This window comes from Enhydra lutris, unplaced genomic scaffold (genome assembly GCF_002288905.1).
Source record: "Enhydra lutris kenyoni isolate GAN:26980312 unplaced genomic scaffold, ASM228890v2 scaffoldscaffold2, whole genome shotgun sequence".
Lineage (NCBI taxonomy): Eukaryota > Metazoa > Chordata > Mammalia > Carnivora > Mustelidae > Enhydra > Enhydra lutris.
This window is the reverse complement of record NW_019154086.1, coordinates 5,189,593-5,253,955: the sequence shown is the minus strand read 5'-3', so window position 1 is coordinate 5,253,955 and position 64,363 is coordinate 5,189,593. Positions and strand designations below refer to the sequence as shown.

General features: G+C 41.5%; 3 protein-coding genes across 13 annotated transcripts in view; 2 read left to right on the top strand and 1 right to left on the bottom strand.

The window, feature by feature from the left end:
• The first annotated feature begins 4,858 nt into the window (after positions 1–4,858).
• On the top strand, positions 4,859–16,879 carry LOC111152235 (eukaryotic translation initiation factor 4A2). 8 transcript variants are annotated; one of them, XR_002640915.1, is made up of 12 exons: positions 10,461–10,707; positions 11,537–11,582; positions 11,668–11,800; positions 12,081–12,220; positions 13,013–13,181; positions 13,288–13,397; positions 13,618–13,761; positions 14,069–14,206; positions 14,442–14,531; positions 14,752–14,831; positions 15,271–15,377; positions 16,085–16,879. XR_002640915.1 is itself a non-coding variant. In XM_022510695.1 (11 exons), the coding sequence occupies exons 1-11, from the start codon at positions 4,859–4,861 to the stop codon at positions 16,227–16,229; spliced, it is 1,224 nt and encodes a 407-aa protein (XP_022366403.1). In that variant the 3' UTR covers positions 16,230–16,879. The 8 variants fall into 8 exon arrangements, 6 of the variants coding, with proteins under 6 accessions (XP_022366403.1, XP_022366376.1, XP_022366419.1 ...); XR_002640914.1 differs by having other exon boundaries at positions 15,271–15,381; XM_022510695.1 differs by lacking the exons at positions 10,461–10,707; positions 15,271–15,377 and adding an exon at positions 4,859–4,887.
• Positions 16,724–32,450, bottom strand: LOC111152270 (replication factor C subunit 4). Of its 3 annotated transcripts, none has more exons than XM_022510731.1 (11): positions 32,412–32,450; positions 29,908–30,047; positions 28,284–28,362; positions 23,977–24,056; positions 21,890–22,009; positions 19,589–19,732; positions 19,266–19,386; positions 18,505–18,630; positions 17,320–17,400; positions 17,128–17,244; positions 16,724–17,041 (listed from the first exon to the last, which is right to left on the bottom strand). In XM_022510731.1, the coding sequence occupies exons 2-11, from the start codon at positions 30,033–30,035 to the stop codon at positions 16,946–16,948; spliced, it is 1,092 nt and encodes a 363-aa protein (XP_022366439.1). In that variant the 5' UTR covers positions 30,036–30,047; positions 32,412–32,450; the 3' UTR covers positions 16,724–16,945. The 3 variants fall into 3 exon arrangements, with proteins under 3 accessions (XP_022366439.1, XP_022366456.1, XP_022366448.1); XM_022510748.1 differs by lacking the exon at positions 32,412–32,450 and adding an exon at positions 32,210–32,386 and having other exon boundaries at positions 16,724–17,037; XM_022510740.1 differs by lacking the exon at positions 32,412–32,450 and adding an exon at positions 32,210–32,386 and having other exon boundaries at positions 16,874–17,041.
• A 23,354-nt stretch (positions 32,451–55,804) lies between these two features.
• Positions 55,805–64,363, top strand: part of LOC111148113 (adiponectin, C1Q and collagen domain containing) — a 10,267-nt gene continuing 1,708 nt past the window's right edge. Inside the window, exons 1-3 of one of the 2 annotated variants that reach the window (XM_022504533.1) lie at positions 55,805–55,951; positions 62,616–62,837; positions 63,755–64,363. The exon at positions 63,755–64,363 is cut by the window's right edge and continues 1,708 nt beyond it. In XM_022504533.1, the coding sequence (XP_022360241.1) occupies positions 62,624–62,837; positions 63,755–64,275 (735 nt within the window). In that variant the 5' untranslated portion in view covers positions 55,805–55,951; positions 62,616–62,623 and the 3' untranslated portion in view covers positions 64,276–64,363. Of the gene's footprint in view, positions 55,952–62,541; positions 62,838–63,754 lie in introns of both variants that reach the window. The other variant, XM_022504539.1, reaches the window with a different exon arrangement.

The window sequence follows — 64,363 nt, the reverse complement described above, 5'->3', positions numbered from 1 at the left end:
CCCTCCCCAGGCCCTGCTCCAGACCCAGCCTCCACTTGGGGCAGATTCCCCTTACAAATAATACTGGTAGAAGTGACCAGACCAGGGGCACCTGGGTGGCTCAGTGGGTTGAAGCCTCTGCCTTCGGCCCGGGTCGTGATCCCAGGGTCCTGGGATCGAGCCCCGTGTCGGGCTCTCTGCTCAGCAGGGAGCCTGCTTCCCTTCCTCTCTCTGCCTGCCTCTTTGTCTACTTGTGATCTCTGTCTGTCAAATAAATAAATAAAATCTTTAAAAAAAAAAAAAAAAAAGAAGTGACCAGACCAGGGCAGCTAACAGAACAGGAAGTACGAGGAAATGTTCAGCTGCAGTAAGCTTTGTTCTCTAATGTAGTAGGGTGAAGAGAAATTTTACTTTTTAAATGCTCTCCATGGTTTTTAAAGTGTTAGTTGTAGCATAAAAGAGTAAGATTACTAAATTGCAAGTAGAACTGCAATTTATTTTACAGTCTAGACAGTTTAAAACAGTTCTTTGTTGAAAACCTGTATGTAAATTTATTTAAATTTATTTACATAAATTTACTTGTATGTAAATCATCACCATTTCAACAAGTAAATGAAGGCCTAGGGGGTAAAAATTTGGTGTAGAAACTGGAAGGAACATCAGGACCTGTCCTTTTTGAATGTGGCTAGTACTACACATAAGAAGTAATTTACTCTGAAAGAAATCAGACACAGTTTCAACATTATAAATCGCTGCAGGAAATAGATAATAGTCCTCCGTCTTTGAGTTCTACTATTCATTCCTCTAGTTATTCACTCATTCATCAAAAAATTACTGAGTGCTTACTATATGTATAAGGAATTACTGCCAGCAATGAAAAATTCTTTTAGGGATGCCTGGGTGGCTCAGTGGGTTAAGCCTCTGCCTTTGGCTCAGGTCATAATCTCAAGGTCCTGGGATTAAGTCCCACATGGGGCTTTCTGCTCAGCAGGGAGCCTGCTTCCCTTCCTCTCTCTGCCTGCCTCTCTGCCTACTTGTGATCTCTGTCAAATAAATAAATAAAATCTTTTTAAAAAATTTCTTCTAATCACTTTGTTTGACCTATGAATCAAAGAAACAAAAAAAAATCATTTTGTCATTTTTGAATCAAAATTCACAACTTCTTAGAAGCTTTTATGGGTCATCTCTATTCCATTCTAATAATTTGTTTACTATCTCCCCTCAGTATTTATTTTATACATTATTCCACAAGTTGATTGGCTGTTGTAGCTGGCAAAATAATGCCCCCAGTCCCCCAGAGATGTCCATACCCTAATCCCCAAACCAGACTGATGTGGCCAGGAGCCAAGGAAGGTGGGAGCCTCTAGAGGCTGGAAAACACAAGGAACAGATTCTCCCCAGGGCCTATCTGAGGAGCACAGCTCTGCTGACCCCTTGAATTTAGCCTTGTAAGACCCATTTCAGTTTCCTGAGCTCTAGAAGTAAAAGAGAATATATTTTTGGTTGGTTTAAGCCATGAAGTTCGTTGTGTTGAGTTACAAGAGCAATAGAAACGAATGCAAACATAAAAGCATTGGGCTTCCTGTTGTGAGAGACGCAAAGATGAGGAAGACACATTCACTCTCTTAGGACGCTTACTGACTGGTCAGAGGAGAAGAGACACACACTAGTGTGTGTGGCATACTACAGGCTGGAATGGGATGATTGTCCTAAGGGAGGCACCACCCAATGGCTATGGAGTCCAAAGAAGGAAATCACTTCATTTTGAGGGCAATTAGGAAGAGAAGGCTTTTGAGCCGACCCTAAGAGGTTAAGTAAATTTTAAGAGATAAAATGAATGGAGAAAGTGGTGTTAAGTGTGCACATGGCCTTCCGTCTGTGCAAGCAAAGACAACAGTTCTTTCTGAAGAGAGCCCCCACCTTATGACCTCATTTAACCGTAATTACCTCTCTTTTTTTTTTTTTTGCATTTTTTTAAAAATTTCTTTTCAGTGTAACAGTATTCATTGTTTTTGCACCACACCCAGTGCTCCATGCAATACATGCCCTCCCTAATACCCACCACCCGTAATTACCTCTTTAAAGGCCCTAACTCCTAATCTAGTCACACTGGGGGTTAGAGCTTCAACATATGAACTTGGGGGAACCCAGGTCAGTCCATATCATATTGTAATTATGGTTTTAAAAATTATAGCTGTAATATATGCCAATGGCACAAAAAAATAAACTGAACAACTGCATGTCAAGTAAAAAATTAAAATTTTCTTCTCTCTCATTTATGCACTTCCTTTAGAGGGAATTGTTTTCCTTCTGGAAAAGTCTGATTGAAATAATTATAGTTAAGATGCCAGAGAGATTGCTTCCTCTCGCTTCCTCTGCCCAAATGTACCTAGGGAAGGTCATGTGAGGACCCAGTGAGAAGTCTGCCATCTGCCACCCAAGGAGAGAGCTCTCATTAGGCACAGACCCTGCCGGCACCTCAATCTTGGATTTCTAGTCTCCAGAACTGTAAGAAATAAATTTCTGTTGTCTAAGCCCCCCAGGCTATGGTACTTTGTTATGGCAGCCCAAACAGACTAAGATAGCATGGTTCTCTGCATAAAACTATGCATATATCTATCCATTTTTAACACAAATAGGATCTTGCTAAATATACTGTTCTTCAATGAGCCTTTTCCATTTACGGTAGATCTTGAACATCTTTCCAAACTGCTACACACAGATCTAGTGACCTCATTTTGTTCTTTTCCACTGTCATTGTATCCTATCAGTGTCCACCCCAGAATACCAGGATCCATTTGACAATTATTCTCTTTATTTTTTAATTAGACTTTCAATTTTATTTTGAGATCACTGTAGATTCACATGCAGTTGTAAGAAATAACACATGCACTCTTTCCCCAGTTTCTCCCCACGGTAAGGAACATCTCGGAAAACTACAGAACTGTATCACAACCAGGATGCTGACAGCAGTGCATTCAGGATATGAATACTTCCGTCACTACAAGGATCTCTTCTGTGGCCCTTTCATAGCCACACCCACTTCTCTCCCTCCTGCTCTTTACCACACCTCCCACAACTACTAACCTGTTTTCCATTTCTGTAATTTTCTCTGTTCAAGAATGTGATCTAAATAGAATCACACAGTAGGTAACCTTCTGACATTGGGTTTTTTCATTTAGTCCAATAGTCTAGAGATTCCTCCAGGTTGTGTGTGTATGGATGAGTAGATCCTTTCTACAGCTGAATAGTATTCCATGGCTAGATGTAGTGCAACTCGACTTGTTCCCCAATTGAAAGACATGTGAATTGTTTCCAGCTTTTTACTATTGTAAATAAAGCTGCTATGATCATTCACGCACAAGACTTTGTGTGAACGTTAGTCTTCATTTCTCTCTGGTACATGTCTAGGAGTAACAGTTGCTACATCATATGATAGTTGCACATTTAGTTTTGTAAGAAACTGCCAAACTCTTTTTCAGAGGAGATGTACCATTTTACATTCCCACCAGCAGTGTAGAAGAGGTACAGTTTCTCTGCATCCTTGCCAGAATTTGGTGTTGTCACTGTTCTTATTTTAGCCAGTTCTATTAGATGTGTGTGATAGCTCATGGTGTTTTTGCTTCTTCCTTTTTGGGGGGAGGTAGGGAAAAGGGCTCTACACCCAGCATGGAGCCCAACATGTGGTTCAATCTCGTGAACCCTGAGATCATGACCTGAGCTGAAACCAGCAGTTGGATGCTTACCGGACTGAGCCACCCAAGCTCCACTCATTGTGGTATCTATTCACATTTCTGAAATGGCTAATGATGTATATAACCTCTTTGCACTTGCTTATTTGCCCTCTATCCATCCTCTTCAGTGAAATGTCTATCAGTTCTCTCTCACGTTTTAGTAGGATTGTTTGGTTTTTTACTATTGAGTTTTTGAGTTTTAATATATCTAGATACTAGTACAGTTGACATTTGCACAATGAAGGAGTTGGGGCACTGATCCCCCATGCAGTCAAAAATTCCTACATAACTTTTGACTCCCCCCAAACCTTAACTACTAATACCTCTGTGGACCAGAAGCTTTACCGATAACATAAATAGTCCATTAACAGGGTGTCTAGCTGGCTCAGTGGGAAGAGCATGTGATTCTTGATCTCAGGGTCATGAGTGTGAGGCCCACACTGGGTGTAGAGATTACTAAAAAATAAATAATAATAAACTCTAAGAAATAGTCAACTTTAAAAACTATAAAAAATAATAACTTTAAAAAATAGTCAAAATTTAAAAAATTGTCAAAATAGTCAATTTTGTATGTTATATGTATTATATATTGTTTTCTTATAAAGTAAGCCAGAGGAAAAAATGTTATTAAGGAAGTCATAAGGAGGGGCGCCTGGGTGGCTCCCTCCATTAAGCATCTGACTTCGCCTCAGTTCAAGATCTTAAGGTCCTTGGATCAAGCCCCATGGTAGGCTCTGCTCTCAGCAGGGAGTCTGCCCCCCCTCTTCTTCTCCCTCTGTTCCTCCCCCTACTCATGCTCTCTCCCCCCCATCAACAAATAAATTCTTCAAAAAAAGAAAGTCCTAGGGAAGTGAAAATACATTTTACAGTACTGCACCGTATTTATTGAAAAAAAATCTGCAAGTGGACCCATACAATTCAAACCCATGTTGTTCAAAGGATAACTGTACTTTATCAGATAGATGGTTTGCAAATATTTCCGCCCACTCTGTAGCTTTTCATCCCTTTAACAGAGTATTTCAGAGAGCAAAGATTTTTCTTTGCATGAGGTTGATCTGTGGCTGCTTGAGGGCTGTCCATAGTGCCCTGGGGGTCCGCAGTCCAGAGGCTAGGCTTCCACCCGGGCCAGGGACCATCTTCCTTGAATGGCTGCCTCGCTGCAGCCCCATCCCAAGTCTGGCATCTAGCACCATGGCCACATCCCGAAGTGCCCCCAAGCTCTCCACCACCACGGTCAAAGGGCTGCCTTACCCTGTAGTCGGGGGGGAGGATGTGGCACGAGGTGGAAGAGGTAGACAGGATGATAGGGCAGAAGATGAGGGAAGGGCAGGAGGAAAGGAAGGAAAAGGAGCTGGAGGAGAGAATGTCACCAGAGGAAACCAAGGAGCAGATTCAACAGTTGCCAGAGAAGCGTTTGGGCTAATGGGAAGAGAAGCACCAGCTATTTTTTTTTTTTTTGCAGCTCGAGGAAAAGGAATTTTTCCATGAGGAAGAAAAACAGAGACCAGAGGAGCAGAGTGCCCTGACCCCTGTGATGTCAACTTTATACCTGCAGAGCTTGACTGGTGCATCAAAACTCATCTCCTTGGCCTGGGAAGATGTAGTGACCCCAGCACCCTCGAGGACCCCAGTGGGCCTGGCCTGGTGGCTGCTTTTGTAGAGGGACCCCAGAGCATGGGCAATTCCAGGGTCCAGGCAGTGCCAAGGGGACTGCTCAGTGCCCACCTGACTCAGGGCCCACGCAGCCTACCTCAGTCCTGTGAGCAGCTCAGAGCACAGGCGCGCTTCCTGCAGCGTGGTCCTGGTCTCAGCCACAGCCACTGCCTGACGCCACGCATGGCCACGTTCAGATGACCCAGTCAAGGCTGTCAGAGCTTTTTGTGGCCTGTGTCTATTAGCTTTCCTGGGTTGCTGACTTCTTCAGTTCCATTCTGGGACCAATGAGGCAAGAGCAAAACCCAAGGAACTCACGTGTCCGTCTCAAGGTTTCTAGCCAGCCTGCCTTCCCTTCTCCATTTCTGTCTTCTTCTGTCTGCTTTACACATAATATCCAGGGGTTTTAGTTGTACTTTGCAGGAGAAATCAGGCAAAGTGTGTCTATGCCATCTTCCTAGAAGTGAAAGTCATTGTTTTTGATGGCTAAATATGCATGGCATATAGTTCATTAACCGGTCTCTCTTTGATAGCATTGAGGTTGTTTCAAGGGTGTTTTTGTTGTTGTTGTTGTTGTTTTTTTGGGAGGGGCTATTAAAATAATGACAAAAGGAAGAGATGATTTTTTTTTAAGAGTTTATTTATCTGAGATAGTGAGCCAGAGATCACAAGCAGAGGGAGCTGCAGAGGCAGAGGGAGAAGTAGGCTCCCCATTAAGCAGGGAGTGGACATGTGGGGCTCGATCCCAGGACCCTGGAATCATGACCTGAGCGGAAGGCAGATGCTTAACTGACTGAGCCACCCAGGTGCCAAGGAATAGATGTTCTTGTTCTTTGAGGGTGTAGGGATGGAAAATGGGAAGAGAGGCAGAAGACAGTGTAGGAGAGAGTTCTGGGTTCTCGTGCTAATATATGCATAGGATAAAATTCCTGACTGGAATTGCTGGGTCAAAGAACATGTGCATTTTAATTCATCATATTGTCAAAATATATTCAAAAAGGTTATACTAATTTAAACTCCCACCAGCAAAAGAATATGTTTTTTTCCTGAGTATTGTCAAGTTTTCTGATATTTGATCACCTGATTGAGAAGTCTTCTCTTTTTTATGTGCTTCCTTTCCTTTCTCTATCAGATCCAAAGTGGGACTTGTGCCTTTTTTATTTTCTTGATGTCTTCAAGGACCCAGCACCATGCTACATACCATAATAGTTATCTGTTTATTGTTGATAGTTTTAGCACTTCCAATAAAGGATTAGAGCTGGTCATAGAGAATTCTGGCAAAGTTTCATGACTTCAAATAAAATACACAACTTCACAAGATTTTACAAGTAAGTGTTCTTCAGAATGTTGTCTGTAGATTAACCTGAATCAGAATCACACAGAATGGAAAGTCTAACACCATGTGCCGCCTGATATGATGGCTTGAAGAGGATCCTTCACACCCTAAATGTAATATTCTTGCCAAAAATGTTGACATTGAACCTAATAATGAGGGAACAATCAGACAAATTAAAAGTGTGGGATGTACTAAAACAAAGAAATGAAACCAAACTGCTCTGGAATCTTCACAAATGTGAATGTCCTAGAAGACGGAAAAAAACAAGCAAACCAGATTAACGAGATCGTAGGAAATGCAAGCACATAGCACATACACATATACACATTATACATATACCTGTAATAGTCTTTCTAATGAGAAAATTCCTTCTCCAAGGGGGTGTACTGTTCTAGATTAAAAGAGGCTACAGAGACAGACTCACTAAATATTATGCGTAACCCTTGCTTGGGGCCTACATTTTATTTATTTTATTTAAGGCTATAAAGTACATTATTGGGACACTTGAGAAGTGTTGACTATGGATAGTTTTGAAGATATTATTTTAATAGTAAACTTGGGGGGATATAATGATATTCTTGTGATTCCCTGGAAGGAGAATGGCTTTATTTTTGGATGTAGTGTCAAGTAGTAGGAGTCAAGTATCACTACTATGTCAGTGATTTGCAGAAAGCTCAAAAAAAAAAAAAAAAGTCATAAAACTGAGAGAGAGCAAATGTAGTAAAAGGTTAACAATTGATAAGTATGACAAAGATTTGGTGTTCATTTCTTTATTCTTGCAACTCTTCCTTAGGTTTTTGAGTTTTTCAAAACAAAAAGTGGGCTCCGCTTCAGATCCAATCCCCTGAATCTGGGTTGGAGGGCAGAGCTCACTTCTACAGGCATTCCAAGTAGAACTTCCCATTGATATTTATTCATGCTACAGTTTTGGATGCACCGATTTGAAGTATAATACTGTATTTTTATTTTAGTCTTTATGAAGGTAGAGCTAAAAAACAAAAAACAAAAAACAACAACCCTCCATATCTTGGCTACACAATAGAATTTAAGAACATTGGGTTAACAGATTTAAATCCAGTCCTTATATACAGCTTCTACAGTCCTTTCTGTGGTCCTCCTCAATTTTCACTATTTCCTTCAACTCTCTGAATCTTTACTTATCTCTATGCAAATGGTTTTCAGAGTTATTGTGAAGGATGTGTCCGTGAGTGCCGCCCTTCACACTGCATCAGAGGAACCACCTACATTCCTGCAGAAGCTAGCCTCTTGTTTCCTCCAGCACCGAAATAATAGAGGTGAGTAGCTATCCAGCTATCTTATTCTATCCAGCTCAAGGCAATTCTTAAACACTTGAATGACAGATGTAGGGACAAGCATGTATTATATTGTGTTTACTAAACAATAAATGACACTAATAAATAATAAATGAGTTAAAGATCCAAACACATACCTTAACGAATGTTTGCATCTCTATAGCTTATCAAGACGCTGCTTTAAATGCCTGTAACTTAAGATCAACTGATGGACTTGAAATAATGTAAGAACCTTGAAGGAATACATGGTACTTTGCAGAAGAAGCCATCACTATCAGCATAAAGCCTACTGTTTCTAAAATTTTTTGAACTGACAAATTCATAGTAATTCCATCATTAGTGAACGATGGCTTACGATTGGTAGCTGGGTTTAGAGTTGTCAGTTGTGGCTATTGAAGAGTAGAAATGGCCTCACATGATCCAGGTTAGCTAAGAAGTAGTTGCAGTGGACTTTGAGAAGGCTCTAATTTTAAATCTAAGGAAAGTAGAAAGTTTATCTTAGCCACAAAAAAATATGCTCTCTGTTGATGGCAAACTTTGTTAATATGTGCATTTTGGATCTTTAACTCATCTATTACCTAATGGTGTTTCGTAAGCTGATACAGATGTGGTAAACAAAGCATTCGTTGGAAATACATTGTAGGGTTGCAGGTGCAGTGGGTTTGGATTTTGACTAGATTTTTGATTAGGAAGCTTTTTTTTTTAAGATTTTATTTATTTATTTGAAAGAGAGAGTGAGAGACAGCGTGACAGAGCATGAGAGGGGAGGTCAGAGAGAGAAGCAGACTCCCTATGGAGCTGGGAGCCTGATGAGGGACTTGATCCCAAGACTCTGGGATCACCACCTGAGCCGAAGGCAGTCTAACCAACTTAGCCACCCAGGCGCCCCAGGAAGATTTTTTAAAACCTTGAAACCCCTTCAGCAACTGTGACCTAAACAAGAATTTAGCCCTTGTTTATTTCCTTTTAAGAGAGTCTGGAAATCCTCCACAGCCTGTAACAGTAGTACTAAAGCTAAAGAAAACAGTCAACAATAGGTGTTAATTGTTGATTGATTTCACCCTGTGATTGATTGGTTTCACCCTAAAGACTCCAGTGAGACTAAATGGTTGGTCATTTTTCTGATTTAGTATTTCGTTTGGTTTCTCAGACCCCAGAAGGGTTTTAGTAGGTTTTAGATGAGACAATAAAGATCTTTGACCTCCATTCTCAGAAAATATCTGGTGTTATATCTGAATTTGAACATTATTATAGGGAGATGGATAAGGAGCAGTATCCCTAAACTGAGACCCATGTCTACTTTGTCATCTTGGTGTCACTTTATGTCAGAGTTCCTGGCACAATAATAATTTTTTGAAAAACATGTATTTAGAGTCAACTATCATACACAGATACAGAAAATTATATCAACTTTTCCAGTTAGCAGCCCTTAGGTGGCCGTCTGAATTAATGAGAAAATGCTTCCCTGGTAATATCTTGCAGTGTGGGTAGTGTTTTCAAGTTAAGTGACTAAATGCATTGGGCCTAACCCAGGCCTGGGTCAGGGCTACAGTTGAAAACCTCTGGGTCTTAAAGAATCGTTTAATTTTATTTAAGCGGCAAGGGTTGTATTGCTCTCAATTTCCATTAAACCAACATGCATTAGGTATTAAGCAATTAAAGTTCAAAGCCTTTTGGAAAATAATGAGCAGTATAGATCAGAATCACAATCTATCTAGTCCCAAAGGGGCATGGAGCTATCTGCCGGAAGCGTCCATTTAAATTCCTGCGTTACAAGAAAAATCACTCCTTAGCTGTTAACCCTTTGCAAAAGTTCACAATGATTTTATCGGGCATTCCCCACACGCAAAAATTATTAGTTTTATTTTAAAAAGAGAACGAGGGAAGACCAGAGGCAGCATAGGGAGAACAGAGATGGTTACTCCAGAGACAATTTGCAAAGGACACTGCACGGTTTTTCCTCGCTGGGCACAATGTACTACGGTACGCCGGATTTTCTGGGACGTGCTGGGTGGCCGACATTTTCCCTAGCAGGGAGTTTCACACTTTTAAGATGTGAAGAGATGTTAAACGCTCAGCTAAAGGGCAGGCAGCCCTTTACCGTCCAATTAAACAGCGGTGGGAGCCGGAGGAACAACCCCATTTCTTCTCCCCAGTGCAGAGCGCGGCCGGGTCTCCGCCGCGGCCCCGAGCGCCGGAGGCGGACGGCAAGCTCGGCCCCACGGACTCGCGGGGAAACGCCGGCCGCCCAACACGCAGCCGCCCCAGGCTTCCGCCTCCCGGTCCCGCTCGGTTCGCCAGCCCGGCCGCCTCTGCTTCAGGGACGTGGAAACCCCGTAGGAGCGGGGCGGGCGGGGAGCGCGGTTTGGCCACCACTTGCTGCAATATTCTTCCGCCGCAAGGCAAAGAGTCCCAACCTTCCCCCAAGACCCTGGGATTTCCAGCGGCCCTGTAAGATCGAGAAATCACCAAATTTGGATTTTCCCACCCACCCGTTTAGGATATTTTCTGAGGTAAGGACCCCAGGATCACAATTTGGTGGATGGCCGAAGAGCGACGAGAAAATTCCTCCGCAGAAAACGGGTTCCGGCCGCGAGCCTATAAAAAACGGGTGGCGCGGTACCGCTGTCTTTCCAGTCGGGCGCTGAGTGGTTCTTCGGATCATGTCTGGTGGCTCCGCGGATTATAACAGGTATGGCGCCTTCTCGGCGGTGCTAATTTGTGGTGAAGGTCATTTGACAGCAGCGGAGATGGTAGTGGACGGCGTGGAGGCAGTGAGCGCTGGGTTCATAGGCGTTTAGCGCCCCTCTGCCCTTCGAGAAGCTTCCATGATGGGTAGGGTCTGGATTGCGGGGAGACTAGGGTAGAAAAACGGGGTGGTTGGAGGGTGTCTTTTTTTTCTCCCGAAGACGCTTTGAAATCCTGGCCCTTTCCCATGCCCGTACGGAGCACGTTTAGTTAAAGCGGTGGCGCAGTCCGCAGTCGACAGTGTAACGGGGCCCGAAGCTTTATTGGCGGCGGAAGGCGCGAGTTTCAGTGCTCGACTTTAGGTGGGGCAAGGGGGGAGGGTGACAGCGACGCTCGCTCGCCCAGTCCCCAAGGCGGAAGGGACCGCGCCGGCAACGGGATCCCTGCGAACCGTTGGCATAGCTCTCGCCAGGCCTCGGCCCGCGTCAATCACCCCGGCTTGCGCAGTGTAAGGGGCGGAGCTCAGCGCGTGGAGCTCTCGCGAGAAGGTCTGCCGCCGAGACGGGAGCGCCTGGCGCTCGGGCCTGGGGTGGGGGAGGGCCGGCGTCCGTGGGGCCTTTCCTGGGCGTCCCCCGTTGCCGGCCTTCCGGGCGGGCGTGCAGGGAACATTATGTTCCCTGCGCCGCCAGCTTCCTTTACTGCCTTGGGGTGTGCACGTGCAGGGGAGGGTGGCCGGATGAGACCGGCTTATAATAGGGCTCTCCCCTCCTGTGTAGTTAATTAAGATGGCTGGGGAAAGGGATGTTCTCTAACTGCAGTATTCTTGTCTTCAGAGAACATGGAGGCCCAGAGGGAATGGACCCCGATGGTGTCATCGAGGTAAGAGTGTGTGTTGATTTTGAAACGTTGGAAAGGTGAGCTCGTTCATCCCATTTATTCAGTCTTTTTTATATGTAATTTGCAGAGCAACTGGAATGAGATTGTTGATAACTTTGACGATATGAATTTAAAGGAGTCTCTTCTTCGGGGCATCTATGCTTATGGTTTTGAGAAGCCTTCAGCTATTCAACAGAGAGCTATTATTCCTTGTATTAAAGGTAAAAGAACTAGTCAGTACTTTTTAAAAATGAATTAACTGTTCTACATAGACCTGGACCATAAAAGGGAAAATAACTTCTGGGGGACTAGCACCTGTTTGTATTCCTTAAAGTGAAATGATGGCAATCATCTTTCGGGACTGACCTGAAATGAAGAGAATACTCATTGCTGATCACTTGATTATTTGGGCATAATTAATGTTCCAAACGGAATACATGGTGTGAACTAGAAGTGGCGGTTTGATGTGGGATCGGTAAATATGTATCCTACTTTTTTTAGGGTATGATGTGATTGCTCAAGCTCAGTCAGGTACTGGCAAGACAGCCACATTTGCTATTTCCATCCTGCAACAGTTGGAGATTGAGTTCAAGGAGACCCAAGCACTAGTATTGGCCCCCACCAGAGAACTGGCTCAACAGGTATTGATAGTGTAGTTCAAAAAAACTGCTTGCGTGTTGCATAGGTTTCAGGTTTCACAACTGTGAAGAATTTAAAACTTAGTATAAATTGGTCCTGTCAGTAGGAGCCCTCCTTTTAAATGTCCATGCATGCAGGGAGTTTTTGTCGAAAGTTAAAAATAGGAACTGGGTGTGCAGGTATGGTTTGCAGGGTTGTGTGACAGATTTGAGAAACCAAAGCTTTTCAGGGTGGACTAGATCTGTTCCCATTTTTAAGTTTGAATGCAGTTGTGCAACATGAAAACTGCAGTGACATGTTATCATTTGACTGTCTCAGTAGTTTGTGATGCATCTGTTGCATGCTATGTTTTCAAAGCTCACTGCTATATTGGCTTTGAAGTAAAACCTTGCTAATAAAACTAGGTTTTAAGGTCAAGAGGACATCAGGTCCAGTACTTCGGGAAAAACTAAAGTATCAACAAGTTGTCTTAGATGTAATTGCAGAGTTCCACTACCTACATCTACCTTCCTACACAATGAAAAGCAGTGTAGGAAATAATTTAACTAAAATCAATTAACCTAGCTGGTATCTGGGGCAACAGGATCTCAAGTTTGACAAGGCACAAGGAAGAGACACGATAAGGGAATTTTATTATGAAGCAGTTAGATCAGTCTGTATTTTAAGCTTGGAAGCAGTTAAATATCGTGCATGCATAGAAGCTATTTGCAGACCAGATATTTGCCATTATGCTTTGGAAGTTTAATCACAGCCTCTAATTCTCCTGGATAATAATTAAGGGTTTTGGCTTTTAGATCCAAAAGGTAATTTTGGCCCTTGGCGACTATATGGGAGCAACTTGTCATGCCTGCATTGGTGGAACCAATGTTCGGAATGAAATGCAAAAACTGCAGGCTGAAGCACCACACATTGTTGTTGGTACACCAGGGAGAGTATTTGATATGTTAAACAGAAGATACCTTTGTAAGTATTGTTCATTGAGAGTATAATTTGTTTGTATTACTAGAAATTGAAAACTTAGTGTCCCTGCGCATCTAGAGCTGATAGTATGTATGGCTTTCTTTGTCAGCTCCAAAATGGATCAAAATGTTTGTTTTGGATGAAGCAGATGAAATGTTGAGCCGAGGGTTTAAGGATCAAATCTATGAGATTTTCCAAAAATTAAATACAAGTATTCAGGTGAGCTTTAATTTTACTCTGTCCTATAGTAGGTTGGGGCTTAGGTTTAATGCAGGTTACATACAGTACACCTGATGTATTTTTCCTCCCCCTGCTTAAAGCAGTTGGTGCATAATAACTACATGATTTCATAGCAAGGCAAAAACACTGGGTCTCAAACAGTGTGAGTATTTTAAAGTTGTGCTCTCTGTGTGACAATATAATCATTGTTTTTTTTAAGGTTGTGTTGCTTTCTGCCACAATGCCAACTGATGTATTGGAAGTGACCAAAAAATTTATGAGAGATCCAATTCGAATTCTGGTGAAAAAGGAAGAATTGACCCTTGAAGGAATCAAACAGTTTTACATTAATGTTGAAAGAGAGGTAATTTATCTAATTACTAAACATTAACATGTAGTTTATTCTTTAACCTTCTTGTATAAGCACTGTGCTAAAATTGCAGAAACTAGGATTGTCTTAGTTTTTGTAATAATGCTAGCAGAGTACACACAAGAAGAAAAGTAACTGCACTAGATTGTAAAGACTGGGGTGGACCTCTTTCTTAATGTCCAGTGTCCTTAGTCTTAAGATTTGGTGCAATATGTCTTGGGATAGGCCTAACAGAATGAATTTCTAATTTACATGGGTTGGAAGCTAGATTTTAATAACTGTTAACTTTGAAAAATTATAGGAATGGAAGTTGGATACTCTTTGTGACTTGTACGAGACACTGACGATTACTCAGGCTGTTATTTTTCTCAATACAAGGCGCAAGGTGGACTGGCTCACTGAGAAAATGCATGCCAGGGACTTCACAGTTTCTGCTCTGGTAAGAGGTGTTCTGGTAGTGATAATTGTATTTTCATTAAAGCAGGATATAGACTACAATATAGCTGTTAAGTGCTGTGTTGTCGTTCCCCCTGCTCAAAATAAAGTTGTTTCTTAACTATACCTGTCTGCTATACCTCTGTAGCAGCCAGGGACGCTTGGTCTCATACATGTCAGTAAAAATCAAATAGTTGATTTGGCTGGTGATTCTTGATTTAAGGTTTGTTCATTTGCAGCATGGTGACATGGACCAGAAGGAAAGAGATGTTATCATGAGGGAATTCAGATCAGGGTCAAGCCGTGTTTTGATCACTACTGATTTGTTGGTAAGTCTCTTAACTATTCTTTTCAGCCTACCAAAAGTTTGTTTTGGGGGGAAGGTTTTTTGATAACCTTTACCAGCTTGGGCTCTTTGGGAGAGAAAAGAAAAGACCACACTCCACAGTGGGCTATACCACTAAATATAGTTCACTACTATTTTGTGGCCTACATTACATAGCTATCTAGTTTAAATTAGAATTTGAACACCATACCATTGTGTTTCAGGCTCGTGGGATTGATGTGCAACAAGTGTCATTGGTTATAAACTATGATCTACCTACCAATCGTGAAAACTATATTCACAGGTGAGTAGGTGGCATTTTGGTTGTTACTATATTGGTAAAATGAATTCATGTGTGGTTTTTCTATGGACTGATTTGTTTGAAAGGTAACTTCGTATCAGGGAAGCAAAAAGATTTAACTAGGTAAGGTAGAACTAAAATGGTATTTGGGAAGATTGGTCATCTGCAGTGGGAAAACACTTGTAAATGTTACCCAAATTGTGGACTTAACTACATACAGATCAGGTTGTTTAGATCTGTTGGTCTTAGCTTACTTTTGAGTTTTTAGTGAAGTTCTTGTGTCCATGTGCTTTCTTGGTGATTCCTCTGTAGTTGGGATTTTCTTGGTGTTGTCTGGTAGCAATTTGAGCAGTCCCTGGTTTAGTTATAGTGGCTTTATCCCTAAGTAAATTGAACTGTACTTTGTTATATGATGTAAAAAAAGACTTTTTAAAAAATACAGGAGTCGATAGCAGCAGTTGATGACGAGATGGCGCTCAGAAACGGCGTTGACGTAATTTAGGACGTGGAATCATAAGCGAAACAGCACACTGTTTGAATAAAGAGCGAGTCGGTATTTATATTTGTTTTTCTTTTGTCATGATTATTTGATATTTTTAAGTTGCTCCAGCCAAGGCATTTTTGTATGTATGTTAGGTGGTTTGTGTTGTCTGGTTTCTATCAGGAAGGTAGAAAGCTGTTTGGAGGTAAACACGTTTTGAGTAATTTTGAGTTACAACGTGTGAAACTGAGCAAAAAAGCAGTGATAAGTTTGGGTTACCATACCAAATACTTGTTGTCCCACTGGAAAAAGTAAGTTTTAGACAATAGTTAACCTTGCAGCATTTGTATTTACAGTTTACAGTTCCAGAGGTGCGTCGAAATGGATTACATAACTGTTCTTTTTGTTTTATCCCTGGTGTTTACATCTGTCCCAGGCTGACATCTGCTCTTGGCTGGCCCACTTTGGTATGGGCTTTAATTTCACGACCCCAAACACAATACTGTCATCTGCTTTAAAAGTAATGCTCAAGACACCTGATAAAATCTCATTTTGCAGCCAGACAAGCCTTGAATCCTTTTGGCACTAACTGCAAAGGAAGATTTTTTTCTCTAGATATTGATTAGCAGCTAGTGCGCTCCAATTAGAAGCACGAACTATAACCCTTACTAAGTAAACCGCAGCTGATGGTTAACAAGTGGATCATCATGTTCAATAGTTCATCCATATGTGAGGAGTAACATTCTAACTGCTCTGATTTCTTTTTCTTACACAGAATTGGCAGAGGGGGTCGATTTGGGAGGAAAGGTGTGGCTATAAACTTTGTTACTGAAGAAGACAAGAGGATTCTTCGTGACATTGAGACTTTCTACAATACTACAGTGGAGGAAATGCCCATGAATGTGGCTGACCTTATTTAATTCCTGGGATGAGATAGTTTTGAATGCAGTGCTCGCTGTTGCTGAATAGGCGATCACAACGTGCATTGTGCTTCTTTCTTTGGGAATATTTGAATCTTGTCTCAATGCTCATAACGGATCAGAAATACAGATTTTGATAGCAAAGCGACGTTAGTCGTGAGCTCTTGTGAGGAGAGGCATTGGCTTTATCCTCTTTAGAGTTAGACTGTTGGGGTTGGGTATAAAAGATGGGGTCTGTAAAATCTTTCTTTCTTAGAAATTTATTTCCTAGTTCTGTAGAAATGGTTGTATTAGATGTTCTCTATCATTTAATAATATACTTGTGGACTAAAAGATATAAGTGCTGTATAAAATCAGCCAATTATGTTAAACTAGCATATCTGCCTTTATTGTGTTTGTCATTAGCCTGAAGAGAAAGGCCTTTAAAATTGATTTTTTTTTTTTTTTTTAGAAAGCATTTGAATGCATTTTGTTTGGTATTGTATTTATTCAATAAAGTATTTAATTAGTGCTAAGTGTGAACTGGACCCTGTTGCTAAGCCCCAGCAAGCAATCATATCCTAGGTAGGGTTAAACCCCCAGTAAAATTGCCATATTGCACATGTCTTAATGAAGTTTGAATGTTAAATAAATTGTATATTCACTTTAAAGGTGCTTTGGTCATTTTTATTTTTATCAGATCATACTTTAAAAACTGAAATCTTAGAAAAATCACTTCAGCAATTCTGAGTTAACTGCTGCATCACTGTCGCACAGAGGCTGATCAATTGTAGATGTTCATCAGCACCATCTGCTAAGCATTTGTCTACTTCCTGTAAGAAAATTAAAAAGTTAGGAAAATCTCCCTTTGGGTTGTGTTTAACACATTTTGCTGAAATGTGCAGAAGTGTCTACTTACGGCAAGTTTTTCTGTGATAATGGATTTCTGTTTATCAGAAAGGTTATCATTTTCTACCACCACATCGTGAAATTGATTTACAAGCTGAGTTGCTGCATGACCCTCATCAATTAAGTCCTGCAAGAGAGTTGAATTTGGTATGCTCATTTACTTTTTTTCCCTTCCCCAAAGTTAACCAGTAAAGTGACTGACTTTTACCACAGCTTCTAGTTTGTCAAATGAGCCACTCTGACACGCAGCAAATATTCCATCAATTGTCTCCGCTGGTATTACCTAAAGTTTGGGAAGGCAAAGGATGAGAACTTTGGAAGAGCCTCATGCTCCTGTCATGAGCTCCAGGAAGCTATTGAAATAAGCTCTCCAGGTAGCTGTAACCTTTTAATCCTGATTCAGACCATCTTTAGTCACTACCATGTAATAGTGATGCATTTTGATTTTAAGAAATTAATGTCTCTGTGATATATACAGAATTTTCTTTGCTTCTGATGAGTTTCAAGTTTGGGACCATGATGGAACAAGAATAGCTAATCTGGTCAGTGGGTGAGCAGCTAAAAACTGTGGCCGATGGTTCGCACCCAAGTGGTTCTAACTTCCTTAGCAGTGGCTAACATCTGTTTACTAGCTTAAAAAGGGAATTAAGGGAAGTGCCCCCTTTCCTAGTAAAGATGCCACTAACAAGATTGCTTTTAGAAAGTCCATAATACCCAGAAGGTAAAGGGGACTAATGCTATCAATTTCATGATGGTATGAAAAATACCTAAGGAACTAAGTCTTGAAAAAGTAGTAGGGATCCTACTAGTAGTAGAGCTGAACCCTGACATAAGCGATTTCTCTAAATGGGATACTGCCCCTTTATATATGACCCTTGGTCAGATTTCGAAGAACAGGAATATCCATTAAATCTCAACTGCCATGTTCCTGAAGTGTTGCATTGCTTCCAGGTTATTTCCTTATTACACTGTTTCTAGCATAGTACTTGGCACATGCTATAAACTAAATGCCCTCAAGATTCATGTTAAAAATCCCTACTGAGAACTTTGGGAAGTTGGTTGGGTTGGGAGAACAGAACCCCCATGAAGGGGATTAGTGCCCTTTAAAGGTTTTCTGCCAGAAAGAATGCAGTTGAGTCTGAACTAGGAGTCTATGTACTAAGAAGTTATTCCTCACCAGATACTCAATACAGGTATCTTGATCTTGGACTGCCCAGCCTCCAGAACTGGGATATTTGTTTATAAGCCACTCAGCCTATGGTATTTTGTTAAAGCTGCCTGAATTGATTAAACCAGCACATCAGCATTCTGAATACATTCTGTTAGTTGAAAATTTTCTAAAAGTCCCAAGCCCAACCAAAAATTTTAGAGTATCTAGTGTTCTTACCCCAGCAATGTCTGTAATCACCTTCTCTGTGATCTCCTTTCCACCTGTTAATCGGGTAGCGCTTTGAAGAAATGTAATGGCTTTTCTTAAATCTCCTTCTGACACTTTAACAAGATAAGCTATTCCCTGAAAAGAAAAAAAAAAATTTTTTTAACCTGCAATGGATGGTCAAGTTAGACTTTTTGACTTTAATAAAAGTGGAAAAACACAGTTTTAGCCTAGAGCTAGTGGGATAATTATTTTCAGTTTTAAGGGAATGTTAATCAGTCCTATGATGGCAGAATTCATGGAGACCGCATCAGTCCAGTGGAAGGCTAGAGATCTCTTGCCTTCAAAAGAAATTTGCAAAGACAAATGTTCCATATTTCTAATCCTATTTTCTGGAATACAAAAAGCAAAGACAATTCAAATTGCAGTAAAATTCTGTTAAAATGAATAAGGCCTACATATCCTCTTTCTGTACCAAAATTTCATCAGCAAATTCACTCCTTAAGGAAACAGTAGCTAGGACACTAAAATCTCACCATTGTGCAGATTTGTTATTGGAGAATTTGCATTATGTGTATGAAGTATGCCCTAGTTCTGGCTCTCTGAAATACTGATAATAAAGTTCAACCTATAATTCCTAGACATTCCAAATGTTGCCCTTTTAGCTTAACTTTGCCTGAAGTCATCAGAAATTAAAGTACCACATGTGATACTTTCAGGACCTATTATGAATTCATCAAAGGAATCATAATTATAATATTTGTAGTAATTACCTCATTGCTAATTTTGACATGTTCTTTATCAGCAATGTCTAGTAATCGCTGCTGCTGAATTTTATCTGACAGTGGTTTGAATCGGAATTTAGAACATCTAGACGTCAGAGGTTCAATTATTCTGTAAGATATTAAGGAAAAAAAAGTCAGTGTCTAAAGATTTTCCCCATTTTTATCAATGAACTCATATTTTTCAACAAATCAAGATTCGATGGAGGAGAAATTACTATAGTCTTAAAACATTATTTCCATTTCTTCCTCTCCCTAATTAAGGTTATCAAAACAAGGCTGCCTAGCATCTATCTTTAAGGCAATATACATACCGACTGACATAGTTACAGATGAGACAGAATCTCGTGGTTTTAGACTCCTTCTCCATGGTACGTCGTAAAGCTGCCTGAGCAGCTGAGGTCATAGAATCTGCCTCATCCAGAATCACAATCTTAAAAGGAGGACATGGCTTCCCACTGATTCAGAGAAACAAGAGTTATAATTCATATATCATCACCAAAATCTAATTTTAGAACACTCTCATTGTCCCAAAAAGAAACCCCATGCCCATCACGCCTTCCAATTCTCCCAGCTGTAGGCAATCATGGATCTCTACATTATGTTTCCACAGATCTGCCTGTTCTGCACACTGCATATAAATGGATTAATAAGTTGTATTTTGTGATTGGCTTCTTTCACTTAGCATGCTTTCAAGGTTCATCTATGTGGTAGTATATCATTACTTCATTCCTTTTCATTGCTAAATAATATGGCAAAACGATATACCACATTTCATTCATTCATTCATAGGTTGATGGATAGTTGGGTGGTTTACATGTTTTGACTACTATGACTAACACTGCAATGAACATTTTTTAACATGTTTTGAGTAGACCTATGGTTTCATTTCTTGTGGGTATACACCTAGGCTATGTTTAACTTTTAGAGGACCTGCCAAACTATTTTCAAAATGTCTGTACCATTTTACATTCCAACCAGCGAAGTATAAGGGTTCCAATTTCTCTACATTCTTGCCAGGATGTTGTCTTTTTGCTAAGAGCCATCCTAGTATGCATAAAGTCGTATCTCATCATGGTTTTGATTTGCATTACTCCATGGCTAATGGAGCTTTATGAGCCTTTTGTATAGAACACATTCCACAGGAAATGTGTTCCAAGACCCCAGCAGATGCCTGAAGCCCTGGATGGTATCGAACAGTATATAAATATATAGGCCATGTTTTTCCTCTACACACATACCTATGAAAAAGTTCAGTTTATAAATCAGGCACAGTAAGAGATTAACAACAATAATAATGAAACAGAACAATTTTAACAATATAGTATAATAAAAGTTATGCAACTGCAGTCTCTCAGAATATCTTATTGGACTATACTCCCCCCTTCTTGTGATGTGAGATGGTAAAATGCCTATGTGATGAGACAAAGTGATATATGACACAGGCACTGTGATGTTAGTCTACTATTAATGACCTGATGATTATGTCAGAAGGTGAATCATTTGCTCTGGCCTTCAGCTGAGTGTAGGCAACTGAACCCATGGAAACTGACTAAAATCATAGCTAAAGGGGGACCACTATATCTTCTTTGGTATAATGTCTACTCAATTCCTTTGCCTTTTAAATTGGATTTTTCTCTTGATTATTAAAATGGATGAGTTCTTTATATACTCTCGATGGAAGTCCCTTATCAAATATAGGATATATATGCATTGTCAATCCAAGGTAGATAATCAAAAATCAGTCATTCACCTTCTACAAATTCTAAAGTGTGCTCCAATAAGAATTTAAATATATGCCAGGTTCCAAAAAATTAATCTTAGAACTTTGCCACATAAGGATTATAAGTAGCTGACTGAACATCCCTGTTTAACTCAGGGAAGTCCTATTTAAATTATTAGTAATACTTCCTCTTTTAATCTAAAAGTGTCCCAGTTAGTACAATAACTTACATGGTCACCCTAATTAGGAAGTATATACTGAAGCTTAAGATATCTAACAGAACTTTTTTTTATAACACAATAACAAAAATCAGGATTTTTTTACTAGCAGCGTACCACCAAACTACCAAATCTGATTAATAAATACTCCTTAGACAAAAACGTAAGTTCAAAACACTTGATACCTAAACAATTTAAAACTAGGTATTATAATGGAAAGGTCATTTCTGAGTTTTAATAATTTAGATAAAGGGGTGCCTGGCTGGCTCAGTAGAGCATGAAATTCTTAATCTTGGGGTTGTAAGTTTGAGTCCCATGTTGCTTGTAGAGATTACTAAAAAAATAGAATAAAAAAACCCATATGCTCTAAAATAAAAAAGGAGTTGGACAGGGGTGCCTGGGTGGCTCAGTGGGTTAAGGCCTCTGCCTTTGGCTCAGGTCGTGATCCCAGGGTCCTGGGATTGAGCCCCACATCGGGCTCTCTGCTCTGTGGAGAGCCTGCTTCCCCCCTCTCTCTGTCTGCTTCTCTACCTACTTGTGATCTCTGTCTGTCAAATAAATAAATAAAATCTTAAAAAAAAAAAAAAAAAAAAGAGTTGGACATTTGGCAGAAGCATGTATTTTAAACAAATGCAATGACATGGTATGAAGAAGGAAAAGTGAGCTTTACTTACTCTGAACGACTTCCTGACACAGTTAATTGAGCAAAATTCTTCACTTTTTCTCTAACTACTTGTATTCCACGTTCATCGGATGCATTTAACTCAAGAACTCTTAATCGAAAAAGTTCAGGCCTATGTCAATGAAACGAATACGAAAAATAATAGAGCATATGAATAACTGAGATTTGAACCACATTTTAACAACTGCATTCTGTAGTAATTTAAAACTACCTAGTAAACACTAGACAGAAGGCATGCAATCACTTTTGTGTTTTTTATTTTGTACAGACATGCAGGGTTTTTTTCCATAAAGTTTAAAAAACAGGTAGATGGTATCATGAATTCATAAAACTTTAAATCAATTTTCCACTTAAGATTATATCATGAACATCTTGCCACATTATCAGAACCACTGTAGTTACCATTTTAGTAACAATATTACATTCTATCCTATGACTGTACCATCATTTACTTAATTTAACACTCTATTGTTAGATATTTTAAATAGTTTTAAATATGGTACAATTCTAAATAATGCTGTAATAGAGTCTATTTTCAATTGTTTCCATTAGGTAGCTTGCTATAAGGACTATTACTGGATTAAAACATAAACAGGTTTTTTTTTTAAGTGAGTTTTTAAAAAACAATTATTAAAAGTAGCTCACCATTAGGCTGAGAAATCAAAATTAAAATAACTGGCACACCCTGTCAAGTCTTCGTTTTTAAAACTTCCCTCTACTTTACTATACACAGATATATTTTTTAGTTAAAAAAACAAGAGTTGGGACTTAGTTTTGTCTTTAGTTTTCCTAAACACCATGCTATCCTCCTAAGCATTTTTTTATGGGCACAATCATAAAGCTCTGTGCATATATTCTCCATTTTAAAAACCACATATACTATGAAATGTGGAATTCATAATTAAATTTAGTTCTATAAGGACAAACATTATTTTTAACAGGGTATTTTAATAATTATCTAATTTGGACGGACCTTCTCTCAAAGAACTATTAACAAACTACTTGGGTTTCATTATGACTACATTACTAAAACGGATTCAGGTTGTTTCTGAGCTGTGGAATAATCAAAAAAGCTCTTTTATAATTTCCTTGAGAAATAAAAATTGCTGTCAAAATAATAAAGTATTAGGTTCACAGCATTTTCCCCTTTTTTTCTTCCTTTACATTTCAATAGAACTAATTATCTGCAAATATTTGGTGGTTTCAGAGGCATCTGATTATTTTCACATGTAAGATTTCAGATGTATCCTTTGACCATATGCCTGATACCAAAGTTCTGGATAAATTCAAGATAGTCTTTGGTACACTTGATCTTAGTCAAAAGGCCAAGAAGAGATCAAGACAGACTTTGCTATTGGTGCATGTTTTAGAGATGTAATACCTGGGCCGATATATATCATATAAATACACACACACACACACACACACACATACATACATACATACATACATACATATATATGAAAGTCTCCTCTACATTGGTAAGGCAAGACAGTCAATCCTGGAAGAAGAATCTAAGAAAATGGCTCACAGAGTACCTGGAATTCTGCATCAACCACTACATACTCTGCTAACACTCAAGATACTTGAGGGCAAGGAGCTGGCCTAGCCACTTGAGGCAGAGCTTGGAGAGGCCAGAGCAAGAAAGAACTCTAGAAGGAGTGGTGTGGGGTCATTAGCATGAGACACAGCAGAACCTATCACACAAAGATACAAATGTGAACATAGCTATTCAGGGAGTGATGAAAGTATTGGCATGACTAAAGACAGAGTCTTTGGGTTCCGAAATCAAACTGAAAAAGTTAAAGTGATGAAAAAAATCATGAGGCTTCCTATGTTGTAGTACATTCAAACGTTTGAATAAGGTCTAGAATGAAGTTTACAAAAGATGTAAGCAAGCTTATGTACTGGATGGGAGGAACTGGAAATGGTCCCACTGAATTAATAAAAAATACAGAAATAATCACCTTACAGAGAAACCAAATACAAACTTTTAGTTAAAGAAGTTTAGTTAAAGAAGTTAAAGAAGCAGAGATTTTTGGTGTCGAGTCTTTTAAAAAAAGAGAGATTTCAACTTACCCAAAAAGCTCTCTAGCTGCTGCCAAAATAGTGGATGTTTTTCCAGTTCCAGGTGGCCCATAAAACAAGAGATTAGGGAGCTGTAGAAGTTAAGTTTTATTTTTTAAAAATTGTATTCTGGTACAAACAGATCAAAGTGATGACTGAAAATCTTTATGGAACAGTGCAACAACTCCTCTAATAGGGCACATATCTGATTACAAATATTTCTTAATATAACCCGTAGCACACTATTAGCAGTTGTGAATCCTGCTTTTTCACATAATACTATACTTTCCCCCCAAAAATGTCTGTCTAACATCTTAAGCTGAAGCAATATTTATGACTGTCCTATACCCAATATACCTAGGTGAAGTTTTCAGTACAAATTAGAAACCTGTCTTTCTTCTTTTAAAAGGTTTCATTTTTAAGTAATCTCTACACCCATCGTGGGCTTGAACTCACAACCCTGAGATCATGAGTGCAAAGCTCCACCGACTAAGCGAGCCAGGGCACCTCGAAACCCCTTTTTTTCTGAAGGGAATCTCACGCTTCTATCTGTTCCCTATCCCACCCATCTGCTCAGGATTGGGCAAGATTTTCTATTCTATAAAGATGTCCATTGCTTCAAGGGGGAAACAGACCAAAGGAGAACTTCAGCTTGGCTAATACAGAGGGAAAAGGAATGAAACAGACTTCTCAGGGCTCTGGATGAGCTGATGTTCCAAGAGTAGGGGGAAAAAAAAAGAGTTTACTTAGTGCCTGGCAGGACTCTATTCCATGATTATATACCCTGTAGGGAAGCCCACATCTATCAGGGAGAATTAATTACAGGAAGAAAGGGTAAGAGTAAATCACTAATTACCTTCTTTTCTACCTCAAATCTCACTAGCTTGGCTCCTATCAAGCAGGCAACTAATCTGTGGTACAGACTGATGAATGTACCAAATTCTACTGAGCTGTCATAAAACCGTACTCCTCAGTATGTCCTCTCACATAAAGCAACACTGCGCGTGGGACGCTAGGCGGCAGTTTACTTGCTTCCATTCTCGCCTCACCCCCGAGCTTCCCATCCACTCCTCACCCAAATTAGATGCCACCCTGCTTGCTACTTAAGACTATTCACTGCTTTCACACTCCACCCAGAAAAACCAAACCAGACAAACAAAAACCAACCTGTCCTTATGGACATCCATGATCTGCTCACCTTTCCAGGCTCCGATGTACAATGAACTCCAGCTAAGCACTTTGCGGCCTATACTGTCCCCCAGGAGCTAGGGTCTGACTGCTTTTTTTCTGCTTCCCCAGCTTCTACTGCATTACAAGTCAGAAGCCTTCCCTGACCCCCCAGTCTAACGTGGAACTCCTCTGTTACTCTCTTGTCAGTCTTTGTTGCACTTAATTCAACTTGCAATTATTTATTTATATACATTAATTTGCAATTATTGTTCTTTAGTGTTTTGGTTTAATTATAAAATACCTGTCTACCTCGCTAGATGGTAAGCTTACGGTCAAGAACCTTATTTGTTCTATTTGCAATTGTATTCTCAGCATCTTGTGTAGTACCCAACATGTGCCCAATAAATAAACCAATATACAGATAAATATATTAATTGAAGACTATTACATTATGCTGTTACATAGCATACAGCTTAAGATACAGGCTAGGAGTTTCACTACTTAAAAACAAACACCAAAGAACCTCCTAAGCTTTTTGACTGGTTTTGGTATCGGGGTAACGTTGGCCTTATGGAACAAATTTGGAAGTTTTCCTTCCTCTTCTATTTTTTGGAATAGCTTGAGAAGAATAGGTATTAACTCTTCTTTAAATATTTAGTTGAGTTCACCTGTGAAGCCGCCTGGTCCTTGGCTTTTGGCTGCTGGGAGTTTTTGATTATCGATTCAATTTTATTACTAATAATCAGTCTATTCAAATTTTCTATTTCTTCCTGATTCAGTTTTGGAAGATTGTATGTTTCTAGAAATTTATCCATTTCTTCTAGGTTGTCCAGCTTGTTGGTATATACTTTTCCATAATATTCTCTTATAATTCTTTGTATTTCTGTGGTGTCATTTGCTATTTCTCTTCCTTCATTTCTGATTTTGAGTCCTCTCTTTTTCTTGATGAATCTGGTTTTAAAGATCTATCAATTTTGTTTATCTTTTCAAAGAACCATCTAGGTTTTGTTTTAAGATTTTATTTATTTGAGAGAGAGAGAAAGAGAGCAAGAGAGAGGATGAGCAGGGAGGTGGGGAGAAGGAGAAGCAGGCTCCCTGCTGAGCCAGAAGTCTGATGTGGGGCTTGATCCTAGGGTCATGATCTGAACTGAAGGCAGACGCTTAATAGACTGAGCCACCCAGAAGCCCCTCAAAGAAGCAGCTCTTGGTTTCACTGATCTTTTCTATTGTTTCTTCTTCTCTATTTCACTTATTTCCATTCTAATCTTTATTATTTCTTCCTTTTGGTAGCTTTGGGCTAGTCAGTTTGGGTATGCCAATTATATTAAAAAAAATTCCTAGGCTTCCTCATCTTTAACTATTATTTTGATTCATGCATACCTCAATATTTGTAATAATTCATCCATATAACTATCACATATGGTAACTTAAATTCTTTAAAACATGGTAAAATTATTAAAGCTCACATTATATAACAGTGATATATATGGTACACTCAAGAACTGTATGTGGAATACTAGTTCTTAAAATTGATTTCTGAAAATTATCTATTGTAATTCTACCTTAAAATCTTTTAATGTAAATGAAAGAGTGCTCACTTCAGCAGCACATACACTAAAGGAAATGAAAGAATAAATTATTTTTCTGTACTCTGTAGAGTTTAAAAAATTAGTTCATCTTTAAGTTTTACAAAACTAGGTCTGAAAAGAAACATATTAAGAAAGTGTTTTAAAAGAGAAAGTTCTTAATTCAGCCTTGTAAGATAGATGGTATAGTCAAGAACAGGATCATAATCCCACTACATTTGCCTCAAGGGTTCAGAATACTACCAATTAAAATACATCTTGTCCTGTAATCTGTGTAATTATTACTATACAATTAAATTGTATATTATAAAATCAAAATGTAAAGATATTTGGATCAAATCAAAACAAAAATTGGCAAAGAAAAAGATTTTATTATTTTTTTTTAAAGATTTATTTATTTATTTGACAGAGAGAGAGATCACAAGTAGGCAGAGGCAGGCAGAAGGAGAGGGAGAAGCAGGCTCTCTGCTGAGCAGGGAGTCCGATTCAGGGCTCGATCCCAGGACCCTTGGATCATGACCTGAGTTGAAGGCAGCTGCCTAACTGACCGAGCCACCCAGGCGCCCCCCAAAAAAGATTTTATTTTTTTATAAGATTTTTATTTATTTGACAGAGAGAGAGAGAGAGAGAGAGCATGCACAAGTAGGAAGAGTGGCAGGAAGAGAGAGAGGGAGAAGCAGGCTCTCCACTGAGCAGGGAGCCCGAAGCAGGGCTCAATCCCAGGGATCATGACCCAAGCTGAAGGCAGCCATTTAACGGACTGAGCTGCCCAGGCACCCCAAAAAAGGATTTTAAATAGTTTAATAAATATAACTTCTTTCAAAATATGTACTATTATAGTGTAATTCCAGGAAGTGAATAATGGCAGCAAAAGCCCAAAGAACCTCTAATTCAAAGTAGCCAGGTTGAAAGGAAGGAAGCAAATCTTCCTTGGGAATAAAGCAAAAACCACACCTTACTTTTATCTCAACTTTTCCCCTTCTTTCATTGAGCTCTTAAAGCAATTCATCATATATAATTTTAAGCTGCTAATTCTTCTGAAAGGGTTATCTTGTCTCTAACTCTTCTACAATGCAAGTCATTCAAGAGTTTTTTTTATGCCACATTTGGACAGCAGGAGACACAATGCTATAACCAGAATTAAATACTCATTTTTTTGTATTGTAGTTCAAACCAAATCCCAACATTAGGTGAGCAATTATACTTTCAAAGAATCTGACTCTTCTTTATAGCACATATTATTATCTATTATTTTCTTATTTATTGGGCTTCCACATGTATTCTGCTTCTCCCCACCAAAAATCAAAGTTCACGAGAAAAGAAACCCTGTATGTCTTATTCAATGGTCTCTACTTAAGTACTACATAACAATGCCCTAAGTAAATAATTCTTCAGTAAATAATTGTTGAACTCATTATCATTGTACAAATAGTTATCAAAGGCCTACTGTATATACAGCTAGTATTTAAGGGGGGGCAGGCATTTGATTATCAAAGGAAGGAAAAGAATGAGTAAATTAAAACTTAAATCTCCCAATGACATGAAACATCATCTGCCACTCACATCAGCTCCTTCTAAAGACTTTTTTAGCACTGCAACCACTTCTTCCTGGAAAGCAACTTCATCCACACATTTTGGGCGACTGGAAAAAAGCCCAGAGATTATTTAGCATATTATAGTAGCCACAGAAATGTCTTAAGTGTTCTTTTAACTAAAACATCAAGATAATTCTCATATATTGGTAATAAAATGAGAAACTTTCATAACTGGAAGCAGGTGGAAACACCATTTATATTTACCTTAAGGTAATACATACTGAAGTAGTGAAGTCATTTTTCTCTTTATAAATGCAATTTGCATCTATAATACTTACAAAAATTAAGCAAAAAGATTTTATTGCACCACAGATGTCAACTGGTGAAAAATTTAAAGTGAACACTTGCCTAGAAAGTACTGTATTTTGACAAGATCATGCATTTAAGCTGAAAAGGAAGAACCATTTAATAACCTCAGGATAGGCAACTATTTTGGTTAATACAGTTAATTGATTAATACCAATTTCATCCATCACCTAACTGCACAAAAAATGCCTATCTAGTGACTTGATTGAGGGCTAACTAAGTAACAAGTTTAACCAAGATGAAGAATAATAACATACATTTTTCATCTTACAACATTAAACTGGTGATTTTAAGAGAAGCTGGAACAAATTTCCACTCCTAATCCCAAGATAGGTATTGTGCTTACTTAGCTAGCCAGAAGCTCTTCTTTGATTTATACATTTCTAATCAATCAAGTCAATGCCAGGTAGGAATTTTAGGTCAGATAATGTTTTCTAAGGAAACCAGTGTAAGTTATAAACTAGGGTTTCAGATTCAAATACCTGCAGGGGCCAGGGAGAAAACAAGAGTAAAAGAAGGCAGAGTATAAGGCAAGAGAAAACAGAAGGAACTATGGTAAACTGAGGAACATATGACCTTTCCAGAATGAGAAGCAGTACTCAGATCCATCTAACTGTTGTCAAGTGAGAACCTGCATCTAGTTCTGCCTAATCTCTTGAGAAGCTGAAAAATCTACTTTTTTTCCCTTTGTATAATTTATTTTTTTAATTAAAAATCTAGATTTTTATGTGAAATTTCGTATTTTAAAAATCATTTTTGGTGCCAAACAAAACACATGAGGGTCTTATTTGACCTGTACATAAGCCACAAACTTCTGATAATAATTGAGGCAACACCAGGGGTTACAACTACTTGTCATATTATCACTTAGCTGACTGAAATTTAATTAGCCACTTCAAGTGTTTTTGCCAGAAATGTATAAGCAAAACTCAACAATTTCCACTCGTCTGTAATGAAAGAGGTAACAGATTATTTGGACTTACGTTGAACTCCTGACCAAGAGCTTATGGCCACATTCTAAATTCTGTTTTCTCTTGCTATATCTTAATCCGTAAAGCCTGAGTTATAGGAAAGACCTTTGTTCATCTTTAAAATAATTAAGCTAGATCATTTGATGGTACTTTTAGTTACAAGGTTTTAGGACTTAACATTTTGGGGTGATTTCCAAGGACATCTAAACAAAGTAAATCATCCTCCTCTTAAGTAACAGCAACAAAAAAAGTGACTAAAAACTGGTTAGAGAAATAATTTATTAACTATGTCAAGAAAAATACAAGCATTCTTACTATTTTTCCACCCATGGGACAGGTTTGGTTTTCTTGTTCTCTCCACTGCTTCCAACTGTGGCAGCTACTCCTCGATCCTTCAGCGGTGGTTTAGTACTAACAGATGTGCCTTTTAGAAAAGCCTGCATGGTTACTTCACCCTGACCAGAATTAAGACAGAAAAGGAAAAGTTCTTTTGAAATCATTCAAGAAAGCACATCTAGCACACTTAACCTTGTGCAAAATATTCCAACAATTACTTACCAAATAAAGGTCATCACCTCATGACCTAGCATCCTCTAAATGTTTTGTACTGAGAGCTACAGGGACAATTAAAGAGGCCAAAGTGCTTAAGGAACTTAGAATCTATTTATTGTGAGAGTTACAGATCAAAGATAAATCTTACGACTGAAAATTTTTTAAGAGTTCCACACTTTTTGACAAATATGTCATTAGTGACCAAACTGTCCGTGGGCTTCTACAGTCTCTTCCATTCCAGTCATGGACCTAGCTCTAGCTCAGACCCTGGAATGGACTAAGCAATGAGGAGTGCTGGGACCACAAATAAGAACTTCCATTTCTTTTTCTGGACCAAGAGCTCCACTCAAGGGCCTGTTTTACTGATAGAGCCAATACTGCCTTCAGAACATGTTCTGGGGGGAGGGTTGGGCTGGGGATTGTTCTGTTAAAATGAAAACAGCTCTTTTGTTAGTAACATGCTCATTGGAAGAATTCAAAACAAAGAGAACAAGTATGAGTTGTTTTAAAAAGGCATACAAAATCTCACCCAAAAGATAACTACTATTAACACTCATGCAGGGGCGTCTGGGTGGCTCAGTCCTTAAGCGTCTGCCTTCAGCTCAGGACATGATCTCAGGGTTCCAGGATCTAAGCCCTGCATCTGGCTCCTTGCTCTGAGTAGCCTGCTTCTGCCTGTCCCACTCCCCCTGCTTGTGTTCCCTCTCTAGCTGTCTCCCTCTCTGCCAAATAAATTAAAAAACAAACAAACAAACAAAAAAAAAAAACTAAACAAAACAAAACAACAAAAAACACTCATGTAAACTTTCTTCCAGGCAGCAGAAGGCTGTTTTAGGGACAGAAAAGTATCATGAGCTTGCCTGAAAATCCCTGGCATCTGTGGCAATTCTACTTTTTTCACTGCCTTTCCCCAGTGGCACGAGCAGTAACTAGTACACAACAGATGTTCCATATCATCTGGTGACTGAATTACCATTTATAAGACTCAGCTTCCCGCGCTGTAAAAGGAGGTAGGGCCCATTCAGTAAGACATCTAATAAAAGATTAAATCAATAAAAGTTAAATAAAAGAATTGTGAAAGCCCTCATGCACTGTTGGTGGGGATGTAAATTGGTGCAGACACTATGAGAAACAATTTCCTCAATATGGAGTTTCCTCAAAATACTAAAAAGAGTTACCATATGATCCAGCAGTTCCACTACTGGGTATCTATCCAGAAAAAAGAATAAAACCAAACCTAAAATCATTAATTCAAAAAGACATATGCACCCCTATGTTCAATGCAACACTACAAAAGGCAAGTTATGGAGACAATCGAAGTGTTCATCAATGGATGAATGGATAACGATGTGATACACACATGTTAAGCCATAAAAAAAATGAAATCTTGCCATTTGTGGCAACATGGATGGACCTTGCAGGTATTATACTAATGAAATAGACAAGTCAGAAGGACAAACACTGCATGGTTTCACTTACACGTGTAATCTAAAAAACAAAGCGGACAAAAACCCAGACTCATAGATACATAGAACAAACTGGTGCTTGTCAGAAGCGACGGGGCAAAAAGGAGGAAAGGAGTGAAGAAGTACAAACTTTCAGTTATAAAATAAGTAAGTCACAGAATATAATGTACAGCATAGGGTATATACTAAATAATTTCACAAACGTCTAATAACTGTTGTACACCTGAAACTTATTTGTATGTCAATTAGACTCCACTTTATTTAAAACACACACACACACACACACACACACACACACACACACACACACACACGAAGCACACCCCTGGGCACACACACTTTCGTGCTTGGATTTGGATACTCAATAAATGAATGGCTAACAGCTGTAAACAGCCAAGCTTTTTAACGTAGTTGGATCACCCATCCCTGCCACAGGATGCAGTAATTACTTAAGAGGACTACCGCCCAAAACAGGGCTCTGAAAGATGCTGCACAGAGCTACCATTTTCGCGAACGAGTGGGGAGACACCGCAGGGGCATCGAGGGCGCAGGAGCTGAGGAGAGCGAAGGCTACCCTCACAATTCCTCCGGCTGATCACCTGTTATCCCCAGCTCCCCGTACTCCCGGGCACTGCCTGGGCCTTTCAGCCTCTTGTCTCCCGAGATTGGACGCTGCCGGCTCGTCCCCAGAGCTTCAGGGACAGAGAAAAGGTGGGGTGGTCGCCAAGTCTTAGCTCCGTTCCCAAGTGTGAGACTCTCGGGCCTAGGAAGCCCCGAGCCGCCACACCGGGCGACACTTACATTAGCCGCCACGAGCACGGTCGCCCCGGTTCCCGCCACCGAGAAGCGGGCGAAAAGCAGGGCGGGAATACGCGGGCATGGAGCGCGTCACTTCCGGCCCGTCGGGCGCGCTTCCGGGGCGCGGAGACGCTGGCTCGAGCTCCGTGTTCTGTGCACAGGTGAGACGGGCTTTAGGGACACCTAGACTGGAGCGAGAATGACTTAGGAGGGGTAAATAAAGTTGCAGCTGGTCTCGTGCATCCCTCCGACTGGAGGCCGCGGGACAAGGGAGCTCTGAACTTGACCGACGCGGAGGAGCCGCCGGGACTACGGACCCGGCGTGCTCAGCGAACGTGGGCGTGGAAGGGCCTGCGGCTGTCTCCCTACGTGGGGGGCGGGAGAGGCGTGCTCCTCTTGCGGTCCCGCTGTCTTCGGAGGGCGAACTTCATTGGTAGCCCTGGGGCGTCTTCCAGATTTTCTTCGGCGACACAGTTCGGCTAACAACCTCCTTCACCCCCAAAGAAAGACTGGGAATGGGGAAGGTGGAGTGGGTCCCTCGCCAGGAGAGGGCAACCCTGATGATAATCCTGTCCTCTGCCTCCGGGGTCGTCGTTGCGTGGCAAACTGTGCTTTAAAGGGAGAGACGTCTGACGGCGCCGTCTTTGCCGTCTTTGCCCTTTTGAACGCATTTGGCTTATACCTGTATTACTGATGGGCCATTGGTGAGAGGGAGCACCCGGGCATACGCTACTGGTCTTTTTCTAATCCCAGAACTCTGCCCAGAAATCTGGTGGTGCAGACGCTCAATAAAAATGAAAAGATTGATAATAATGTTTAACATCACATGCCCTGTGGCCTCCAGGCAAATTTGAAGACTCCCTTTTTATCTTTACCTATGTCTTACATCAGTTCTGAATTTTTCTTAAATCTTACTGAAATCTGACCTTTTTAAAATGTTATCTCTGCTGCAGACCTTTTCCCTAGCCCATAAGGGTGATCTGGGTCTTCTCCAAATGAGTGACTATAAATTTTGTTTGGTATAAGCTCAACATGATATTGTTAATTTTACATGTTTATTCATTTCTCTTTTAACAAAGCTTGTGACACCAAGGTCAAAGTCCTCATTGGAAAAAGCTGAGACTTGAAATAGGGTCATCTGGGTTAATGCATTTGAAAATCTTAAGTTTCCGGGACACCTGGGTGGCTCAGTGGGTTAAGCCTCTGCCTTCTGCTCAGATCATGATCCCAGGGTCCTGGGATGGAGCCCCACATCGGGCTTCCTGCTCAGCGGGAAGCCTGCTTCTCCCTCTGCCTGCTGCTCTCCCTGCCTGTGCTTGCACTCTCTCTCTCTCTGACAAATAAAATTTAAAAAGAACAACGAAAATCTTAAGTTTCCATATTTAAGTAGCCCATTCTTCCCTGTTAAAGGCTGATGCTTTTCTCTTGTGGATGTATGTATAAGTTTGATGATGCAGAAGTTTCTGCCTTGTAACACAACACGTATCTCCCCTTACCGCTCAACAGTCTACCCTACTCTTCACTCCCCACTACCAGAGCTATATTGAGGTCAAAGAAACGCAGGGCCCGCTAGTGGTAGGAAAGGTCTATATGCTAAAGGAGCTGCGGAACTGGGTAACACAAACTGATTGACCAAGCGGAAGAGCATATATGGTACTGCACTGGATGGAAAAGAGAGAAAAACCTGTGATGTGGGGTTTAATATCCTGCCAAAGAGTTCAGGTGATAGTAGTTGGTTGTCCCTTGGAAACTTGGAGAAAGCAGGGACCCATTCTAAGTAGAAATGCCGTGCAGTGTTAAGCACTGTGGGAAGAAATCAGACACTTGACTGGGATATACTACATAAGGTCAAAAAGCTGCTAGCCTCCTCTGTTCTTAGGATACAGTGTTCTTGTCCAAAGTGACAAGGGATGTGCTGATGAGTGGAGCTCCAGTATTAAGAATCTAAATGATAGGGGCGCCTGGATGGCTCAGTGGGTTACAGCCTCTGCCTTTGGCTCAGGTCATGATCCCAGGGTCCTGGGATAGAGCTCCACAGTGGGCTTCCTGCTCAGCAGGAAGTCTGCTTCTCCCTCTCCCACTCCCCCTGCCTGTGTTTTCTCTCTCACTGTGTCTCTGTCTGTCAAATAAATAAATAAAATCTTAAAAAAGAATAAGAAACTCAATGGTGGGCTGTCCTCCATAGGCCAAGGCCACTGGTAGGAGATGTTAGGACAAAGTAGGGTCTTTTTGATAGCATTGGGGACAATAGACTCCCCAAACAGAGGCCAGATGACAATACTTAACCTTCAAAAGTAAGCCAGGTATAACTGTTATCATGAGTGGCAATGTCAGGGGCAGTCAGAGAGGTCTGACTCATCGAGAGCTAGGGAAGGGGTTAATACAGCATAGCATCCCGAGAGACATGATAGACGAACAGCAAATGAGAGTATTGCTGAGTCTACAGAATCAAAATAAATCTAATATGGATGATCAGGAGGCTGACCACAGCCACAACAATAAAAGTCTTGAATCACTTTCCCAGTTCCCAGACCTGAGCTGTCAGTTTTCTACTGACAGAGTATGTCATGAAAAAACCCTGGAAACACCATGGCAAAAGAAAAAAAAAATTGAGGTAATGATTTCCTTAGTCCTTTTCCAAAGACTTTTACTCATATAACTATACACTGAAGGAAAGAGGAATACAAAACCTTTCAAGGAGTGTTGGATACATGGATATCTGAGTTGAGATATCAAGGGACCCAAAGCATCTTCATAACTCCCCTCTTGGGAGTGGGGTGGGTAAAGCATAGGGTAATAAATGGAGTTCTTTCTCAGGTCTGACTCATGGTAGGTTCACCCTGCTCCACACAGTCATCTGCTGGTAATTTCCCTGGTTCCCAAAGGAATAACGGAATGGCCACGCTCAGGTATTGGCAGAACACACATTGGTTTCTTGGCCTGTGGGGTGAGGGCTATCCAGTGGAGAATGTCAAGTAGAGTCCTGTGAAACCATTCTACCCCTCCCAGCCAAGAGAGTAAATAAAAAACACCACCATAAGAAGGCATATGGCAGATTTTAGCGCTACCCTGAAATACCTGAAGTAGGCAGGAATGGTGGTCCTCATCACAGGCCACTTCCATTAACACAGTATGTCTTCTACAAACACTAAGTGTATCCTGGGGGTAACAGTGGATCACCGTAAAGTCAACCAAATAGTAGCCGCCTAACTGCAGCTATGAGCCAGATATGGTATCTTTGCTAGACCGCATTAAAAATGGCCTTGGATACAAAGTTATATGGCCATCCAGCTCATAGATGTATTCTTTTCAATCCTCGATGATCAGAGTAGTTCACATTCACATAGGACAGGACAAGTATACATTCACAGTGTTGCCTTTGAGCCATGTTATATCTGCCCTTTCCTAGAACATAGGCTTAAGGACCTGGACCATCTGGACATTTTGCAAAAAAGCACATTCGTGTATTATATTAATGATCAGGTGAACAAGAAATGGCAGATATAGTGGAGGATTGGGTAAGATATGCAAGCCAGAGGACAGAAAAAAAGCTAAATGATTCAGGGGATCACCACATCAGGGACATTCTTAGGGATCCAGTGGTTTGGTGCAAGCTGGGACATACTCTCCCATTCCCAGCAAATTAGGGCAAATTATTATCTCCCACGGCTAAGAAAAAAGCACAATGCCTGGCAGTCCTCTTGGTTTCTGGGGGCAGCATATTTCATATTTAGAAGTACTGCTCTCCCTTATTGACTTAGTAACAAGGAAAATTGCCAGCAGATCCGGGCTAACGTGCAAGCATCACAGAGACGTGGGCAGTATGATCAGTGGGCTGTACGACCAGGTAGACTCTCTGATATCAGTGAGAAAAGATGTCATGTGGAGAAGAGTAGAAGCATGACATAAAGCCCCGGGGTCTTGATATAGATCTGGGCCATCTGCGGCAGACAATCATTTGGAGAAGAGATCCCCATGTGCTACTGAGCCCTGGTATAGATTAAGTAGCTAACTAGGGGGACATTAAGTGACCAAATGTCCAGGAGCTGGGGTCTGTCAAATTCACCAAGGTTGGGAGGAACTACCAGCATTCCATCACAAAATGGAAGTGGGAAGCCTGGGAACAGCAATGCACAGGGACCTGCATGAGCAAGTGGCCCAGGCTCCCATGTCACCTACCATGCTATACCAGTGCCTCTCTTTCAGCTCACATTTCTGGCTGAATAACAGTGTTCCTACAAATTTAGCAACTTCAGACAACACATACTATTTCACAGTTTTTGTGGGTCAGCACCTGGGGCATAACTGGGTCCTTCCTTCTCTTTGGGTTTTCACAAAGCTGTAATCAAGGCATTGATTTTATCTGAGCATTGTAATCAAGACTGTGACATCGTCTGAGCACCAGCTGGGGACAGATTCACTTCCAGCCCCATGTAGTTATTATTAGAATCCACTTCCCTGCAGACTGCCACACTGAGGGGTTTATCTTCTTGTTGGCTCTTAGCCAGAGGCCCCCTTCAGCTCCTTGTCACACATCCCTTTCCATGTAGTAGCTCATAACATGGCCACTTGCTTCTTCACAGCAAACAGGCACGTGGAGTGTCCTTGCAAGGTTGGTGTTACAATCTTATATAGTGTATCAAGTACACATACACATGTGCACCCCATCATCTTTGCCATAGTCCACTGATAGAAGCAAGTCATTGGACTTGCCTACACTGAAGGGAAGGGGATTACCCAAGACAGTGAACACCCGGAGGTGGGGATCATGGGGCCATCCTGGAGTCAGCCCTCCACAGATGACATGGAGGGCTCCTATGACTAGTTGACAGGAGGAAAAATGCTGTTTTGTTCATGGACAGGTCAATTAGTATGTAGGTGTGAGACAAAAATGAACAACTACTGTAGTGCATGCTCACTTAGGGGGCCCTCAGGGATTGCAGTGAAGAGTATCCTCCTAAGAATGGAGTCAGGCAGTACATCAAGTCATCTACTTTGTGAAGAAAGAGAAATGGCCCAAGGCAAGCATGCACAGAGGCTTCTGGGCAATCATGAGTAGCTTGGCCAATTGGTCAGGGACTTGAAAACATTGGGAGATTGGGGATGAAGGTATGTTCGAAAGAGGCATGTGACTAGTGGACCAAGATAGTGGGTATGGAGTGTGAACATCTTTGTAACCTATGTTATGCCCCGCAGAAAGCATCTCCCATAGGACAGGCATTCATCAACCAAACAGAATGACTCTTCTAGTTATCCTCAGCCAGGCTCTGGCCTTGGCTACCCTCGTGTTGGCACAATAAGGTCATGAACGGAGTAGTCATGGAGGTTACGTGTGAGTCCAAGAGCACGGGCTGTTCTAGCTCCTGTGCTGTGGAAGTTTCAACCTGCCACAGAAGAAACCAGTGGTGGGTACTCTCCTGTCTTCTAGGCTCCATCTCTCAAGGAGACCACCCAACCTCTCTCCACAAAGAAAGAAAACATCACATGCTGCTACCAGATCTTTACTCTCTGCATTGTCCTATAAATCCTTACTTCTTGGAGTAATGTTTCTCAAAGGGTAGCTCAGGGCTATAGCTTCAGAATCACTTGAGGGGCTTGTCACAAGCACAGATTTCCACCCAACCTACTGAGTCAGAATCTCTAGGTTTGGTGCCTGGGAATCTGCATTTGTAGAATATAGAGGTTTCGGTCACTGGCTTTTGGCTATGCTTTAATATTCTAACTAAATGTTTTCCAGGAAACAATACAGTTGTTATGAGATGGGGAAAGAAAGCATAAACTTAGAGGAGTGTCCAAAGTGAAATATATAAGAACTGATAAAACTCAACACCCTCAAAACAAAAAAGTGGGCAAAAGACATGAACAGTCATTTCTCCAAAGACATACAGATGGTCAATAGATGCATGAAAAGTTGCTCAGCATCACCCATCAGCAGGGAAATGCAAATTAAAACCACAATGAGATATCACCTCACATCTGTCAGAATGGATAAAATAAAAAACACAAGAAACAACAACTGTTGTCAAGAATGTGGAGAGAAAGGAACCCTCGTGCATTGTTGGTGGGAATGTAAACTGGAAAACGGGATGGAGGTTCCTCAAAAAATTAAAAATGGAACTACCCTACAATCCAGTAATCATACTACTGGGTATTTATTAAAAAAATGCAAAAACACTAATTCAAAGGGTACATGCATCCCTATGTTTACTGCAACATTATTTACAATAGCCAAACTTGGAAGCAGCCCAAGTATCCATCGATAGGTGAATGGATAAAGAAGATGTGGTGTATGTATAAAATGGAATATTATTCAGCTGTAAAAAAAATGAAATCTTACCATTTGCAACATCATGGATAGATCCAGAGAGTATAATGCTAGGCAAAATAAGTCAGAAGAAGATAAATACCGTATGATTTCACTCATATGTGGAATTTAAGAAACAAAACAGAAAAAGACAAACCAAGAAATGGACTCTTAACTATAGACTGCAAATCTATGGTTACCAGAGGGGAGGTGGGTGGGGGGTGAAATAGATGATGGGATTAAAGACTCCACTTATGATGAAAACAATAATATAATGAAAAAATAAACTTTTAAAGAAAGTGAAAAAAATCACTTTACCTTATCAGTAGAACAAACCTGTTACTCAGTTACCAATCCAGAAATACATTTATAGGGCCTCTGTGATCCTGGTAGTATGCTCTAAGTTGTGATGGAAATTAAAAGCATAAAGTTTAGGGATGCCCCGGTCAGTCAGTTAAGCATTGGACTCTTGATTTTGGCTCAGGTAATGATCTCAGGGTTGTGAGATGGAGCCTTGTACTGGGCATGGAGCCTTGCACTGGGCATGGAGCCTACTTAAGATTCTCTCTTTCCCTCTCCCTCTACTTCTCCCTCTCTTTCTCTCTTTCCCTCCGTCTCTTAAAAAAAAAAAAGCAAAACAAAGTTTAGATAAGAAGGAAAAAAGTCCACACACGTAAAACCTCAGAACAGAAAGACAGGCCCAGAGGTATTGTTTAGCCCCTTCCTTTTACAGACTAGCAAACAGAGGGTCACGTTTATACAACTTTTTGGCAACAGAATCAGGTCTCCTAAGTCTGGCTCACCAAGGCGGGTCTGATGAGATGTCACTGAGAGCAATGCCAACAGCAAGGGGTCTAGAAATTCATAGAGGCCACAGTGCCCTGTGTGCGTGAATAGTAAGGCCTTGGTCTGGTCCTTGAGAGGAGATGAGATTTCCAGGACAGAATGTAGACTCAGAAGCATTAGGCAAAGGGAGAGGGTGGTTTCAGGATCAGGAGTATCAAGACCTTATGTATGTTTAGCATTTTACAGAGTTCTGACACATACCAGATTATCATTCCAATTCATTCCTGTACCACCGTCAACACTTGGGATTGCTGAGCATAACTCTGTACACTCTGGGCAAGGCATACAGGGACCTGATGACAAGGAGGACACTGGCAGCCACTGAGGGATGTAGAGATAGGGCCTCTGGAGACAGGCAGGTGGAACGAGCCTTGTACCAGAGGGAGTTACACAGACTGGGTTTGGGCAGGGAAGAGTAGAGTGTAGCCTGATGGGAGGAACACAGTAGCAATGGTAAATCAAGGAGGGAGGCAGGTGCTGTGGTTTGGGACAACTTCATTTGCAGCCAGACCACCGATGATTTGGGTGGGGGGAGATGAGGCCCACCGGGGAAGGGCTATGGTGGCAGACAGTTTGTAGGGGCTGCACAGTGTGCAGGATACAAGGCAAAGACTGAATTTTGGCACACCCCGAGCATGAGGCCAGGAATTGAAGGCTGCAGGCCCCTTGTAGCAGCTGGACAACTTGTGCCAGTTGCATGGGGTAATTAAAAGTAGACTGGGGAACCTTTGAAAATCACTGAACTGCTTCTAAATATGCATTTTCAGTGGTGATTTGGAGTCTTGCTTGAGAGGTTCATGGATGGAGTGGAAGGAAATGAGAATGAGAAGGAGGGAGGTGGCCTCAAATATCAGGCTGAGGAGTTCGGGTTTTATGCTGGTGTAGGCAGTGGGGAGCCACTGGAGTTGAGACCTCGTGTTATTCTCAAAGCTGAAAAAATAATGTTCTGGAGATGTGTGTTTCTCCACCAATGTATATTGGTTTGGAGTTTGGGCTCATTTCTATTCTCTTGGTGCACAGGTGGGAGAGTGGAGAATGGTGGGCTCACTGATATTGCTTATCTCTGTATTAACAGAGCTAGTTGTCACAACTGGGATGGACCCAGAATCAAGGCACACAGGGAACATAGCATCGTAGGTGCTTAAGTAGGAGAGGACACCAGGGCTAAATGAGCCAGGACTACAGAAACACTTCCTGAATATATGAGAGAAAAAAAAAAGATCAAAACATACATTTATATACATTTAAATAGATATAGTGTTTTATACGTGTGGTGGACTTACTCCTTAATATCTGCATACTTATTTTTTTTAAAGATTTTATTTTATTTATTTGACAGACAGAGATTACAAGTAGGCAGAGAGGCAGGCAGAGAGAGAGAGGAGGAAGCAGTCTCCCTGCTGAGCAGAGATCCCGATGCGGGGCTCGATCCTAGGACCCTGGGATCATGACCTGAGCCGAAGGCAGAGTCTTTAACCCACTGAGCCACCCAGGGGCCCCTGCATACTTATTTTTTAAAAGATTTTATTTATTTGAGACAGAGATAATGAGAGAGAGCAGGAGAGGGGTGCAGAGGGAGAAGCAGGCTCCCCATTGAGCAGGAAGCCCGATGTTGGCCTAGATTCCAGGACCCTGGGATCATGACCTGAGCTGAAGACAGACGCTTAACTGACTAAGCCACCCAGGCACCCCGATACTTGCTTACTTAAATGTGTATGTGTGTGTGTTAAAATAAATTAAAATTGGCTTAATTTTTGAGTGATTTTTTTTTCTTTCAGCTGGAAACAAGCTTTATCATGAAGCATGCAAAAATTGCATGCACAGTTAAAATACTATTTTTTCTTTAAAAGAAATAAAATATTTTGAGACTTCATGTTGATTACTGATTTTCTTGGCTTTTTTATTTTTATAAAAAAGATACCAGTTCTCTTTTGATGCTTATTAGTAACTCTGATTCCTCTTTGTCTTAGATTGGTTCGAGAAGGAAAAACACACTTTAGAGCTACACAAGTCTGAGTGTATAGTTTTAAACTCTAGTTCACAGAGCAAAACTTTGCAGAACAGCCTAACAACCTAGACTAATCCTGAGACTCAGTCAAAATAATTGCGTATATGCTAGAAATTGTCCTAAATTTTCACAAAGTTTACCTTTGGCTTGAGATAAGAATGACATCTGGAAGGAACCAAAACAAAAATAGTTTGACTATTTAAAATCTGTGCAGTGGGCACCTGGGTGGCTAGTTGGTTAAGCATCTGCCTTCAGCTCAGGTCTTGATCCCAGGGTCCTGGGACGGAGCTCCTCATCAGGATCCCTGCTCAGTGGGGAGCCTGCTTCTCCCTCTCCCTCTGCTGCTCCCCCACTGCTTGTGCTCTCTTGCTCTCCCTGTCAAATAAATAAATAAAAATCTTTTAAAAAATAAATCAAATCAAATCAAATCAAATCAAAATCAAATCAAATCTGTGCTGGAAGAAATGCCAAGGAATTAACAGGATCCAGGGTGGTTCCAGTCCGCCATCTAGTGGACAAGAAGGGAAAGGAGAAATTTAGAGCAAAATAATTGATCTTAGGATTTTGTCAATGTCTGTAGTTTACCAAAAAAGTATGTTCTGATTAGTGTAACTCAAAGTCTCTACTGAATTTGCTTATTAATAGGTTCATTTAACTTTTGTGAACTAAAATAACCCAGTATTCTAAACATTAAGCACTAAAACTAAAGTCCCTAAAACGTTTATCTTTACAAATTGTGTTTTGCAGATTGTTGGAAGAGAGAATGCTCTTGAGTTCATATCATCATGACTTTTTATGGTCCACCTTTCCCATTTATATTATCCACTTCTACACAGTACTCTTTGCATTTAGTTTGGCCCACAGACTAGAAGTAGATAGAGCCTGTTAGTGTTATGTCTTCCCCAAAACACTGACTGTAATCACTGGGGAAATAAAATGATTCCATTAATTTTTCAAAAATGCACATCAACTTAAAGTGCTGCCAGAGCCAAGATGAACATTTGTTAAGGTCTATGTGCTTGGATTAGTTTTTTGCTGATTTATGTATGCATCTATCTCCTCTGTTCTTATTTCTAAGGTAATTTCCTTATGTGTCTATGAGGATTTCCATTTTGTCTTGGATGAAGACACTGGCAGCCAAATTTCCCCAAAAAGTTAGTGACAGAAGCATACCTGAAGTGGCCAGTGCTGTTCAGAGACTATTTTTTTTTTATCTTTTATTGCTACTAACAATAATATTAGCAGGTGCTATTTATTGAGCTTCTGTGATGTGCCAGGCACATAAATGTCCTTGAGGTACATACCACTATCCTCTCACTAACTCTAAAATAAGTATTATCTTCAGTTTAGAAGAAAAACTGATGCTTGTGCGCCACTGGGCAAATCCTGACTGTGCCAAATAATCACTGACTGGTTGACCCCTTCGGGGACTAAGGCCTGTTTTCTAAGGTTGTGCCTGATTTAAGAATTCCTCTACTGGGAGCTGTGGGACTTTCCAAGTGAAAAAACTTTGTTCCTGCTACAGGACAAAAGTAGCCCAGGGTATTATGGAAAAGATAGCCCTAAGGGCATACAGTGGGATGGTAGTGTATATTAGAGAAGATGCCCTGGAAGGGACGTCATGGCAGGCACCTGTGTGACCTCCCACAAAACACTTTTCTGCACTCTGTCCTTGTCTTCTTTCTCTGTTCCACCTTTCCTGTATCCCTACCATTTTCCTTCGGATTCTCCTTTTCTTTCTCCCTCTGTCCTGCCCTAGCACAGTGCTCTTTAAACTGTGGGTTTTAATCCATTAGTATGTCAAAAAGTCAATTTATACAGTGGGTGTAGACCAGCATTAAAAAAATGAAATTACAATATTCAAACTATTGAAAGGGCATCACTCATACTGAGGGTAATGTGTTTTTTAAAATTTAAATTTAGTTTAATTTTTAAAATTTTAATTCCAGTGTAGTTAACATGCGATGCTGTATTGGTCTCAGGTGTACAATATAGTGATCCAACAGTTCCATACTTATTCAGTGCTCATCGAGCCAAGTTCACTCCTATCTCTCAGGGTAATGTTTTGTGTAAAACTTGTTTTAATATGTGTATCTGTGTTTGCATATACACTGGGTCAAGATGTAAACTTTGTATCTTATTTTAGGACATTAGGAAAACACTGCCCTGAAATGGGGGGTCCCCTTCCTCACCCATGGAATTGCCAGCAAGAAGGCCACATGTACTGACGGTCCCCAGCAGGGAGGTGGCATCCGGGTCCTGAAATGCCTAGAAGATCATTTCTCTCTCCAGGCTCAGACAGATCCTCCCTGAAGGCAGAAAAAGGCCCAGATGACCTTGAAATAATGCAGTTAACCTGTGGCCAAATGTGTGAGAGGTCCTCTGCGCCAGGCCTATGCCTGGCTGAAGGTCCCCTTCCCCTCGGGCTGGGCCCACAGTAGAGGCGAAAGCCTCCACCAGAGCCTGGTTGTCATTTTACCCCAGGTGCCACTTAACTGCGGAGTGGCTGGAACTTGCTGTCAGGTCTCTCAGTTGCAGCATCGTCCCCCCAGCCCTGAGTTCTCCATGGCCACTGAAGACCTCGAGCCAGGCCCCACCTTTGTCCTCCCAGCCGGTGGTTCTGGGGTCCCTGCCCCCTCTCCCCCACGGTTTGTCTGGGACACTGAGGCCACGGCCCCTGGACACTAAGCCCTTCCATTCACAGGTGGCGATAAGGACATGTGAGTGTGAAAGAGGAAAGAACAGTAAGCGAACTGGTTAGCCGTTGCTCCCCTGACTCTTGTTGAATTTCAGGACAACAAACAAAACTAAGCCAGGGTCCACTGGCTTGCTCGCCCCTGCGGTGGCGGGGGACAACTAGCTTACGGACATAAGCAGTGCGGGCAAGGGAAGGATGCCTGAGGACCCTCTCCCCAGAGAACTGACACTGGTACCAGACCCCCGCGGCTCCCCGCTCGGCCGAGGCCCCCAGGCCGCCTTCGTTCCGCTCACAGGCTGCGGCGGCCGCTGGGGGCCCGGCCCACCCTTACACAGAAAGCAGTCAAGGGGCCTCGGACCCTCCGAATCTGTCACCCTGGCGCGGGGGAAGGGCCAGGACCACCTTCCCGAAGACTGAAGAAGGGTCCACGGCTTGCAGGGGAGCCCACCCTCCCGATACGAGCCGCAGGGAACCTGGGAGCTGCTCCCCACGCGCCTGCGCAACCTCCGGGCGGTGGGCAGAGAGACCCGCAACCTCGCGGGCTAGCTCCACACGCGCCTGCGCGGGGACTCGGTACACAGGCCGGAGAGCCTCGAGGCTGTTCACGCGCCTGCGCGAGCCCTGGGACTCGGTACCGAGGCCGGCGGAGGCCACGCCCCAGAGGTCTCTACCGAGCCCGGCCCCCGCGGGGGTCTGCGTGGGGAGTGCGGTGTACGCGGACTGTCAACTCCAACCCGCCACGGTGTCCCCAGCGCGGAGGCTGCTCAGTTTCAGGGAGGGTTGGGTCCCTGTTGACTTCTGAGAACTTTACGTTTAGATTTAGTTTTAGAATTAATTTTAGAGTTACTTACTTTTTAGTTTTATTAGTTATTTTCATTTATGTTGAGCTAGTTTTCCAGTTATGTAACTGGAGTTTTTAGTTTATTTTTAAAGTTCGTTTTCAGTTACTTATCTTCAGTTATTTTTGAATTCGCTTTTAGAATTATTACGTAACACTTAGGTTTAGGCTCAGTGTTTGGGTTATTTTTCCTAGTCACTCTCTTCAGTTACTGTAATTTTGAGTTATTTTGACCTATTTTCAGTGTGACTTTTTTAGGTGTTGTCTTTTTTAGCTACATATTTTTACATTCATTTAGTTTCTGAGTTAATTTTTAGTTATTTTTTGAATTTTCAGATGAATTTTTTAGTTTCTTATTTTCTGAAATTTTTGTTATAGGTTTTTACCTATTTAGTTTTGAGTTATCTTCAGAGCTATCTATTGTCAATTGTTTTTTCCTTTTAATTAAAATTTTCTGTTCCTTATTTTTTCTTATTTAGTTTTGAAGTTCACTTATTTTTAAAAAATGGCTTAGTTTTAAATTACTGTCAGGGTCCAATCATTGATGGAAACACCATACTGATTGTAATGGAAGGAATTCAATGCAAAGAATTGTTGCTCAGCTACTGGAGAACAAAGTTTAGTCAAAACAAACAAAAAGATATTGGAGTGCTATGGAGATTTTACCTGCAAGAAGCAGCTACCAGACTAAGGGCTGACAGAGCAAAAGGAGGAGGTTGAAGGTGGCCCCGCATAGCTGGGGTTAGCCCTCTGAGGAAGTGCTGCCCCATAGGACAGGTGTTGCAGGAGCTGGAAGTTTGTCTGCGAGCTGCCAGCTGGTGCTGATGTCTTTGAAGCGGCTGGGTGGGGTGGCCTGGTGGCGGGGTTGGGGTGGGGGTGGGTGGGGGGAGGTGATGAGTCTGGTTACCAAAGTGTTGGGAAGATGGCCAACAGCAGCTACGGGAACCAGCCAGTTAGTAGGCGGATGCTGACAGGAACTCAGGTGCACAGAGGTCCTTCTCGCCCCTTCCGTCCTCTGGTCAGTCTGCTCTACTGGCCAAGCCTGACAGGAACAGCTGGCAAAGGAGGTGAGTGGCCCCAGGCCACAAAGCAGAGGTTAGAAGGGTGGGCTGAAAGCTGAGAAATCATGGCTAATAACCAGCACACTGGCCTCCGGAATTACTTAGTTTTAGTTCTGGATTTAATTTTGGGATTGTTAGGGTTGATTGGATTTTTAACTTTTAACCCAATGTAGAATCTGACTGAGTCTTCAGTCCTCTGATTTGTTTCTGGAATGGAATGGATTAACAAATATCTGAGGAGTGTCTTCCATAAGACTCAAGAAAATCACTTCCGAATCAAGAAAATGAAATTAAGTGTCTCACTTTGTTCATAAAGAAGCCCTTTGGGTACATGGCCAAAACCAGATGGAAACTAAGGAAGACAGGGAGGTGTTCTTTGGCACAATTGTCCAGCAGAGTGTTCTTTGAAAATTCTCAGAAAGCTATACTTTCTCCAACCCCCTTTCCTAATGACAAAATAGCTTTATTCTTAGGTACAGAGTACACTCCAAAATTTTTCAGAAAATTAGTGTCTGAGGTTGCCCTGTGGAGGGCAAGATCAATACCCATCTCAAACCCCTGCAAAAAAAAAAAGTTCTGATATCCAGACTGATGATGATGCCACGCATGAATCAAAAGGATATAAAAAAGTCTATTATGCACATGATGAGGCTTTGTGGGAAGAGCAGGGGCAAGTATCCAAGCTTGTCTAAAATGACATGAGTGGCTTTGGTTTTTATTGTGGCTGGGGTGGGACCAGAGAAAGGTTTCCCTGTATAGGCTGGGATTTTTGTGGTTCAAACTTCCCTTCCAGTACCAAGGGAAGGGAAGGAGTGTACACACTTTCTTACCAGCTTGCCCAGATGTGAAACAAAAGGGAAAGAGAAAGGTAGAGTTTCAAAGTTGTCAGTGGTCAAACATCAAAAATGGAGCCAGACTCTCTATTACAGTTAAGTTCTGCTGTGAGGCTACACTCTCTTTGCCCATTCCCTGTCCAAATGACAAAATGCCTTTCTCGGGAGATAGAGTATGTTTTAATTTGGTAGACTGCAATGATTTTTATTTGCACAACAAAATAAAGATCTTCCCAAATCCATAGGGAGTCTTATTTCCTTCTTCTTGCATTATTTTCTAACCTACATTGTTCCATTTGGACCATGAGAACATTTATTTATGTATGTATTTGTTCATTTCAATAAACTCCTATTTCCTGAGCACCTCTGTCCTCAGGAAGGTGCTGGCATCAGGAGAGACCAGGAAGGCTTAAAGATGAGTGAGAAGCTCTCAGTACAGTCGGGGGAGACAGATGTGGAAACATCGTCACAACACAGTGTGACAAATACTGTGGGGGCATGGAACCCTGCTGACTGAACACTGACTTCCTAATGTAGTCAGGGATGGCATGACATCTGATCTGGGTCTCCTGGAGCAGGTGTTTTCTCCAGGTAGAGGAGAAGGACATCCTGGTCGTGCACAGGCACAGAGGCATGGAGGAGCCATAGCAGGGAAGATGCATTTGACAAAGGCCATTGGGCCACAGGGCTCAGAAAGGCACTAACGTTAGGGCTGGCACTGGTGCTTAACTGATAGGACCTCATTTGGTCCACACAGCCAGTCTGCAAGGGAGTAGGAAGCAACCTCAAGAGTCAATGCTCTTCCTGGTCTTACTGTTCCAATCACAACCTAGAAGGTTCTCTGACTTGTCATTTCGGAATTCTTTAGCTCATTTCTGGTTTATCCTTGGTCCATTCACTCCTCCCCACTTACCCTTGGAGATGAGTCCCTCCTTCCTCTATCTTTTGATTCCTGCTTCTTAAACATCGGTGGGGAAGGAGGAGGGTTGAGACCAGCCAGCTGTGAGGTGCCGGTGAGACCAGCTGCAGAGGAGGCTGACAGAAGCAGAGGAGAGCCCCTGTGGGGTCTTCTAGGGGAGTTCTGCTGACCAGCATGGTGGGAACTGAGCTCTTGGTGAACCAATCATAACCTACAACTGCAAGCAACACCTCTTGAAAGTTTGTGGGGATGCCTTCCCAAAGTGGGGAGCCTGCTTTACAATAAGCCCAAACCTATGAATTAACTGAATGGGATTTTTAAAAGCACAGAGAGCCCTTTGTTGCATGAAGAGCACTGGACAGGTCTACCCAGTCAAAAGAAAGTAGAGTCCGTCCCAACCGATGATGGCATATTTTCACACTTTTTTATAGAACACATTCATTCAGTCAGTCTTGAGCATGTTTCTCAGCACACTTCTCTGCTTTGGCTCTCTGGTCGTCTTATCAATCACCATATACGTTTCTCCATGAGCATATGTAAGACCCAGAGCTGGACAGAAGAATCTCTGGCTTCTATCAGAATCATCAGAAAACACATTACTTGGCTCTTCTTCAACACTTGACCATTGACTAGCTGTGTGTCTGCTATAGGAACAGCCCAAAACCTTCTCAGTCCTATGGACATCAGTCAGTTTTTTAATTTACCAAATCAACCACACTTGGTGGTACTGGCAGAGTGCAAAGTGCCCAAACCCCACAGGCCTCACATGGGGAGCCTCTCTCCAAACCTTGCATCACAGTGGATGACCAAAGGAACCATGTCAGGCCCAGTCATCATTGCTGATGCTCCTCTGAACGTCCACCCTGGCCAGTGGACACTGCATTTTCTCCTCCAGGGTCATGCACCCAGTAACCACTCAAGAAATAGAAATAGTTACTGAGTGATTTGTGATTAAAGAACATTTTTAAAGCCTTTTAAAAGAAAAAAGAAAGAATGGCTCTTCTCTGGGTAAAACTTGTCCTCTTTCCATCTGTTTAAATGAGAAAGAATACAGTGCAATGAGATAAAAACATCCTATATGCCTTTTGGGAGAATTATTCTCTATGGTTTTGTAATATTGTCTCTTGTCTCTTCAAGACAGCATGCCCTGCCTAGAGTGGTTGGACTAAAGGCAGCCTGGATTCTGTAAAGTCTGGTGGTGTTCTGAATGCATATGAAACACTTGCTGGGCATTATGCAATATTTAGGGAAAATAGAAATCATCAAAATCAGCATTTTTCAGATGTGTGGGGTTTTTTTTTTTCAGATGTGTTTTTCAGATCCAGGAAGAGAATACAAGAGATCAGCACTTTTCTCCCTCTAGTTGCAATACAGGAAAAAAGAAGACATGTAGCCAGATTCAGAGAATTCCTATAGGAAGGAAATCTGCATACTTTTATTAGCCTCTTCATTTCCCAAACTATTTGACTGCAGTACTCTTGTCTTTGTGGAATACCATATGCCATGTGGGTTAGTTGCAACAGGGAGCCCCAGCAATACAGTGAACCAAACAATACATTTATTTCTGTCTCATGGAAGAGTGCAGGGTAGGTAGGAAGCCTGCTCTGCTCCACACAGTCACTCAGGGTTCCCAGGCTTCTTCCATGTGGGTTTCACACATCCCCCACAACATCATTCTTGTCTGTATGATCAAAGCTGGGTCACAGAACTCTCATTAATAATATGTACTGTATACTTGGAAGTTGCTGAGAATAGATCTTAAGCATCTTGTGACACACACACACACACACACAAAGAAAAAAATTATGTCAGGTGATGAAGGTATTAATTAATTTGATCTTGGTAATCATTTCACAAAGTGTATGTATACCAAATCACAGCACTGTGCACTTTACATATATACAATTATATTTGTCAATCATTCCTCAATAAGCCCGGAATAAGAAAGAAACAGGTAGTTCTATGAAAAACAACCAGTCCCCAAGCCTGCCCCTCAAAAAACTGGGTCGTAGGCATTATCGCCTTCAGTTCATAGGTAGAGAAGAAATTGAAGGATCACATGTAAAGTATTTTAAGACTCAGCCTGAAGGTAGCACACATCACCTTATCTCATATTCTGTAGGTGAAAACTTTGCCATGTGGTAACTCCTAGCTTCAGGTAGGCATAGAAATTATAGTTCTCTGGTCATCTTATCTATCAGCTACCAGTCCATTAATATGTATCTAGGTCTCCCAGACAGCTTGCAGGGGAGGAGGGACCAGAGTCCAGGTCTTCTAACTCTTGGTTCACGGTTCTCATTGCCACACCAACATTTCTGTGCTCAGCCTACATATATGGAGTCCTCATGTATGCCAGGCTCCATGTCAGAGTACAAGGATGGAAAATTTTATGAAACACAGTATCCTAATCACATATTTAGTCTAGTATCAGGATTATAAATGAATAAACTTTCAGATCTGACTTTAATGGTTGTATCTTATAGCTTTGCAACATGCTGCTTTCAGTAGTGAAGAGGATACATATTCCTGATGAATAAATGCATACAATGAGCAGAGTAGAGATTCCTGAAATAGACCCCCAATGCATTTGAAAAGTGAATGTATGAAAAAAACATTTAAAATTAGAAGGGAAAAAATATGCATTAAGATGGGTGTTGGGTTCACCAAGGAAAAAAATATATATATATAGTGTTTTTAATATATATATTCTCTTTTATATATTAAATTATTAAATATTATATATTTATATTAACATATATAATACATTTATAAATATATTTATATATTATATATGGACAAATATATATTTATAACATATATTTAATATATGTTATATATACACATTATATGTATTAATATAGAACATATAAAACATGAGGAACTGCTTACTCTAAAGCTGAGGACCATATTTTCTTCTGGTTGAAGCTGGAAAGCCCAGATGACCCTATCCAGCCTGGAAAGCCTCCACTTATGTACCAGTTGGTAGGGACCTATCAAAGACTGACAGATGTATTTGAAAGCCAAACATATCACTTTTCTTGCTTCCAAAAATCCCACCCTATGAGAACCAGAAAACCCCACCTTAAGACATTCTTACCAAAGACTGTTTCAAGAGTTCTTCCTTTCAGTATATAAAGGTCACTGTCCTTTCAACCCTGTTCCAGTCTCTACTGGAATAAAAGATGATAGTAGTGACTCCCTTAGAATTGTAAGTTTTGACTAAACAGCCTCTGATTGGAAAGATCTAGTGTTCTGAAGTGTTCTGAAGTGTATAGGTGGTCTTTGTTCATTTGACAAAGTAATTACAGGTTGGTCAAATAGTGAATTAAAAGAAAAAGAAATCATGAACATTCTAGCAAAAAAACCCCACCATATTTTACAGAATAACTTTGGAATGGGAGGAATCTTTAGGCAAAACACAAAATCCGGAAACCAAAAGGAAAATGTTAAAAATTAGGTTAAACAGGAAGCAAAAGTTTTTGTATAACATATTTTTTAAAGGCAAAAGATAAATACATTTTCAAAACATATAACAAAGGACTAATTTCCTTGATATACAAAGACCTTTCAAAAGTTAATAAAAATAACTCAATAAGAAAGAACGGACAAAGGAAATAAATATATGAGTTGAACACAACACAAATAATACACAGTAAAAGAAATACAAATAACCAATAAATATGTAAAAATATATCTTACACATAATCAGAGAGATATAAATTAAGATAATTCTAAAAATCTATTAGGGTGTCAAATATTTATCTATTTAGAATGTCATATATTTTTTATGTTTTAGTGAGGGAGAGAGAATGAGACAGAGAGAGAGAATACCTTTTTTTTTAGTGCAGGTTTCTTTTTTTAAGATTTTATTTATTTATTTATTTATTTGATAGAGAGAGAGAGAGAGCACGTGTATGAACAGGGGCAGGGGATAGGGAGAAGCAGGCTGCCTTCTCAGAGTCCAACTTGGGGCTCAATCCCAGGATCCTGAGATCATGACCTGAGCCAAAAGCAGATGCTTTAACCAACTGAGCCACCCAGGTGCCCCAAGAGAGAGAATATCTTAAGCAGCCTCCATTCCCTGTGAGGACCCGGACATGGGGTTCGGTCTCACAACCCTAAGGTTATCACCTGAGACAAAATCGAGACTTAGACGCTTAACCGACTGAGCCACGCAGGCACCCCTGGAAAATAAAATATTTTAAATGTTTGACAGTATCCAATATTCGTAAATGGTATAGGAAACAGGTACTCATACCATATTGGGAGTATAAATCATTATTGAATTTTTGGAAGTCAGTTTACAGCGATCAGAAGTTAAGATGTGCATACATCTTTATCCTGGAATTCCACATCTACACATTTATCCTAAAAATTTACTCACACAAATAAGCAAAGATGTATATGTTTCAGGGACAGTCAGGTTTTTAGGTATAGGTATTTTGGGGGGATGAATGCACAGGAATGACTGCTGTTTAATTTTTTAAGAAACTGCTAAACTGCTAAACTGTTTTCCAGAGTGGCTGTACCATTTTCCATTTCTTTTGGCAGATTATGAGTGATCTATTTTCATCATGTCCTTTCCCAAAGTTTTTCAAGTTTTTGCCCATTTTCTAATTGGATTGTTTTGGTTTAGTTTTGAGATTTCTTTATGCAATCTAGATTCAAATCCTTTGTCAGATATATGGTTTGCAAATATTGCAAACTGTTTCAGTTTGTACCTTGTTTTTTTTATCCTCTTAACAGGGTTTTTCACAGAGCAAACGTTTTAATTTTGGTAGAATCTCAATTTCCATTGTTTTCTTTAATGAATCATGTCTTTGGTGTCCTCTGTGAAAACTCTTTCTCTAGCTCTACTTCCCCGTGTTAGTTTCCTAGAGGTGCCGTAACAAATCACCACAATCTTGGTGACTTAAGGAAGAGGAAATTATTTTCACCTCCTACCAAGGCAGAATATTCACAAATTATGTTTATGTATGCCATTTCCTGTCATCTCTCCAACTATAACAATTATTCTTAAGTTCTACCCCCTTTTGCCGCTACTAGCTTTGTTTCCTTGAGTGTAAGTTCTTCTATTTGTTGAAGATGTGACTTGTGTCAGATTATGTCTGTTGGTACTTAGCTCCATATCCACTTTTAAGTAACCACCTTTATCCCTGAAGCTGTGTGTCTGAAATGACATATCCCAGACTCCCTTGCTGGATGGGCCCTAGTGAGATTCTGCAGAGGGGAGACAGTTGGGTAAGATTGAAAGGGGTAAAAGGGAGAAGCTCTAGTGTTTCTGGCCGTGTCCCTGGCAGTGTCAGCATCCCCGGGGGCTGTTCAGTACATCTGTGAAACCTCTAGCAGTACAGACACTGAGTGTAGGCTTACAGGATATGGCCGGGTGACAGAGGTGGTTCCTCATCCCTGGGCAACACCATCTCCTTTGCTGTGCTTCTCCAGCAATTCCAAAATTATTGTGGGAAATCCTTTGACTAAAACAGCATTTGTTACCAGGTGTGGTCCCACGGCACAGGTCCTCAAAGATAGGAAACTAGCATTCCTTATCAGAACTGGCCTCCTTGCCAATGGAAGGGCCTTACTGGTAGTCCAAAGTATGAGTGGCAAAAGAGAGACTTAAATTAGTATCTGAGGTTGCTTGGATAAAGTGCAATTGTAGCCAAGTCTTTTTGCTTTTACAACCAAGAATGTTTTCCTTTCCTGTCATTTGTAGGGATTTGGGGGCTGTAGGGTGTCTTTACTCTGCTGTCTTGCTCCAATATTTTGGATTATTTTTCAAAACCTAGTGATTATGCTTCATTATTTCAATTAAGATTATGTTTTAAAAATCACAATTAAGCAAAAATATATGGCACTATTTAGCCAGACTTACAGGAGACTTAGTCATGTGGCCTGCTGGTTTAATACCCCAATTCCCCAGCTCACAGGGGATTGAACTGCATCATACCCTGGAGGAAATGATCACATTTATTTGAATATTTCACTCTAGGTAGTAACAGCTCTGTCCTGGGAAAAAAGACGAGCTTCAAGGCATTCCTGGCTGAATGCTCTTGAGTGACAGTCTCCAAGACAGTATGCCACAGAACTGCCTCTTTCCACACAGTGACCTTCGTGGCAAATGGCAGATTTCCCTGAGGTCTCAAAATGACAGGCTTTCTCAATGTTGCTGGCTGACAACCAGACCCAGCCCAGTCTTGGTGTTTTTGGGGGGCTAAAGTCATTCCACCTTGCACAACAGTTAAAGCCTGCTGTAAACAGCTGCGTTCCCATAAAGTCAGGAGAAAATACTTTTTTTTTTTCCAACTCCAAAGCTATGCTGGAGTGCAAACATGAATCTTAGGGTCTCCTACTCCATCAGGAGAAGTGAGAGACATGAGGTATTAGAAAGCATACTAGGTTTGTAGTCAGATCTGGGTTTGTATCTTAGATCTGTGCCTTGGACAAGTCACTTAGCCTCACTGACCTCCAGATGCTTTATTTGTAAAATAGAAGACAGCTGTAGCTATCTTCAAGGGGAGATTAAATATGATCACTTACCTATTTATCGATTCAACATTTTTTATTGCCCAGCTTATACGAGATCATATTCTAGGGGCCAGGGGATACAACACATATATACAACACAACAATATAGTTTATCTGGTAAACTATATTAAGTCTTGTTTTCCCTGGCCTCTTGGGCCCTAGGTAAGGGATTCATGACTCCAATCTCAAAGGCCTAATGTGACTTCTCTAGAAAGTCTGCATGTTACCTGAAGGCCAAGGCCTAAGACAAGACTTTTACTTTACATTGCTCTGGACTTCTGGGTTCCGCATGGCCAGCATGTTTGGGGGCAGACACACACTTGCCCAGCCTCTGCCTGAGAGCATTCTGTTTCTGAATGTCTTATGGAAGTTGTTGCTGGGGTCTTGAGCTCTTGCTGGGGTCATGATTTAATGCCTCAGAATTTGTGGCTTACAGGAACCAGCTCTGATCCTGTGTTTCAAAAACAGAACATGGGTTTGCCAAGAAAGAGCCCAAGGTGATGAAAGTTGACATTTCAAACCTCAGCCTTCTAGGAACACCTACGTGGGTGGCAGCCACTGGTCCTCCAAGCCACTCCAGGCCAGAGCTGGGTTCCCCACTAGGTAGAGTAGGCGAGATGCTTAAGGGACTGACAAAATGAGGGCTCACATACCCACAAAAAGTTAGTTTTCAAAACCTTATTCAGAATTTTGGAATCAGAAAACTTTGAGAGATGGTGTTCTAGTATCACATTTTATGGACATTTTCTGTTATGTCGAATTTGAATCACATTGGGTTGGGTGCTTCATAACTTTTTGGAATGCAGGGGCTCTAAAGGTCTTACTCTGGCTCTGCCCCACATCACCCCAGGAACTTCCTTTCGCCTTGGTTCTCAGAATAACACACAAAGTCCTCCTCAGATTTGGGGTCCAGGCCAGGGTGTGGAGGATGTGTTCTAGTTCTTGTTTTATTGCCACTCCTCTGACTATTCCCCTTTCTGAAGTGCTCTGTCTGGACCACACAGTCTCATGCTTTGTCATGCATAGCGAGCAGGAGCACAGTGGTGATGGTCATCAGTGCTCCTGACTTATGACAGCAGATCTATGGGGGAAAAGGGGGGTCTCCTGCACCACTGGACAATTTATTTTACAGGAGGAAGCTTCTCCCTCAGATGCAGAGATGGCTTGTTTTCCTTTTTCTGGGCTTCACCCTTGCCCCATCTTCTCTTGCTGTTGTAGGATGCAAACCTAAGAGCCAAGGGAATGTGGATGCTGTGACTGAGGACCCACTTGGCTTCCCAAGCCCATGGGGGGTTGCAGCGGGTTCCCCAGAGTGGAGACCTGAAGCAGTTGCCAGGGACAGGGTGCCTGCCCACTGGCCTCTGGCCCTCATAGGGTTAGGGTTGGCCAATAGGAAGGGACAACTGTGGGGTGGGGATGGCCTGTCCCCTTGTGTATCAGGCTGCTGAGGCTGGATCATCTCATTTCCAACCTGACTGCACTTTGTGGGTCCGATTCTACACTTGAGGGTAAGAACAAGTTGATTACAGTCCCACGCTGGGGGGTGGGGGTGGCTGTCTTGCAATGGAGCCTCTGGCTGGGGTTTGCACAGGCTCTCTTGTCATAGCTGGTACAGATGGGTACAGGCAAAACTCTGGCCAGAGCAGCCCTGGTGGATATAGAAAGACCTCAGGCTTCTTCCTTGATTCTTCCACAGCTCAAAGAGAAAAGGAGCTGTTCCTCTGATCAAAATGCCTGGGGCATCTTGAATTTTGCCCAATTCACTCTGTGGCCAGATGCCTACACAGAGAAAAGGTTGGGATCGATGAGGAGGGAAAGATGGCCAAGCGATAGAGTTCAATTAAATAAGAAGAGAAGGAAATAATTCACTTCTAGCTTGACCAGGTAGGCAAAGAAAGAAGCATAGGGTAAGGCAGCTGGGGGACAGCCTGAGTTCTAACCTCAGGCTGAGTCTGGAACCCAGCTCCACCACTGGATTCCTCTCAGCAAATACTGCTCGAACAGATTCGATAAGGCCAGACACTGGGTGGAGTTAGTGAGATACAAAGATCTGAAGGAATCTGTAAATACGGGGATATCTGCCCTGATGTGATGTTATTTCACAGGATGATTGAGATATTCAAATGAGATAAAGTGAGCTTGGGATATACTGAAAACTTATAAAAATCTTATTTTTAGACGACATTTTCTGTCAGAAACCAGTGGGTCTCCTCTGTCTTGCTCACCCCGGTGAGCGCTGCGCCTGAGGCATCCGGTTGTTTTCAGTGTAGAGGCAGAGGTCAGAGTGGGAAAGATTTTAGAGATCAGCCCAGCACTCCTGTGTCAGTGGGTGTGGGTCCCCAGTCTAGAGAAGTTCTGGTTTTCAGATCAAGCTTCATAGGGGATGCAGCCACCTCACTCCTGGTGACTCCACCCATTAGCGGAAAGGTGAGCTCCTCCAGAGAAAGTGGGGAAGCCTGGGAGCCCTTTGTGCTGGTAGAATGTGCCCCAAGGAGCACGAGGGGTCAGCTTTGTTCCTGAAGCAGAGAAAGCACAAACAGCTCAACTGGTAGTCCTTGCTGCCTCCCTCCCTTAGTTCCTGAGGAGCTATAAAGAGAGACACAGGACTTGCTCCTTGTCTTTCTGAGGTGGGTGTGGGGACAAACTTTCCACCAACTCTTTGTCAAAACAGGAAATTAATGGCCCCACTTGGCTGAGGTCAGGAGGTAGAAGCTTTGGAGAGTAGAATTTTCAATAAGAAATTTTTCACATGAAGAGATACTGATCCTAAAAAATGCATTGGAGGGATGTTCTGTTTTACTAGTTCCTCGAGATTGGAAGCGCGCGCATGCGTGCGTGCGTGCGTGCGTGCGTGCGTGTGTGTGTGTGTGTTGGGCATGGGGATGCTGACAGCTCTCTTAGGGTTGAGTGAAGGTTTTCAGATAATCCTCCTGAAAGCCAGACAGAATTGAGTTGATTCCTGATTCTGTCATTCATCATTAGGTTGAACCATGTGAAACTGCCAATATTCTACCATTTTTAACCTTTAAAAATGGCAGTTTTGTAGAACCCATACAAGAGTTGCGCAATCTGTTTCTTTCTTTCTTTCTTTTTTTTCTTCCCTTCCCAGCCCACTCAACATTTCTAAGAGTCGCATGATCTTAAACCAGCACCTTGGTCTCTTCAAGTCTCGGATTCTTCTCTATAGTGGAATCAAGAGCAGGACTATGGGGGAAATTTACATGAAATAAGCATTTGAAAGTACCTTGTGCAATTTCTACTCCAACGCACCCTTGCCAGTTTCAGTGTTCTCACATCCCTCACCTTTGTGATCACATTTAGCGGGTTAGGAAGTTGAGTCTGAGGCTTTTTAGAGGCCATGTAATGTGATGGGTAGCTCACTGGGTTGGAAGTCAGAACAGGAATGGCTCAGGGGTCATGTCCTTAATCTCTCACTTTCCCCTTCTTTAATGTTGGGATTATATTCCTTGCTTCATGGAGTTCTTATAAAGATTAAAATAAGTAATAGATGAAATAAATAATGGGTAAAATCTCCCAGTGTGGGAGCTGGCCTCCATGAGGATCTAATAAACACATCTTCTTCTTTCTCCTTTACCTTCCATTTGTAAAGGCAGGACAGGGTTGAGATAATTTCGGGGTCCATTCTGGCTCACAGGGACTTAGTGATCTGTGCTTTAGTGCCCTTTCCTGCTGGAAGCGTTGGCACCAGATTTGGTGGCCTTTCCCCCACCTAATGCTCTGTTTCTTGCCAGTCCCAAAGGAGACCCCATCTTGCATTTCACAAGATTCTGCTGTTGTTTCTGAAATTCCAGCAGGTCAAAGTGGAATTTCTTATATATTTTAACACATGAAAATGCGAGATCATAGTACAGTCCTTTAGGATCCAGAGGACATCGTGGGCTTCCCCTCATATGATTTTTAAAAATGAATGAATCCATGCCTATACCCGGTATATCATGAAAGCCAGTTCAGTACAAAGAACTAGGGTTTTGGATTTTAAATTGTGCCTTTGCATGCTTTTCTTTGTTATGGGTGGGTGGAAGTTACTAACCGGCTCTGGTCCTGGGATTCCTCTTGTGGGAGTTGGGTCCCACCTGCTGAAGTAGTAGGGGTGAAATGAGATGAAGGGCAGGTGGATGTAGAGTGGGGATCTGTAACAGGTGGCCCATAAATATTCGTTCATTTCCCTTCTCTTCACTCACATGTGTGACTTTTACTCATCTGATTCTCACAATAAGATCGTGAAATAGGCGAGGTAAGGGTTAATATTAATAATCACATTTGCAGGCAAAGAGCAGGAGATCCGGGAGATAAGGTGGAGACACGTAAGTCACCTAGCGTGTTCGTGGCAGAGCCTAGACTAGAAGCCAGGGCACCTGCTTCATGATTTGGAGGGCTTCTCCAGCTACTTTCTCTTATGTCCCCCATCCCATGGAGTGGAACATGAAAAGACAGATGTGTGATCCTGATGCTTCCCCCCGCCTCCTCTGAGCTGTGCCTTAAAGAGTCCATTTTTGGGCTTTGGAAGACCAGAATTTGATTTCCAGCTCTTTTACATTAAAAAGCTCTAGGATTGGTCGCCTGGGTGGCTCAGTTGATTAAGCATCTGCTCTCAGCTCAGGCCATGATCCCGGGGTTCTGGGATCAGTCGGGCTCCTGGCTCAGTGGGGAGACTGCATCTTCCACTGCCTCTCCCCCTGCTGGTTCTTTCTCTCACCCTTGCAAAAATAAATAAATAAATAAATAAATAAATAAATAAATATCTCACTCAAAAAACAAAAACAAAAACAAAAACAAAAAAACCCTCTAGGATCTAGGATGAGTCACATAACTTTCCTGAAATTCACTTTCCTCCTCTCTAAATGGGTACAGTCGGGGCTAACATTTGCTAAGCACTGACATGTGTCACACACTGTTCTAAGTACTTACATGGATTATGCCACTTATTCCTCCAACAAATGCATGACTGATGCATGTTACAGATAAGAACAAATTAGTCTCCCCCAAGCACCAAGATCATAGAGCATGTGATCCTGTTCTGCTTCACACTGTCTCTCAAAATGGTTGTGAGGATTAAATGAGACATTAAGTGAGGTAAGGGCTTTACAAATGGAGCTCGGCAGAAATAGAATTATGAGTGGAACTTGGGGTTTAGCTCCAGGAGCCATATAAAAGTTCTCTTTACAGCCACAGTTGAGTCTTGGATTACAGTTTCATGTAATAATGTTTTCCCATGTAGAAACAGAAGACTTTCCAAATCAAAGCGTAACAGTTGCCCTATCCAAACAAAGAGCACAAGTAATTTTGGAATACATTTTTTTGGTAAGTGGCACCTCTGCGCTGACCTTCTGTTGTTATCCATTGCTGATTTTTCCACCCCGAACTAGGTTAGAAGACAATTTTCTTCTGCAATCAGAATCTGTTCTTAGCATCAGAAACTTCTGAGGATTGTGTACCCGTCTTCCCCCCATCCCTCTTCTCAGTACCTCCACCCCATGCCACTGTCAGGGAACCCAGAATTGTTGTCCCTGTTAGTGGAGAAATCCATCCATAATACCAAAGTGCTGAGGACAGAAATGCCTTCCCTTGGGCTGGGAGAAAAGAATCTTGACTTTTAAAAGAGGAGGAGGAACCACAGAACTCCAGAGACCTTTTGATTTCTCACTTCCCCCAACAGTTTGGAGAAAGCCCCAATCTCCTTCTATTTTGGGGTCCCTCTGTAGCTATCCCCACCAGTTCTTATGTTCTGGACTCTCTTCCTATCTCCCTGTGGAAAAGAGCACAGCCTCATAGATTCTGCCCTCTCCTCATTTTGGGAGAAAGCGAGCATACCTCTCAGAGGTCTTCTTGGGACTTGTAATGCTAACCCTCGGAAACAGGAGCAAGGTGAGGTGACAAATAGTGAGAAACTTTGAATGCATATGAAGTCTTAAAAGCGTCAGAACAAGTATTTTTCCTAAATATGAAAGGGGCTTGGCTGGTTTCTCCTTCTTGGTTTCTAATCTAACTCACCTCTTTCTTATTTCGGGACAAGCCAAGCCTAAGACTGTGTCTCATTTCCCCCACCTGTTGACGTCACCCGCCTGAGCCCTTGAAAACCAGTAGAGGGCGACAAAGGTACATGTAGATGGTAAGAGGCGCCTCGGCCAGAGAGTCACCACCACCAACAGGCAATGCCCGTTGCTCTGGGTCCTCTCTGCCTCTTCTTCTATCAGTCTATCTCATTCTCAGTTCTCACTTTACTTACAAGATCATGTTAAAACTTGGTATTTCCTAAATGATGCAGAAGCGCAATGGAAGGGAGAGATTAACTAAAGATGTCTTTAAATAGCTAGAGAAATCATTTGAGTATTTTAGAGCACAGTTTACACCAAAACAAAATATTGAAGATGAAATAAAGAGTGAAATTTAAAATATATCAAACAACAGAAGATAATAAAATAGAATATTTACCAAGACCTAGAAAGGCTAGGAACTGTTTAAAACTTAGAAGCAAAGAAAAATATCAACAGAGTTGACTATAAAAACTAAAACTTCTGTCACTTAAAAATCAGGGTAAACTGGGGCACCTGGAGGGCTCAGTGGGTTAAGTGTCTGCCTTTTGCTCAGGTCATGATTCCAGGGTCCGTGGATCGAGCCCTGTGTGGCAGGGTCCCTGCTCAGTGGGGCATTTGCTTCTGCCTCTCCCTCTATCCCTCTCCCCATCTTCCTGCTTATGCTCTCTGCTCTCCCTCTCTCTACCTATCTTATAAATAAATAAAACATTTTTTTAAAAATTAGGGTAAACAAAAGAATAATCTACAGAATAATCACCAGAGAAAATAGTCATGGCATAGATGATAAAATGTCCGCATAAAGAGCTCACACAAATTGATTCAAAAGTACATTGTGTATCTAATAAATTAAGTGACAAAACCACTAGTGGATGTATCATGAAGAAATTAAGTCAGGAAATAGGCCTTTAATAAAGGGTACAACTCACTGTTGATCAACGTCCAAGGTGTCATTTCTTTTGTTCACTAAACTAACAACAGCAAAAATAGGTTTTTAAAATTTTGCTGGTGGGAATAGCTAATAGGGTCCTTATACACTTACAAACACACTACTAGTAACAAACTAGTAACAGTATAACAGTGTAACTAACAGATTAGTAACAAACTAGACCTAGTAACAGTGTAACAAACTATAGTTTGGAAATATACATCCAGAACTTAAAAATGTTCATACATTTGGCCCAGTAATTTTACTTCTGGGAATATATCATAATGGAATATAATTTGGGGATAAGCTATATGACTAAGGATATTAGTTATGGATTTTAAAATAATACTTTAAAGTGGAACAAAGCTAAAAGTTCAACAAAATAGAAATGGTTAAATATATTTTGACTATGTCCACTTGATGAATTAGCATACACACATTGAAAATGATGATTATGAGAACTAGAAAGTGACAAAGCAAAAATAGGGGAATAAAATTTCTATGCAAAGTGTGTTTTTCATTATGTTTAAAAATAAACAGAGAAAGCCTTGGGACTGGGTATCCTTTTGTTTTCTGTAGTTTCCAAAGTGTTTATGTTACTAATGTTATTGAATACATGAGTGTGTATGTGTGTGTTTTCTACATCTATATATATATGAAAGATGAACATATATGAATAAATGAATGGATGAATGGTGAGTTGGTTTTGTCTCATTGAGAGGGCACTATAGAGCCCAGGTGATTGGGGCATAGAGGCGAGATTCTAGACATCATGCACATCTTGGGGGTAAAATTGCCAATCAGAGGCTTTCCTGCATCCCTCACAGAGAAGCTGTATCCTGAAGCCAAACCCAGTTCTAGAGGCTTTGTGTAACTCTGAAAAACAAACACACTGATGAAAAATAGTGAGTCTTTGGAGTAAAAAAGTACATGTGAACTGTGTTTAACTTAGAATGAGGTTCATGAGATTAAGGAGATTATACACAAAGAATAATGCTAACTATTGCAAATTGGAGGGTGGAAAGAGATCAAGGTGGGTGGAAATAGACAAGTCTTCTAGAAGAGGTGAGCGTTGAGAGAGCAGATCTCAGAAGTGGATGCTGCTGAGGTGGCCCAGGTCCTGTGTAGGTACAGACAAAGTGAGCTGTGTGGAGCTGCTTGCATGGCTGACTAAGTGTATCTGGGTTCCAGGGGTCAGGATGCTCTTGCCACGAGCTGTTCTACTGCTACTGGTCCTGCCTACTCATGGCCAGAACTCCGTGACAGAAGGGCCTGGAATCCTGCTTCCCCCACCCAAGGGGGCCTGCACAGGCTGGGTGGCAGGTATCCCAGGGCATCCTGGCCACAATGGGACCCCAGGCCGTGATGGCAGAGATGGCACCCCTGGCGAAAAGGGTGAGAAAGGAGATCCAGGTAAGAACAAGGTTTTTGGCTTCTTCCATCCTAGACTTCTCCTGGGTAGAGGAGGGCTTCTGGAACTATACAAAGGCATTAGCTATTGACAAAGGCCTAGACACAGGAAGGAAACATTTTTTTTTTTTTTTCTGTGACCCATAAGCAGCCTGGAGTGAATTTTGGGTTGGCCTTCTGGTCGTGAGGATAGGTCATACCTGTAAAACCAGTACCTTTGATTCTGTTCTATCAACATCACATTGCCTGTACCCTTTCCCATCCCGCCTCATCCATCACTCTTCCCAGTCCCTTCACATTCGTATTTCCCTTCATTTCCACTTAATTCCCATTCCACCCAGTGACGTTCATACTCAATGCATCCTCATGGCTCACAGTCCTGCTCCTGGGGAACTCTTGGTGTAGTTAAGAAGATACATCTAAAGCACAAGGCTGTTAAGGATTACTACAAGAACGTCTATTCCAAATATGCCTAACTGAATGTGGGCAAGTGTCCAAGGTATGGAACAGAGAGAAAATGTTCTCAGCAAACATCTGGATTAACAATGAAGACTTTAAGAAGAGGAGGGCTTGAGTCAGGCCTTGAAGAATGGATAGACAGAAAAAAAGGAGGGAGGGCATCCCAGACAGAGGGGATCGAAGAGCAAGAGTATGGTTGAAAAGGGTTATAAAGGGTTGGCAGGATGGAGGGTCTATGATGGAGACTTATAAGATATAAGGTTGGAGATGAATTTATGGAAGCCTGCTGGGGGATGTAGAAGGAGAAGGTATAACTCACCTCTTTGGGAGCTCCCTTTGGTTCCTTGCTCCGTAAGTCAGGCAGGTTGTGGGTAAAGACCATAGGGGCAGTGTTTTAGGTTAGAACTAACCAAGGCAGGAGTTCTGTTCCTTATGGTCACTGAGGTTTTCTCATTCTCTAGGTCTCGTTGGTCCTAAGGGTGACACTGGTGAAACCGGAGTAACCGGGGTTGAAGGTCCCCGAGGCTTTCCAGGAACCCCAGGCAGGAAAGGAGAACCTGGAGAAAGTGCCTATGTACACCGGTCAGCATTCAGTGTGGGACTGGAGAGCCGGGTCACTGTCCCCAATGTCCCCATTCGCTTTACCAAAATTTTCTACAATCTGCAAAACCACTATGATGGCACCACTGGCAAATTCCATTGCAACATTCCTGGGCTCTACTACTTCTCCTACCACATCACAGTCTACTTGAAGGATGTCAAAGTCAGCCTCTACAAGAAGGACAAGGCGATGCTCTTCACCTATGACCAGTACCAGGAGAATAATGTGGACCAGGCCTCTGGCTCTGTGCTCCTCCATCTGGAAGTGGGCGACCAAGTCTGGCTCCAGGTGTACGGGGATGGGAACTCTTATGGGATCTATGCAGATAATGTCCATGATTCCACCTTTACAGGCTTCCTTCTCTACCATGACACCAACTGATCACAACTAACTTAGAGACTCCAACAGCCCAAACAACCCCAAAGTGAAAGTACAGCCCATAGATTTTGATGACGTTAAGAGACTAATT

Coding starts and splice junctions, on each gene's coding strand:
- LOC111152235 (XM_022510677.1), top strand. CDS start 10,679: ATGTCTGGTGGCTCCGCGGATTATAACAG. Junction 11,583..11,667: donor ACCCCGATGGTGTCATCGAG/GTAAGAGTGTGT, acceptor TGTAATTTGCAG/AGCAACTGGAATGAGATTGT. Junction 14,832..16,084: donor CGTGAAAACTATATTCACAG/GTGAGTAGGTGG, acceptor TTTCTTACACAG/AATTGGCAGAGGGGGTCGAT.
- LOC111152270 (XM_022510731.1), bottom strand. CDS start 30,035: ATGCAGGCTTTTCTAAAAGGCACATCTGTTAGTACTAAACCACCGCTG. Junction 19,733..21,889: donor GTGTCAGGAAGTCGTTCAGA/GTAAGTAAAGCT, acceptor TCTCTGAATCAG/TGGGAAGCCATGTCCTCCTT. Junction 17,042..17,127: donor TTATCACAGAAAAACTTGCC/GTAAGTAGACAC, acceptor ATTTTCTTACAG/GAAGTAGACAAATGCTTAGC.